At 46.5% G+C, this 52,608-nt stretch overlaps 4 protein-coding genes and 1 non-coding gene across 8 annotated transcripts; 3 read left to right on the top strand and 2 right to left on the bottom strand.

Moving 5' to 3' along the window:
* The first annotated feature begins 5,028 nt into the window (after positions 1-5,028).
* Positions 5,029-7,193, top strand: hmces (5-hydroxymethylcytosine binding, ES cell specific). Its single transcript, XM_053868158.1, has 6 exons — positions 5,029-5,355; positions 5,699-5,842; positions 5,933-6,115; positions 6,416-6,567; positions 6,628-6,817; positions 6,985-7,193. The coding sequence occupies exons 1-6, from the start codon at positions 5,167-5,169 to the stop codon at positions 7,093-7,095; spliced, it is 969 nt and encodes a 322-aa protein (XP_053724133.1). The 5' UTR covers positions 5,029-5,166; the 3' UTR covers positions 7,096-7,193.
* Positions 7,194-7,198: 5 nt separating this feature from the next.
* LOC128760620 (ras-related protein rab7) lies at positions 7,199-12,899 on the bottom strand. Of its 2 annotated transcripts, none has more exons than XM_053868160.1 (6): positions 12,574-12,899; positions 11,176-11,238; positions 10,976-11,102; positions 8,911-9,129; positions 8,200-8,328; positions 7,199-8,033 (listed from the first exon to the last, which is right to left on the bottom strand). In XM_053868160.1, exons 2-6 carry the CDS (start codon positions 11,226-11,228, stop codon positions 7,938-7,940), a joined length of 624 nt encoding a protein of 207 aa, XP_053724135.1. In that variant the 5' UTR covers positions 11,229-11,238; positions 12,574-12,899; the 3' UTR covers positions 7,199-7,937. The 2 variants fall into 2 exon arrangements, with proteins under 2 accessions (XP_053724135.1, XP_053724136.1); XM_053868161.1 differs by lacking the exon at positions 12,574-12,899 and adding an exon at positions 12,081-12,560.
* Positions 12,098-19,965, top strand: rpn1 (ribophorin I). Of its 2 annotated transcripts, none has more exons than XM_053868157.1 (10): positions 12,098-12,286; positions 16,798-16,862; positions 16,942-17,248; positions 17,320-17,529; positions 17,609-17,801; positions 17,962-18,061; positions 18,131-18,269; positions 18,373-18,492; positions 18,993-19,238; positions 19,302-19,965. In XM_053868157.1, exons 1-10 carry the CDS (start codon positions 12,194-12,196, stop codon positions 19,482-19,484), a joined length of 1,656 nt encoding a protein of 551 aa, XP_053724132.1. In that variant the 5' UTR covers positions 12,098-12,193; the 3' UTR covers positions 19,485-19,965. The 2 variants fall into 2 exon arrangements, with proteins under 2 accessions (XP_053724132.1, XP_053724131.1); XM_053868156.1 differs by lacking the exon at positions 12,098-12,286 and adding an exon at positions 15,116-15,469.
* Positions 14,514-14,586, bottom strand: trnaf-gaa (transfer RNA phenylalanine (anticodon GAA)). The gene has a single exon. It is a non-coding gene; the product is annotated as a tRNA-Phe (tRNA).
* Positions 19,966-29,771: 9,806 nt separating the features above from the next.
* gata2a (GATA binding protein 2a) lies at positions 29,772-38,964 on the top strand. 2 transcript variants are annotated; one of them, XM_053868968.1, is made up of 5 exons: positions 29,772-30,244; positions 31,136-31,714; positions 33,826-33,971; positions 36,805-36,930; positions 37,388-38,964. In XM_053868968.1, the coding sequence occupies exons 1-5, from the start codon at positions 30,016-30,018 to the stop codon at positions 37,685-37,687; spliced, it is 1,380 nt and encodes a 459-aa protein (XP_053724943.1). In that variant the 5' UTR covers positions 29,772-30,015; the 3' UTR covers positions 37,688-38,964. The 2 variants fall into 2 exon arrangements, with proteins under 2 accessions (XP_053724943.1, XP_053724942.1); XM_053868967.1 differs by having other exon boundaries at positions 33,814-33,971.
* The last annotated feature ends 13,644 nt before the right edge of the window (positions 38,965-52,608 follow it).

The raw sequence follows: 52,608 nt of genomic DNA, 5'->3' as shown, positions 1-52,608 counted from the left end.
CAGCTGAAACCTAACCATCCAAAACCAATGGGTAACCTTAACTCTGAACCACACGTACACCCAATAATAATGATCCTGATGACATTTTCATACCCTAGTTGAGGCCTCGACCTGTGGGGACCAGCAAAAATGTCCCCTAAAGGCAAATTGTCCTCTCAGGTGCGTGTGTTTTCTACTGTTCTTTGGCAGTATGAGGACACCAGAGTGCCGGAGGAAACAAGTTCAGGGAGAACAGCTTCACCAGAAAAGGTCTGGTTAACTCTAACTGGTTCTCAGCCCATCTTGCAGTGAGACTGACACGACTCCACTATTCCACTGTCTTTAACCTGATGAGAATCTTTTGTCTGCAGCAGCAGATATGGTCAATAATCTGCCGCGTTTGTATTCTAAATTAAGTCTTTCTGTGTGGTTTCTGACTATATTCTGATTTTTCTGACGATTACAAATGACCATTCTCTGTTATTATACATTCAAAAATATTGTATCTTTGCCAGCTGTTGCAGCTAAATATAAAAAAGATCTTTAAATTTAGTTGCAAATATACGTCATAATTCACCTCATTATACGTTTTTTAAAAATAAATTTTTTATCTTAAATCAAATGAAGATTTAGGTTTTCATTTTCAATACATTTTCATATTTTTATGTATATTATATATTATATTTCTATATTATATTAATTTAAAAATTATTTTACTGAGCTCTGTCTTGTAGTGACGCCCTTTAAGAACCCCCAAGAACTGAACCACGCAAATGACCAACACTCGTGGCCCAAAGGACAGTTTGTTTTGTCGAAATGAACCGCTTGGGGTCAGCAAAAGAGTTGGCATATTTTTAAAGTTCTCTGGGTTTGACGCACGAATGTGCGTTTGTTAGAGAAGCCCGCCCTCTAGTGCTCAAAATGTGTAGTTTTAGAGAACCGTGTATGGCTTCAGAAATCAGAACCGTCTCACGCGCCCTCTCGCGCCTTCATCTTGAGGGAAAGACGTGATGTAGTGAGGAGCCGGCACCCAACATCAACACAATAAAGAAACACGGATGAGAACAGACGGTTCCATCACAGCACGAAACCTGCTGACTCCAACAAACACACCGAACAAGTGACGAGCGTGCGCATCAGCAGGATGTCGGAGAGACCGCCTGCGGAAATGCTGCGTGGGCAGAAATGGTTTGCAGAAGAAAGGGACGCAGGTGTGTCATTTAAAAAGTGCGCGTTCAACCAGAGAGAAAGAAAACAGGCGCCAACATCTTGTTGGACGGGAGTGGCTCACAAAGCTCTCTGCGTGGAACGTTCCCTCTCAAGCAGTTTGAGATGACTGTCTTTCTTGTCCGCTTAGAAGATAAATATGCAAGAACCACCATCACCGAGGACCTCAAATGGTAGTCAACCACCAGGTCCCTCATCAGGAAGGCCCAGCAGAGAATGTTCTTCCTGAGGCAGCTACGAAAACTACGAGTCCCCGAAGTTGCTGGTGGAGTTCTACACAGCCATCCTCCAGTCCATCCTCACCTCCTCTCTCACTGTCTGGTACAACAGCGCCACCCCCAGGGACAAGAGCAGACTGCAGCGCATCGTACGTTCTGCTGAGAAGGTGATCGGTTGCAGCCTGCCACCTCTTCAGGACCTGCATGTCTCCAGGACCCAGAGACGTGCAGGTCGGATCAGAGCCGACCCTTCTCACCCTGGTCATGGACTGTTTGTTCCTCTTCCCTCTGGTCCATCCAGACCAGAACCTCCCGTCACAGGAACAGCTTCTTCCCCTCAGCCATCAGACTGTTGAATTTGAGATCATCCTTTGTTATTTTATTTTATTTCGAAGCTTTATTATATGATAATAATAATAATAAATGTTCTCCGATGACGTCATCAGCAGCATTAAAAGCATACGCTTTTAAATATTTGCATGCAACACTGAGACGTGCCATGTTTGAGGCTGTAACTTTCTGTTTAAGGAAGGAAATATGTAAATAAAGGTGAGAGTGTCTGTCACTTACATATTTCTGTTTTTGCACTAACAACTTTTGTAACGGTAAATTTCTCCTTTGTGAGCTCAGTAAAGTCTGTCTTATCTTATCTCCTTTCCCCAGACTGCACCAGTGGATGAGTGTGTACTGGCAGCCATGCGCTGGGGTTTGGTCCCGTCCTGGTTCAAGGAGGACAATCCAAACAAGATGCAGTACAGCACCAGCAACTGTCGCAGTGAGAACATTCTGGAGAAGAAGTCTTACAAGGTGACAGACAACACTGTCCATTTAGCAGCCAGCAAGTCGGGTAGAGAAAGACGGAGTGACTGTTCGACTTCCGCACAAACATCTTATTTGTCCAAATTTACATTATTTACTTAAATAAACCAGTAACTATACTTATTTCAGAAAGTATGACTTAAAAGATTATAACATGTATACGTGTATTGGATTCATATTCATACATTCATGAGGATGTTTACATTATATTTAACTTCAATATTTTGTTGCCAAACACACGTGTTTCACTCACTCATATTCACTCATTACGAATTATATATATATATATATATATATATATATATATATATATATATATATATATATATATTCATCGCTCCGCAACTCCTATACCGCCCTCCCTCGAGCTGCACTGGGACTCTCTGACCACTTGATGGTTCATCTTGTTCCTACATACAAGCAGAAGCTGAAGCTGGCAAAGCCTGTTGTGAGGAGCATGAAGATCTGGACAAGTGAAGCTAAACAGGAGCTGCAGTCTTGCATGGAGACCACAGACTGGGAGGTGTTCAGGGCTGCGACCAATAATCTGGATGAGTATACAGACACTGTGACTTCATGGATCAGCTACTGTGAAGAGTGCATAGTTCCAACGCGCACCAAGGTGAGTTATGCAAATGACAAACCTTGGTTCACAACTAAACTCAGCCAGATTAGACGGGAGAAGGAGGCAGCTCGCAAGAGTGGGGACAGGAACTGCTACAAAGAGCTGAAGTATCGGTTTCAGAGGGAGCTGAAGAAAGCTAAGGCCGCATACTCTGACAAACTCACGCAGCAGTTCTCAGCCAATGACTCGGCTGCGGTGTGGAGAGGGCTCAAGGTGGTCACTAACTACAAGCCACGTGCCCCCCACAGTCTGAACAACCTCACTCTTGCACAGGACCTGAACAACTTTTATTGTCGCTTTGAGCAGCCATTTTGCCCCAGCACCTCTGTGGTCTCTCCAGCCCCATGTTCCACTTTACAACAAAGGACTGTGCTGTCTCTTAGTGACACAACTAAGACCAACGATGTCACTGAGACAGCAAAGATCACAGTCACTTTTGATGAGCCACCCCCTCACCTCCCCCCTCTTTCTCTTGACATCATGGAGCAAGACGTGCGCACTCAGTTCAGGAGGCTGAACCTTCGGAAGGCGGCAGGTCCGGACAGAGTTTCCCCTGCCATCCTGAATCATTGTGCTGCTGAGCTGGCTCCAGTGTTCACGGACATCTTCAATGCTTCCTTGGTGTCCTGTCATGTTCCTGCCTGCTTTAAGTCCTCCACTATCATCCCTGTTCCCAAGAAGGCCAGGATCACTGGACTGAATGACTACAGACCGGTGGCACTGACGTCTGTGGTCATGAAGTCCTTTGAGCGCCTGGTTCTCTCTCACCTGAAGTCCATCACTGCTTCTCACCTGGACTCATTGCAGTTTGCCTACAGAGCCAACAGATCTGTGGACGATGCAGTGAACCAGGCCCTTCATTTCGTTCTGGAGCATCTGGACTCCCCAGGAACCTATGCCAGGATCCTGTTTGTGGACTTCAGCTCTGCCTTTAATACAATTCTTCCAACTATGCTTGAAGACAAGCTTCGCCAGCTGGACGTGCCTGACTCCCTCTGCAGATGGATTACAGACTTCCTGACCAGCCGAAGTCAGCATGTGCGGCTGGGGACGACTGTCTCCGACACTCGGACCCTCAACATTGGGTCTCCTCAGGGCTGTGTTCTCTCTCCATGGCTCTTCTCCCTGTACACTAACTGCTGCACCTCCAGCCACGAGTCCGTGAAGCTGATCAAGTTTGCGGACGACACCACCATCATCGGGCTCATCTCAGATGGAGATGAGTCGGCTTACAGGAGGGAGGTGGACCGGCTGGTGTCCTGGTGCAGCAACAACAACCTGGAGCTCAACGCTCAGAAGACAGTGGAGATGATCATGGACTTCAGGAGAGTAACAGCTCCTCCGTCCCCTCTCATGTTGGCTGGTTTATCCATTCCTATTGTGGACTCCTTCTGCTTCCTGGGAACCACCATCACTGAGGACCTCAAATGGGAGCCAACCATCAGGTCCCTCATCAGGAAGGCCCAGCAGAGAATGTTCTTTCTGAGGCAGCTACGAAAACTACGACTGCCGACGAAGTTGCTGGTGGAGTTCTACACAGCCATCATCCAGTCCATCCTCACCTCCTCTATCACCGTCTGGTACAACAGTGCCACCTCCAGGGACAAGAGCAGACTGCAGCGCATCGTACGTTCTGCTGAGAAGGTGATCGGTTGCAGCCTGCCACCTCTTCATGACCTGTATGCCTCTAGGACCCAGAGACGTGCAGGTCGGATCAGAGCCGACCCTTCTCACCCTGGACATAGACTGTTTGTTCCTCTTCCCTCTGGCAGGAGGCTACGGTCCATCCAGACCAGAACCTCCCGTCACAGGAACAGCTTCTTTCCCTCGGCCGTCAGATTGTTAAATTCATGAACAGCCTTGTTGTAATGTTATTCTATTTATTTTATTTTATTTGTTTTTTGTTGCACTTTATTCCAAGGCACTTTCCTAGTCAGTGGGCTCCCCACTGACCATGGCAATAAATTTGATTCTGATTCTGATTCTGATTTACATTTTTAATGAATTGTCCCCTAACATGTAGCGGACATCCACTATATTTAAGAACAGATTTATTTTTGAAAACGTTGAGGATTTTTTAAACATTCAAGCATCAAAAAAAGATTATTATATGATAATAATAATAATAAATGTTCTCCGATGACGTCATCAGCAGTCGACCCAGACAGCGCTGAAATAGGAGCGAGTCTGGCGGTGAAACTGCTGCGTCACCGAGCGCAGTAAACAAACGGAGAGATAAAATAACCTCATGTCGACTTGACTAACTTGACTGTCGCTGTCGTTGAAGTTTAAGGAAAGATGTGCGGAAGAACGGCGTGCACTCTGGCTCCGGACGAGGTGAGCCGAGCCTGTAACTACCGCGACCGCGGCGGTCACCGTCGGCGGCCCGCCTGGAGGGATGGAGACTCGGACAAGTACAAGCCGTCCTACAACAAGAGCCCGCAGTCCACGAGCCCCGTGCTGCTCTCCCAGAGACACTTCGACAAGGTTCCTGCGTGACGTGTCATTCAGCCTCCAGTTTTGTCAGACGTAGAAAGTGACAGTTACATAACGATTGTGCCGTTAGTCCATTGATTTATGCTAAATCCAAAGGTGTATGTTTAAAAAAATCGTTGTCTTTTAAAGCATACGCTTTTAAATATTTGCATGCAACACTGAGACGTGCCATGTTTGAGGCTGTAACTTTCTGTTTAAGGAAGGAAATATGTAAATAAAGGTGAGAGTGTCTGTCATTTACATATTTCTGTTTTTGCACTAACAACTTTTGTAACGGTAAATTTCTCCTTTGTGAGCTCAGTAAAGTCTGTCTTATCTTATCTCCTCTCCACAGACTGCACCAGTGGATGAGTGTGTACTGGCAGCCATGCGCTGGGGTTTGGTCCCGTCCTGGTTCAAGGAGGACAATCCAAACAAGATGCAGTACAGCACCAGCAACTGTCGCAGTGAGAACATTCTGGAGAAGAAGTCTTACAAGGTGACAGACAACACTGTCCATTTAGCAGCCAGCAAGTCTTCTGGCTCACAGGTGTCTCAGAGCACCAGACTCCATTTCTTTTCTCCACAGGAGCCAATGATGAAGGGGCAGCGCTGCGTCATCCTGGCCGACGGCTTCTACGAGTGGAGGAGGCGGGACAAAGAGAAGCAGCCTTTCTTCATATATTTCCCACAGAGGAAGGGTCTAGGGAGGAGCGGGGATCAGGATCAGCCCAGCAGCTCAGAGCCGGCGTGCCCTCCAGACCTGACCGAGGTAAGAAGCGGGTTTTCTGACTTCATAACAAGTCTGCACTCTGGCTTTCATCTTTTTGGAAGGGTGGATCTGTAGTGGAACACTCACGGAATGTAAATTTCCTGTGTGGAGGAGAGAAACATTTCTCCACCATGTGTCACTTATGAAAAACACTGAAGTTCAGATCCAGGCTCAAACAGAACATCTGCAGGTTTTACCAATGTGTCGGAGCTTTCTCTTTGACTTAATGAACTCATATTCATCACCAACATCAATGTCCGGATTGACAGTCCATGTTGCCACCTTCTCATGGGATTTCAGGGAGACGTTCCAGACGAGTGGACCGGCTGGAAGCTTCTGACGATGGCTGGGGTGTTCGATTGCTGGACCCCTCCAGGGGGAGGAGAACCTCTCTACACTTACAGCGTCATCACTGTCAACGCATCCCCGAAGCTTCAGAGCATCCATGACAGGTGAGAGCTTCCAACACGTTGGCGACTCTCGGAACAAAAGCTGGATAAATGTCACCGTAGGATGCCGGCGATTCTGGACGGGGAAGAAGAAATAAGACAATGGCTGGACTTCGGGGAGGTTAAATCTCTGGATGCCTTAAGGCTGCTCCAGCCCAAGGATATTTTAACATTTCACCCGGTGTCCTCGCTGGTCAACAATTCCAGAAACAACTCGCCCGAGTGTCTTCAAGCTGTGGACCTGAACAAGAAGGTACCAGAACCTTTTCACTTGATATATGTGAACAACCAGCAGTGCTCACATGTAACATCTGTGGAAGTGCTGCTCCGAGAAGGCGCGCATGTTTAGAGAGTCTTAGATGGTGCTGTGTATTGACTGTCACTACAGATTGTTGCATTTAAAACTGTTAATGTCACCAGGAGATGTCAGCGGGCAGCAAACTCATGATGAGCTGGCTGTCTGGGGGGAAGAGGAAGGAGCCGGACTCAAGTCAAGAATCTGGAGAACCCAAGCAGAAGAAGTCTGCATGAGGACTTCCAATGACAGCAACGCTTCCTTCAGTGTTCAATATTCTTCTGTGTTAGCGCTGTCAGCACTTTACAAAGAAATAAACAGCTCAGTTCATTTATCCAAGAGTTTTATTTCAAACATAGATATATTAATCATATACTGATGATTGATGCCAGCACTTCCCCAAATGATCGGTCTCCTTGCATGATGTGTCATCTGATGTGAAGTTGGAGCAGCAAGTGCAGAGATCTCATTGGCTAAAAGAAGGGTTGGCCAACACGAGCTACTGGCATCAGGCACAGACATCTGAGTGAACAGAGGAGGACTTGCTAGCTATCTTCGTCGGCGAAGAGTAAAACACGAGCGAGAGCTCTCGACTTGAACACAGCTGCGAAGTCTGCCGACACGCACATTCGGCTCACGTTTCAACTGTGTTTTAATTGTAGCTGCTGTCACGAGTGTGTTCAGGGGTCACAACAGAAATGAGTAGTGTTTCCTCCCCGGCGGGCGATGTGCTGAACAAAAGACAAACATGTACAGAGGTGTTCGGAGAGACGAGAGACCCGACGACCGATTTCTGTCTGAAACTCTGCCGTCGAGAAACACCCAATGTGGATGAGGACAAGGACGTCGGGGTGGAAATGGGTCAACGTTTTTTTCTTTGGGTTTCGAGACAGACAGAAACACAGGAGCGCAGCACGTCTGCAACGGTGTTATAATACAGTAAGTACAGAGGATGAACATGGCGGGCTTTGGGAGGGAATATATTACATATAATATATATATATATTATATATAATATATATATAAAACAAGGCAAGACAGGGTGATGGGAGCAATGAGCGCCCCCTGCATGACCTCCTCAGCAGCTGCAGGTCTCTGCTGAAGGCTTGGCCCGCTCATTCCGGTCCAGTTTTATTGGCTCCGGGAACTCGTTGTACAACTCCACTTCGGTCTCCTGAAAAGATGACACCGTTTAGAGAAAACATAACTTGAGTCAAACTCACAGAAGTTAAGCTCCAGAACTAGTTAAGCTCCCGAAAAAAAGGGAAAACATTTGTGTTCACTTCCTCATCGTCCACATTTTGTCAAACTTGCTGTGAAGAAGTTGGTGGAAAACCTGCCTGTTTGAGAGCGTTGCGTGCAATGGTCTGGAAGGCTTGCTCCACGTTGATGGCCTCCTTGGCGCTGGTTTCAAAGTACGGGATGTTGTTCTTGCTCTGACACCAGGCCTGCGCTCGCTTGGTCGTCACCTGAAACACGAAGCACAGTGCAGTCTTCAACTCACTTCATGCTCACTACTCATGAGTGAATCCACGAACTCTTTCAAACATCGACTAGGAACTACAAACTGAGTCCATTCCACGAGAAGACCTCATAAATCGTAAAAATATTTCCTTTGAAATGGCAACTAAAATGCCACTGTTGTAAGGCAACAATCATTCCCTTTCTCTTCACACAACTCCACTGTGATGGTGAAGGCATCTTTTCTAGGATTCCATTCATTGTGTCTCCACATGAGCACAACAACCCTGCCAAATGTTGCGCACAAGATCTGACTTTAAATGTAAAGGTCAACCCCCACCTCGGACCATTGTTCTCATACTTTTATCACAACATATTTCCTTCAAAAGTTAGGACCACCTCTCAACATTGAAGACCAGCCTCAGTTGAGGGTTTTTATCTTCAGGAAAAGGAATAATTGATACAGTACAGGTGATAAGTACAGGTGTGAGCAGGTATTCCTTCAACTCCAAATTTCATGTCCTTGAGTGAACAACTAGAAGAGTCAAGCCAGTCAGTCATAAACTGAGCAACAAATCAGTGCCACCCACATGTCTGTTCTCCAGGTCGATCTTGTTGCCCAACACCACGAAAGGGAAGTTCTCTGGGTCTCGAGGGCTGGCTTGGATCAAGAACTCGTCCCTCCAGCTGTCCAGGGTCTTGAAGGTGTTTGGCGCCGTCACGTCGAACACCAGGACGCAGCAGTCAGCTCCACGATAGAAGGCCACTCCTAAAGACTGGAACCGTTCCTGACCAGCTGTGTCCCAAATCTGACAGAAGAAGGCCAAAAGCAACACATTTTACAGGTGCAGGTAAAAAAAGTTAAAAAAATACTTCTAAAGTGCTACTTTTCCAAATTAATATCAACACTCCTTTTTCAGTCAAAACTTTTTGCAAGCCCGCTTTGTATTAAAATCCTTGCGACCGACGTGTTGGTCACGTTACCTGCCAAACAGTTCAACATGCTGAATTGGAGATGTTTTGATCGAGGTCATGGCTGGGTTCACAGGGGAACATAGTTTCAGGTGATGTTTATCATTCAAATAGAATTCTCAAGCTCATCAATTATTACGAATGAGCTAATCCTCATTAGTGAAGGTATGGCATCTGTCGTATGATGAAGGCTCTAGCGCCATGACTCCACAGAGTGCAGCTTAGCAGCGTTAGACAGGCGTTCGGGAGGTGAAGCGACTTGCTGATCGACAGCACTAAAAAGTGGGCACACTCTAGTGACACATGATCTTAACACGCGCACACCACGCACCGTGTCATTACTTTCCACGAGGGATGGGCGAAGAGTTATCGTGCACGAGATACCGCCAAGCACAATCTCCACAATGACAATTCTGCATCTCACGATAAATTCGATAAACAGGCATTGGACCTGCACACGTGAACATGAGGAGACCGTGACGGCGCCGCAATCACCAGCTCCACGGCGTTTGACAGCCGACACTGGCATGTGAAAGTTGTGGAGAGTGTGGTGGACTTTGGTTCACCATCGTAGTTTGAAACTGATTTTTAATCCAGGGAACCTTTGATAATGACACTGGCTCCGAGTCTCTGGATACCTGTTTATTTTATTGGATGGCGTGATCCTCATAGGTTCTTGGTTCACATCAACACGTGCAGGTCTCCCGCTGCACTGGCGCCTCGGCCAAACACCCTAGTGAAAATAGTTGGATTTTGGACGGCGCTCCGCTCCAGTATTGGCGGTGGCGTCCTCTTCAGCGACCCCACTAGGGTTGACTGATCGCGGACACACTCTCACAGGCAGCGCTAACGCTACGAGCCGGCATCAGTTTGGGACCATCAACAAATTCTAAAGCGTCAAAGCATTAGTGAAATCTTCAATAATGCAATGGAAAACAAGCATTTTAGGAGAGAGAATTGTGACAAGGTTTTTCATCACACAAGACAAAGGACTGACAGTTTGTATAATGATTTGGAGAATAGAATCTGACTCCATGATCATTTATTCACATGATTTCTAATGTTTCTTCAGTAGGGAAATTCATCTAGGAAATGTGTCCAGACTGGTCCATGGTTCAACTGTTCAGAGACATGAGATACAGCAGACAGACGGCTCAATTTAACCCCTAAATAAAGCTGGCAGAGCAGTCTGTCAGACACCAGCAGCTTCTACCTGAGACGTGGAACATTGGGTTTCTCATCTCTGCACTTGGTTCACTATTATATCTAAACAAATAATGATGTTGGAGACAAACTCCCCAAATAAGTGTAATCACAAAACAGTTTCAATAGAGACTGTAGTGTCCGACACATGGTATAGTGAGAACTTTTTTGTCCATATCGCCCATCCCTAGTTTACACACATCAAAACGTGGTTCTGAATTAGGTTCAACACACGATTACTTCAGAAGCTATGTCATCGTGGAGCTAGGCCAGGGATTGATGGACCATTGGATGAGAGGAGTCTGGACAGTAATGATGGAGGGAGTATGTGAGTGAGCAGAGTTCGAAGCGTGGCTATCCAAAATCCTGGATTCAACTGAAAAACAGTCTTTCAAATAGTGTCCACTCAGCCAAATACAGTACAATCATCTGAAAAGTGAAATGTTTGTGAAGTGCTTGCTCCGGTTGACTTTAACATACCTGCATAGTTACAAGTCTGTCGTCCACCATGACTTCTTTTGTCAAGAAGTCTGCACCTATTGTGGCCTTGTACTGGTTACTGAACTTCTTATTCACATACTGGTTCATCAGTGAGGTCTTCCCAACCCTGACCAAAGATACACACATGAGTGATCAGTCGCACATATTTCTGTGATCACAGGGCTTGAAGTATTACACACCCAGAGTCGCCCAGGATGATGACTTTGAGGAGCACTTTCTTCCTGGATGTCATGATGTCACAACTGAAAGTGAAAGAAACATAAGATTGGAAGAACACCAAGTCCAGGTTGACGTAAACAACCTTGTCCTAACAGTGAAACATGAGGCCTGTGAAGTAATGTGAGAAAGTGTTGCTGAGGAACTGAAATTCTATGGATGTATTTAACCATTCACTGCTATAACAGACTAGTTCTCTGCTATTGCCATTACTTTAAGAACATTTTGTTTGAGGTTTCATTCACTAAAAACTATCTGCACATCAAATAGTATGAACGATATCGAAGGCAACAAGAAGTGAAAGAAAAATACTCCTCTGTCAATGATTACCATACTGTCAAGGATGATGTGGAATGCTGACATCTGCATTTACTCGCTGAGATGGAAACCTTTACAGGAAGTCGACTGACTGTTTCAGAATATTTTAAAATGCCTTAGACAAGAAGAATGTGACCTTCAGATGACTGGTTATTTTGATACATTCAATCAAAAAAATTTGATTCGATATATAGACACTATTTAACACCAATGATGAACTGGACAAAGAAATAAAATCAAGTTGGATAATCTGTAACCATAAGTGCCAGTTCGAGCAAAAGGTGTGAGCAACATGTTCCCGAATGTTTACGGGAAATTGGGGAAAGTGGGGTGACAAATCAGCAATGTGTATCTAACACAAGCCTTCCAAAAACATTTCTGGAGTTCCTCTGTCACATGAACAATTACAAAACAAAACTAACAGGAAGGCGTTGACTTCAAGGCCCAAAATAAACCACGACATCGTTCTGATGGAACAAAGTACAAACTAACCTTAACTTTAAATCATCACAAAGCAGTTGTCTAGAAAAAGCACTGTTTCGCTCCTTACTGTCAGCAACAGGGAGTCTCCGCCGAGGATCGGTCTGTGCACCCCATGACACTGTGTCAGGACCTGATCACATGGTTTCACACCACTGACGGAACCGTGACTTGGCAAGCGTGATGAACACAGTCCTCACACACATCGAAAAGAAGTCATCTTTACACAATCGACAAGCGGATCGGCCGGAAAACGAGCTCGAAATTCAAGTCAATGTAAGAAGAATGTTGAGTGAAGTGTTAAACGAAACCCGGATCCGGGCTGAATGGTCATAAAATGTCGACATTAGAAATAAATATATAAATATAATAATAAATAAGGTCCCTGAGAAGTTCTACAGCCCACGTTGGTGGTGACAGATTTTCACTTAGTCACTTGTTAAATCAGCTGACGCTAACACAGCAACTGAGGCGGATGTGTACCGCCACCTACGTCAAACGCATAAACACAATATAAAACAAACAAAATGCGACCAAATAACAGAAAATTACCACTAACCAACCTGAAGGAAGATCCTTGAGAAATACGTCGACAATTCCTCAGACGGTGAGAGTTAGCACTGGCGAGCTAACAGGCTAACTGGTCCTTTAATGTCTGCGCCAGAACAACAACCCCGTTGAGGTCTTCAAACACGAATCTATTCTTCACCAGGCCGACTCGCACATGAAGCTGGCGACCACGAACCACGCTGACACCCGCTGCGAGCCTTCAGCCTGTCAAACGGCTTTGGTGCAGTGTTTCGCTGAGAAGCTAACGTGTTAGCAGTTAGCTCCGTCCACTTCCTCCAAAACAAGCGTCGTCAGTGAGTGTGACGTCACTGACTGGACACGCCCTTGTTCCGCTGGCGTTGACATGGAGACGTCGTTCAAAGTGCCTGGTTCAATGGATTTATGGATGAATAGACTCGGACAGTCACAGAGTGGAGAAGGTCTTTTGGTTTGTCATTTTCCAAGGACACTTGTGGGGGTTTGCTGGCTAACTTATGAGAGACTTGAGTTTGGTGGTGTTCCTTCGGTTTGTTTTCCTTTACGAGTCGTGTACAGTTTCCCCCATCAATTTTCAATAGTCACATGACCAGCACCAGCTTAAAGAGGCAGAATAGAACACACAATCACTGTAACAAATCAATGTTTTGAAAGTTTTTAGCGAAATTGGTGGTCTGTCGCATGCCGTGCTCTGTGATCTAAGCTGCACCAAAACACAACAGGGATCATGCCTTCTTATTTCTCTTGGCTGGCGCCACAGCGGATCATCCTCCTCCATCTCACCCTGTCCCCTGCTTTCTCTTCTCTCAAACCTACAAATCTCATGTCCTCCCTCACCACCTCCATCAATCTCCTCTGTGACCTTCCTCTCCACCTTCTGCCTAGCAGTTCCAACCTCAACATCTTCCTACCAATGTACAGGCTCTCTCCCCTCTGTACATGTCCAAACCATCTCCATCTAGCCTCTCTGGCTTTGTCTCCTAAACACCTGACATGTGCTGTCCCTCTGATCTACTGCTTCCTGATCCTATCCACCCTGCTCACTCCTAGAGAGAAGCTCAGCATCTTCATCTCTGCTACCTCCAGCTCTGCCGCCTGTCTTTTCCTCAGCGCCACTGTTTCCAAACCGTACAACATTGCTGGCCTGACCACCTTCAGTACACTTTCCTTTTCATTCTTATAAACACCCTTTTGTCACACATCACACCTGTTGCTTTTCTCCAATTACTCCATCCTCACACTCTCCATCACCCTGGACAGTTGAGCCTAAGTACTTAAACCACCCCCCACCTTCTTTATCTCTACATTCTGTAATTAACCGTAATTGACTGTATGATTGTTTTTCTTATTGTACGCATTCACATGGACATAAGAGAGATATTGATGATATGGTGAAATACACAAGTCAACCTTAAAATAGTGAGCTAGCAGCAGTGTTATGTTCTCTGCGTCACTGGAATCCATCGACAAAATCGATGAAATATTATCTTAATAGCGTGAATGAAATGAGTGCATGGCGGAGGTCTACATTCTCTGAGTGCTTTTCTAGATAATGAGGTGGTTCTCTTGGTGAAGTTCTGACTGTGAATTGCAATATTTACTGAACTGATATTGTGTCTCTCAATCTAAATAATAATAAAGGTGTCTACTTTCGACGATTGTATTATCACTCATTAATTTTAGAAGTGCCTCTCGTCTACAGTTGAGGACATAAAAAAATCACATTAATGGAAAACAGCCTGAAAGGGGAAGCACAAGCAAAACCACAGTCTTCACTGAGCTGAAACACAATAGGAATTAAAGAAAAACTTGAACATGAATTATCAGTTTAAATTTTTCTTTAATTAAGTAGCTAAATTCCATAAATCACTAACAATTAAAAACCAAAAATCAAGGTAGGCAGATGACGAGAAGTTCAAAATAACTGCATGTGACGTGAAAAGAAATACCCAGTGACTGCCGAAACCCGGGATCGAACCAGGGACCTTTAGATCTTCAGTCTAACGCTCTCCCAACTGAGCTATTTCGGCGCACATATAAAACGTTGTGCTCAAGCAGTTATTAAATAATAATAATAACAGGCGCTGAGTTGGGTTTGTATATTTAGAAATGAATCCTTTTAACTACGGGATTTCCTTTTCTATTCTACTTGTAAACGCAATAGTCAAGTACAAAGACGGAGCAAAGGGATCATGTGACCACTTCCACATCAACAACGATTCCACCGTCATCAATCATCATATCACTATAGTTAAGATTAAGCTTCCAGGGTTTGTTTCTCGATTGATAGTCAAATGTCTGCAAACATTGTCGTGGGGTCACCGAATACAGGGGTGAGAAAGTTGCCTTTAAGTGCAGTTAGTGGACAATTCTGAGATGTGGTTTTGTTTTTCATTAACTACTACACATAAAGAATTGACGGTAACAAACGGCATTAAAAAGGAAGACTAAGATTTACATGAACTAAACGTGGCTAACGTTCTTGTACATGTTGTCAAAGGACGTCGGCAAAGCGCCAATCTTCCTGCTTTGTCGTGCTGGACGTCATGACGTCATCACGCTTGACTGAGTGAAGCGTCATCCTTGGTGTAGAGCAGCCCGGTGGCCTTCTCTCGCTGCTCTACAGCCGCTCTTCGCTCCTTTCTCCCTGCGTTCAAACTTGAGTTGCCCCCGATCATGACTCCACGGTCCCCTGCTGCAGTCCTCGTGCTGCTTGTAGCCGCCCTGTGCTCCCGGACTTGGGCGGGCGGGTTGGTGAACGAGGACGTGAAGAGAGTGGTGGACCTGAGCACCCACCTGGCTAAAATCAGCGCGGAGGTCGTGCTGTCCAACCAGGGATCCTCGGCCGTCAGCAGCTTCATCCTCGCGGTGGAGCAGGAGTTGGCTCCGCACCTGGCTTACATCGGAGCCTCGGTGAGTTCTCCAGCAGCAACCGCCTCTGGAAGTAGCGTCAAGTCCTGTTAGCTTTAGCCTGCTAGTACTCTACGGTGGTCGTGGGAGTGTTACAAACTCAACTAGTCGTTCACGACTTCTCCTTAAAGCCAGCAAATGTTAACCATACACGGTTAAGTCTGGGTGTAGTTTATGCTGTGATATGCATCGATAAATCCACAGTAATGCTAATGGCTGCCGGCTCTTTCATTCAGGAGCCTGCAGCCAGCTCTGAAGCCAATAAGTCATTGGCCAAACGGCGGCGAATGGAAAATCACCCAGTGTTTGCAAGACATTTCTTTTTATAACATGTAATTCGGTATTTTTTATTTTCAACGACTTATTTCAAGGGGGTTTCAGATGCGAATCGTGCTTCTTAAAGCGGTGAACAACGTTGACTTCCGCAGCGGCGCACGCGCTGTTAGCGGCTGAATGACACGTATGCGCTGGACAGATCACTTCCGCGCGTCACTGCGCAGACTCCGCCCCCTTCTCCTGTCAACTATTCAGAACTTAATTCAGTTAAAAATCTCTTATATTTGATCGCACTGTCTCTGGTGGCGCCTTTAGTCATCTGCGTCTGCTTGCATCCGTGACCGCTGTTTCCCTCTGACCTTTGACCAGGTCCGCTTTTCACCTGTTAATGCAAATATTTATTCATGGGCTTCGTCAGTTTGCCAGATATTGATATCCAGTTGTGTCAAGTTCTCATAAGAATGGCGAGTATGTTATCAGTCGATGATTCTCAGCATTTTTTCAGCGACTTACCACTTGCAAATCTTGAAAAATATATAAATGACGCTCTATTAGATTATTCAAATGATCAAAAAATAGTAGGCATAAACGGTTGCAAAAACTCTCTGTGACTAAATGAACTTCACATCTGCAGAATATTACACTCTTGTGCTTACGTTATATTATCTTTACTCAACCTTTTAACTAATAAGGCACATCAACCATTGTATTTTATTATTTGAGCTGAGAAAACAAGCCTGGTCTCACAAGTCTTGACTGCTGCTGTGACAAGGCAATGAATTACCATGATATGTTGCATCAGTTGGCGCGTATAAAAACCTATTAATGAATATCTGGAATTGCATTACATCTTTCGTTTTTTCAACAAGCAGTCATGTTTAGTGATTCATTTTCATGTTAGTGTTATTCACTGTTAAAACAACATTTGTTTTTGTTGATCGTACAAAGGTAATTATATTGCTCTGTAAACTAGACTACTACTAAGGAATTCTGCCAAGAATAATGATATCTGTTTTTTACATTTTAATTTGAGCCTTTTCTCAACTAATCTCCAGGTGAAGGGCGATGAAGAGGATGATGGCACACTGGACCTTCAGCAGACGACTGTCCAGGGCAATAGGTAGGAAACAAACAACGTGTCCTTGGTGAAGCAAATTTCTTGGTTTTTATGTTATTGATCATGTCCTTCTCTCTTGCAGCGGGGAATTTTATAAAGTCCAGCTTCCCTCCTCGTTGTCACCTGGGGCTCAGCTCAAAGTGAAGGTGGAGATGACGTTCAGCCACGTGCTGATGCCTTTCCCTTCACACATTACCCAGGCGGAGCGCCAGCTGGTGGTCTTCCAGGGAAACCACTACCTGTACTCCCCTTACCCGACCCGTAGCCAGACGACGAAGGTGCGCTTGGCGTCAAAGACGGTGGAGAGCTACACCAAGCTGGGCAGTCCAAACAAGAACGATGATGTCATCGAATACGGACCGTTCCGTGATGTGGCTGCCTTCAGTGAGGTCGGTTTCTTCTCAAGTCTGTTGACCAACCAATGAAGTGTGGATTAACACGCGACTCTTGTGTCGTCCAGGATACGATGAAGATCCACTATGAGAACAACTCGCCCTTCCTCACCATCAGCAGCATCACTCGCATCATTGAAGTGTCCCACTGGGGAAACATCGCAGTGGAGGAGACCATCGACCTGAGACACACCGGGGCGATGCTGAAGGGACCCTTCTCACGTTACGACTACCAGCGCCAGTCAGACAGCGGCATCTCCTCAGTCAAATCCTTCAAGGTTCATTTTGGCTCAAGTCAAGTCAGTTGTGTTTTCAAAATTCGACGAGAAGATGACCGTTGTCTTCTGTCCTTCGCAGACCATCCTACCGGCCTCGGCTCAGGACGTTTACTACAGAGATGAGATTGGAAACATCTCCACGTCCCACCTGCAGGTCCTGGATGACTCAGTGGAGGTGGAGATCAGACCTCGCTTCCCCTTGTTTGGAGGCTGGAAGACTCATTACATCATTGGCTACAACCTGCCCAGTTACGAGTACCTCTACACGCTGGGTGAGTTTCTTTAGAATACCGAAGTCAATTCAGATTACCTCCTTCATCTGAACTGCTTCTTAGTCCTGACATATGAGTGCATCGGCTTTGGAAACGTCAGCGGTTGTCCGACATTTGTGGTTGTCTGAAATGAAAGGGATCTGAACTCTGCTGTCTTCAGGTGACCAATACGCCCTGAAGATGAGACTCATCGACCATGTGTACGACGACCAGGTCATCGATTCCATGACAGTGAAGATCATTATGCCTGAGGGAGCCAAGTCAGTTTTCCAAGCACCTTAGTCAGTCATATCTCCTACGCTTCTTGCTCAAATCTTTGCTTCCATCAGAAACATCCACGTGGACACGCCATACAAGATCGACCGCCAGCCCAACCAGCTGCACTACACCTACCTGGACACCTTCGGGCGGCCAGTTCTGGTCGCCACCAAGAACAACCTGGTGGAGCAGCACATTCAGGATGTGGTGGTGAGTGTCAGCCCGAGGAGACTCGTTTTTCAGTTTACTGACTTGTACAATGATGACCAGCTGTTATTTTCAAGTTCTGTTAAAACGCGATTGTGTTCTGCAGGTTCACTACAACTTCAATAAGATCCTGATGCTGCAGGAGCCTTTGTTGGTTGTCGGGGCCTTCTACATCCTCTTCTTCACCGTCATCATCTACGTCCGCCTGGACTTCGCCATCACAAAGGTGGGATAGCCTCCATCACCTTGAACCAGTGCTCCAGTGTCAATGGAACCACACTCTCATAACTATGCACTTTTCATACACATAGTTCAGAGCTTGAAGTTCTCTCGTCAGTATTAGGGGGTACACATTACTGGGCCAATTACTGCAATTGTCTCTACGATAATTGGTGTTATGAGGAGAACAATACTTGATACAAAGTGACTAGTATGCAATGAAAATACCTTAAAAGACCATAGCAAAGATCACAGTGATTTACATGCTTAATGAAGTAAATCAAACTGGGAACATTAAAATGCTTCAAAATCGTTTGTGTCATGTCCACCTCCACCCTCGCCTGGTCAACTTATGTTCCTCAAGAGCAGCACATGGTGATGATGCAGTCATGGTGTTTTAGCTGGAAATACTTGAGTTTTTATTTATATTTGTTTGACTCTATGGTTGGTACGATGGACCGAAATCTAAGTTTGGTTTATTGAAGTATTGTTGCTGTTGTTGTCCAGGACCCTGCTGCCGAGGTGCGCATGAAAGTGGCCTCCATCACGGAGCAGGTTCTGACCCTGGTCAACAAGCGCCTGGGTCTGTATCGGCACATGGACGAGGTGGTGAACCGCTACAAGCAGTCTCGGGACACGGGGGCGTTGAACAGCGGCCGCAAGACTCTGGACGCTGACCACCGCGCACTGACCAATGAGATCAGCTCCCTGCAGGCCCGCCTCAAAGCTGAAGGCTCTGACTTGGCTGAGAAGGTATGTTGCATGTGCTTGTGTGGACAGGAGTCACTCGGTTAACACACATGCCACGCTGTCCAGGTCGGGGAGGTGCAGAAGCTGGATGGCCAGGTGAAGGAGCTGGTCAGTCGCTCCTGCCAGGAGGCGGAGAGGCTGGTTGCTGGCAAGGTCAAGAAGGAGGCGTACATCGAGAGCGACAAGACTCTGGCCAGCAAGCGACAGGAGCTCATCGGCCGCATCGACAGTCTGCTGGACGCTCTGTAGACCAGGAACAGAAATGATGGACAGAAAACCAACTCATGATTGTCTCGTCCAACTTGTGGTTGACTCTACATCTCATCCTGTGGTGAAGTGAGTTCATCCAAGAGACGGGCTCACCACGTGCTCATGCGCACCAGTCTTCATCCCCACTTCTTTTTCTAGTTCTTAAGTTTCCCGATCTTGGTTTGGATTTGATAAGGCCCACCATTTGTTCACTCTCACTCAGACATCTGGGTTTCTCCAGCTGGCCGTGATGGCTTTCTTTCTTTCTTCTCTTGCACTTAATACAGTTTTTTTTTTTCTACGTGTCCCTGACTGACGTTTATATTTGAACATGTTTGAAGCTCTGAATCTCCGTTATGCCAAAACGAGTGTGTTCGTTTCGAGCGGGCAGTTTTGAGATTAGTGAAAACACAATGTTGTAAGAACACGTGTGAAAGAAATGGGCTCTGGAGGTGAAAAAGTCAAATTTGGAATAAAACTGACGGAAACGTCTTTGTATGTGCAGTTACTTTGATCCGACAGAAGGGGGCGCCCTTGACCATTTCAAAGTCACGGACGGAGATTAGAAATGCAGCTGTGAGTCCGGCATATTACCGTCCTTAAACGCTTCTGAGGGAATTTCCAGCTCATTGTTGCTTTTTGTTTCCACCTTTGAGAGAGCAGCGACCTGCTGGAGCCGAGCATGCACGCGGGGGGTCACTCTGAGGTCACTACTTTCCCTCTGAGGTCATCAGGGGTCCTCACAGGTCACTTCCTGCTGCATAATAACGGCCCCTTCCCTTCACAATGAGCAAGCTAACATATTGTACGCAGCACAATAATCATTCTGAAAGCACGGAGCAGGGGAAGGCCAAGACAATGTCTGTTAGCACTGATGCTCGCTAGCACTGGCACGCTTACACAATAGCGTTTTTCTGACGTTTTGAGGGCACAGTTGATGCAGTTTCGGTGAGGTTGTGCGTTTCAGAGAACAAGAGCAGGAGAAGTGCAACACACACACATACACACCAAGCCGCTGACCCGCCACCCTCACGTCTGTACTGATGCTATCTCATGTCAGATGTCACTGTAAAGTCGTAAAAAGCAGAATATTTCATTGCAATCTGGATTTGCAAAGCCACAATCTTGGTTGGCCCTTGACCTTCAGGATGGGCCCCTGACACAAAGAGTAACCAGCAGTCCTTGTAAACATGAGTTTTGGTGTGTGATCACCTGGGAGCTGCAGTATTTTTCTGTGTAAGTTTCAGCTCAGATCAGAGAGACATTGCTTCAGCTCTCTCTCCTGAATGATGCTTCTCGAAGAGAGTCTAGACAGAAACTCTCATTCTTTGGGTCACTTGAGAAACCCCTCGGTCAGAGTGGAACTTTGCCTTCTGGCTCAGCTCCTTCCTCACCACATGGTTCCAGACCTACCATCGCTCTCACCACAGATGGTCTCACAGCCTCAGCGGCAACAGCATTGCAAGCTGGTGATTGGAGGCCTTCTCCAGCTCTTGCGGCGTCTGTGGGCCCAGGAAGTGATTACCGGTCGCAGAGGAGCTGCGGTTGATCTGTTGGTATTAGCAGAACAGAATTCTGTTTAAACCGGAATTGCTGTGCAGCTCTGTATCCTGATGTGACGAGGGGCGCCGGACCCGCTACGCCGTGTGGTTGAGCTGCAGTCGATCTCAGCCGCTGCTCCTCTTTATCTCGCTAATAATGAATATGCAACTGCAACCTGCAGTTGAGAGGCTCATCGACGAGTCTGGTGATTGATCACATCGGGGGCTCACCTGCAGCCCCTCCCCCCTTAATCTTTCTTCCCCGACGTATGACACACACACACTGCAGCACAACAGAGAGACAAAAGTCAGAGAACAATATCCTGCTCAGAAGACCCTTCATAGCAAACTCTCATAAATCACCAGGACAGAACGCCACCCTCATTGACAGCCACACACACACACACACACACACACACACACACACACACACACACACACACACACACACACACACACACAGAATCACTAGATTGTGATATATAAACAGGAGACTCTGCTTGTGGACGGTAGCACCAGACTGGACCAGTACTGTATGTAGACATACACCTGGTACTCCGTTCCTTGCGGGATTGTTTTGCACAATCCAGTTCTTTTTTCTGGAGTCACATCATCAGTACTTTCCACCAGTGAATGTCAGCATAAAATCCAGCTCTTGATCTGGAACCACAGCCCAGTCAGAACCGCTGAGACAACTTGGTGTATCGGGAGAAAACAGCTGAAGGTTCAAGATGTGAAGTCACCAGAAACAAGTGGACCTCCGTGTTGGGGAGGATGGTGTCTTCCTTGGTACAAAGATTTGACGTATGAACTTCTGAGGCCACCGTAGTTGGACAACTGAAACTGGAGGAGTTCAGTTTTGTAATAGTGCAGTGTGTAACTTGAATGAATGGAATTGTAATATAAGGAACACGTTTGCTCATGTGAGTCTTCATATGTTCACGACCAAATTTGCTTTGTTTGGGCAGTTTAACCACAAAAAATAGCCCCAGAAGTAGTTGAAGACCTTGAAGCAGGGTATGCAAAGTATGGATGTAGGTTAACTATTAGGAGATTGCACCAAATGGTAACTGGGTTATGTCAGTCAGCCACGTGAACTTTAAAGTCTGCCCAACACAGGGTGGGGCAGCATTGGACCTCAGACCCAGATTTTTCCTGAGATGATTTAGACCTTTTTGGACTTCCACATAATGCTGCTGCCACATTTCTTGATGGCCTTTCTCGATTGTTAGATGACCTTGGACTGTTCACATGGCACTTCAGGTACTCCGCCGGCTCATGAGGCTCGGACTGGACCTTTCCCTTTGGAGCAGGCTCAAAATAACTGTCATTCCAGTTGATTGGAGTCATGTGAGCCTCTTAGTTTACAAGCATGATCCCAAGAACTAATATTCTGAGGACACCCTGGTGTGTTCTTGTCTGAGAATCACAAGGTGGTGCCACATCAGCTACAAAGACAAGCAAGATGGAAGCTGGCAGCTGGAGGGGAACAACTTGTTTGTCATGGACACACTGAAGCATGTTGGACACGTTGGACAAGTTGTAATGGAGCCTGTTCTTCAGTCTGAGGCCAAAGACTGTCTTCATCATGATTTTAGGAGAATTTTGAGTCGACTTTCTGAGAGAGTTGCAAAGTCTGGTTTACTGCTGTTTGTCAGCTTGTTCTCGTGTCTTAGTTCCCTGAACTGGACTGGTGACCTGAACCAGGTCATTTGTATTGGTCAGGTCATTTGAAGGCTTCCAGAAGAGATTGTTGATGTGCAGATGCTTCAAGGACAGATGTCTTGTCACAGAACCTGGAAGAATACAGCCCTCCAGTGATGCTGCACCCTCCTTGAACACCTCTGGTTCCGGCCCAAGTGTACCCTACACATCTGTTCATTTTGGCCCACGGAGACAAAGCTGATCTCCTGAGATGAGGATGTCGGTGAGATGGAGGATCAGAAGACACTTCAGCTGATCTTCTCTGGCTCAGCTTGAAACACTCCCCTCCACAACGGAGGTTCTGTGTGCCGCTCCATTCCTCAGTGACAGGGCAGTGGGACGAGCGCAAGCAGGCCGGTGAGAGGGTGGATGAAAGCCGCTCGGGTCAGGTCGCATCAGCCGGACTCCCGTGCAGGTGGCAGGTGCAACCGTGCCGGCGAGGAGGACAATGGAAGCCTGTGGAGCGGCAGCAGCTGCAGGAGGCCGGGCGGAGCCGAGCTGACAGACAAGACGGTCGGACACTCGGAGGACGGAGGCGAGAGGAAGATTCAAACAGAGGGATCGGGCTCGGGTGAGGACAGACGCATTCTTGTCTGGCAAGAGGAAGGAGCAGATGAAGGGAGCGGGAAGATGGACGCCGCAGAGAGAACCGGCGAGGATGTTTGCATCACACACACGTCTGCCTGCTTCTCGCCGTGGATTTGTATCGACGAGACGTTAATCCTCTTCCAGGCCGTCCTCGTGTGTCCACAGCTCCCACTAAGACCCGCTGATCTCTGCCACATGGCTCTCCATCAAAGAGCTGATGGTGCCAAGAACATGCCTGGCCGGCTGGAGCGGCCCCCAGTGAAGATCGCAGACGAGGGTCGGCTGGGGCCTGGTATCATCTTGGATCGCATGAAGGTCAAGAGAAACAGAGCTGCTCTCTAGTCCACACACACACACACACGCAGACACATTTCCTACTCCCGCTATCGCACTGATGAGAGTGACAGGGCCACTTCCCATTGGCTGTGAGTGCGGCCCTCTCCTTCCCAGGGCAGACAATTTCCCCCACTCCAGAGCTGATAGGAAACTTTGATTGTCCTCAGAGAAACAAAGAGACTTTTCCTCTTGTAATCCACGTATCGCTCCCTCGCATCTCCACCAGCGTCTCTCTCTCTTCTCTCCTCCACTTCCTTATTTCCACTCACTGCTGCTGATGTGAGTCCATTAAACTGGCACTTGATGGGGGAACTTTCATTTCATGTGGGGACGTCTGCATCCGCTGACGCAACCCAACACGTGTGCCGTCGGCCATCGGCTCTCTCGGCTGCCTCCGAAATTCCTCCTGCAGAGCCCGGTGAAGCAGCCTGAAGGAGCGAAGGAGTGTGGAGGGAGCCCACAGGAAACATCTCTCACTCCGACTCAGTTTAAGAGCAGGCTTCCGGTCCTTCAGCTTCCTGTCCAGTCACCGGGAATCCCAGCTGGAACATTCCAGCTGTGCAGACGCCTCCTTTTCTCCAAGCTGGAGCACAATCGTGGATTGCAAGCATTTCTTTCTGTGGAAACACCCTGAAACAACTCACAGAATACGCATCTTTTTTCAAAACTAACCTGCACTCTTCTGGGGAACAGTATGTTTGGAACGGTTTACTAAAATATTCTCCTCAAAACCCCTGATCCCTTGGTGAGTGGTGGGAACTCCAGTCCATTGCTTGTGGGAGAAGAATCAAATTGTCAGTCTGTATTGATAGAGAACTGCAGCGATGGAGGGTCTAGAATGAATCAGAAAAGGGGAGCATAAAAACAAAGATGATGTCGTTCACAACCGAGTTCATTGCCGGGTGATGAAAACATTAAACAAGCTACCAGTGAAGGTGAACTGAAGGACGAATGCTGAGGGAGCGCTAGAGGATGGCAAAAAAGAAAGGTCATGCTCCCAAACACAATGTGTGATACCTTGTTTAGTCAATGACAGACATAGTGAATCTGTCAGCAAAGTAATGGAAGTTAAAATGAAGTATAATAAAGAAGTCAATGAGTCTGTATAACAAGTTTATTGAAATTACAATAAATAAATAAATGGGGGCAGAAAAAAAGGAATTGGAAGTAGCCACAAATCTGCTGATTTGTTTGACCGGCTCTGCTCTGCTGCTTTGTTAGCCTCATTGGAGGGCCTGCCCTGTTTTACATCATCAAAATGTCCATCATTTATTTATTCATCATTATTTTAAATGCATCAATGTAATTTCAACTTTATTTAATCTATTTATCTTGTGTGAATAAGCCTATAAAAGCACTAAGCATAGTCACTTTTTAGTATTTGAATAGCTCTCCCATGCAGCTGAACCGTCACTGGAAGAAAAAAAAACACTTGAGAGAAAGAGCTGCAAAAAAAACAACTATTTACACAGTAGAAGTTGATTTATGTGCGAGAACTATCATTTGAGCGTTTAAAAAGACTCAGCTTTGTATTCATGGAATTAAGCAATTTCCAGAAATGTCAACTAAAACCTAAACATTGGTGTTGTTCCCCTTCTGGTCGCCAGGTGTCGCTACCTAACAGTCCATCATCTACCTGCTCACATAGGCCTTCAACTGGCCACCTGGACGTCTCATGACGTTAGCTGAAACCGAGGTGTTTGTTCAGGTACCCGTGGGTGAGTGAGCGAGCGAGTCGGGGGCGCGGCTGAGGAGGGGCAGGTTGTGTGACTTTGAGTGTGACCTTTGAGGACGGCAGCTAATCCCGAGCTATAATAGACTCCAGGAGCGATATGGAAAACTGCTGCACCTTATCTCGGTTGCCAAGGAGACCATCGAGGTCTGCTGGAGATGCTCCGGTATTAAAGCGTGCGTGTGTGCGCGCGTGTGTTTTGTCACATGTGTCAGCCTGCAGTGGAGACTTCTCTCTTCTGCTCGGATTGACGTGACGGGGTTTATTCCCAGATACATCTTTTTTTTTTTTTTTTTTTTTTTAATCGAACCGCAAGTGTTTCTTAAAGGTAAACCAGGCAGTCATTGAGTTGCTCGCTATAAACGGGTTGTGTTGCCTTCTTGAATCCACTTTATTATAAGAATTATTGGATTCGTTTTCACAGTCGTTTGTGTTTATAGGTTCTCATAATTCCTCAAATCCGTCAGATCAAAGATGCCCACCTGGTCCCTGACCAGAAAGCTTAGATTTTTGCTTTTGATTTTCAAGATTTTTTTCTCAAAAATTCATCTGAATCATCAGCGAGGTTTTAATTCGAGGCTGATATTTAGCCTTTTGTTAGATTTTTAATTTTTTTGCTTTATTTATTTTTAATAGCTTTAAAAATAATAGCTTTTTACTGAGTTTACAATGACGCATTTTATCTGAAAATAAAAGTTTTGTTGCACAGGAAATCACAATGAAGATGGAAAGGAGACAGGCGCCCAGCAAGCAGCTCAGGTCCATCCATAATGTGATTTTCAGCCAATATTATTGTCAGTATTACACGTCTTTCACTGACATTTTTTGCTATTTCAAGTCAATTGTAATTAGCCGTAGCGGCAGCAGCGTGGCAATAGCGTTCACTCGCACAACCCAGTAGAAACCCAGTCAGAAAGTGATCGAGAGTTGGCCCTTGAAAGTGAGCGGAATCTCCTTGTTCCTTGTCCCATCACCGACCTGAAAATCTTCATTGAAATATTGTCAGTAACGTTTATTTTCCTGCCTCACCAGATTTGAGCTGTCTTGTAGTTTTTAACCTTTTTTTTCTGGGATCACTTCAAAGGTTTCCTTCTCCTGTCCAAAGCTTAGATTTAATGTTGATCCCTTCTTTAACCTGTTCCCTTTTACCCTTTAATTTATCCCTAACGTGATTTTTATTCATTTATAATCAGTTCTTTCGCACTAGAACCGTTGCTTTAAATCTTCTGGACTTTGCTGACTATCCTTGCACCTTAAAAAAAAAATCGTGTCCATTACGACTAGTCCGTGCAGTAGTTTCGTGATCAAACAACGGGAAGAATGGGATGAAGATAACCGTGACTTGGAGATCAGCGCGACATCACGTGACGAGTGTTTCACGTCGCTGACACTGAAATGTAAAGTGTGTTTGCGCCAATAAAGAGCTGAATTGGTCTTAACGTGTAAATATTCCGCTTCTATCAGTCGCCATCGCCCCCACCAGCTACCCCTCCCTCCAAATGATGCATTAGATGCAGTGAATGTATTTGTTGTGCGAGTTTGAAAAGGCGGCGGCGATAATCTGGAAGGCCGAGATAAGAGCGCCAATTTATTCCGCAGCACTTTGGACCCCCGCTCGCAGCCGTGTCGCCGTGACACCCCCGCAGCCGCTGATAACGATTGGGCCATTTATTATCTTCACACGGAACAAAGATGAAATATTACCCGCGGTAATCGTCGCGCACGGCGCGGAGAACATCATATCCGTGCGGGAGCGCGCGCACCTTTCCAAATATCGTACTTTGGCACAGGTCACGTGATCGACCTCGGCACTGGAGCGAAGAAGACATTAACGTCCACGATATTGTTTCATTTGCACAACGCACTGGGAGCGCGCACTTTGCGGTGCGTGTGCGCGCAGCCGGCTGCACCTGCTCGAGGCCGCGCACCGACGCAGGTCGCGTGCAGGAGATTTAGGGTGCGTGCGTGTTTAACCAAAGAAGTTTAGAGAACAAAAGACTGGAGGGGGTGGGGGGGCTAAATCTTAACGGGCGGGGGTGGTGGTGGGGTGGTGACTGAGGGGTGGGGGGGGAGAAGTTTTTTTCCCCTTCATTTTAACAGATTATTTTATTGCGCTGAAAGATTATAGAAAATTCAAATTAAATTAAGTTGTAAATATTTGACAGCTGTGACGCCATATAAAAAGAATAAACTTACTGGCAAATAGATTTTAATATTTGTATTTTAGTATTTGTCGTGTGTTCAGAATATTTGTTTTTCTGAGCATGAATAATTTAGTAACGACTAAGAAAACTCTTCTAAAATCTTGCCTGTCGTGTGTATTTGTGTCCTTAAAGCGGATGACGTTGAAGCACTTTTAGTTGCTAAATGTTAATGGTTAACATCCCGCGCCTCATGGAGTATGCTCATGATTTAGCCCATTTGAGAGGAAACTCACTTACCCTGAGCTCTAGTCCGAGTATCAGGTGAACGTCACAACAGCCACAGTCCACTCTGGTGTATAGGAAAGGCGGGTTGGCAAAAAAAAAAAAACCAAAAAAAAAAAACAGCAAAGTCTAAGCTGGAGTTGAATAAAAAACATTCTAGCGTCAATTTATTTCTGAACATCATTTTGTGTCTATAAAAAAAGAAAAGAAACACCAACAGGGATTCAACTCGTAATTTTTTGTCAAAAGGGTTGAAAATAAATTCAAATAAAATCAAGTAGAAATACAGAAAACATATTGACTACAATGTGTCTTCAAGAACACAAGAAACACCGCGTAATGAAACTGCATCAATATAGTCGAATAATTGAATGCGGGAGCAATATTATCAATAAGTTCTGCATGTCATTGATAAAAATACAGTCATTTTCCCTTGGTGGCATGTATTTATTCACTCTCGTGTCAATTTCACCGCAAGTACGTATTTTAAGCTCGTGTTTAACAATTATCCGTAAGATGACAAGGACAAATGAGAGGTTGCTGGTTCGACCTTCTCATGTTTTCAGTTTTGTTGGACCAGGTTGAAATCTAAACGCACTTTCATTAGCGGTTCGCTGGCATGGCGTGACACACTCTCTCACACTTGTTTTCACCGTTATTTTGGAAGGAGAGCGACACTGGAGGCGAGTTCATTCATAAATCAACTGTATATTAATGAAAATAATGCGTTTTTCATGATATTTTTTATTCACTCTTATTTGACATGTTGGTAAATATATATATCTTGTGTTTACGTTCTCTATGTAACCAGTGATGTTGACATGAAATCTTCTATTTAATATTTTATTCATTTTTATTTTTAAATAGATGATGCTCTTTCTTCACAAACTTTGCTATGTGTTGGCGACACTAACGTCGAACATCTATGAGGAGCAGGGAGAACTTGTGCGCAACATCTGCTTCGGCACTATGACATTATAAATGGCATTATGAAGTCAGTGACGCTGCGTCATCTCCAGAGCTGCTCGGACTCAAACGATTAGCCGCGAGTGGAGGAGACACCACACACACATGCACGCACACGCGCGCGCGCACGCTCATTAGCGGTTGATGTTACAGATGTTGAGTCTTCTTAAAACAAAAGGCTGCTGTGCCCTTGACCCCCTCCTCCTCGCTGCCGCCCATTGTCCCCGCGCCGATACAAATGGGATTAATGGAGGTATAAATTACAGACAGTCTCTATTCCTGCTGAGTAATCCTTTTAGCAAACAACACCGCGCGGTGGCGGATGACGCGGGAGCGCCGCCAGTGCAGTGCGGACCTGCTCGGAGAGACCTCGGTGCTTCAGCTGACCCCCGTGTTCTTGGGTTCGAGAGCTCGGAGGTGATTTAACGAGTGATGACGGACACAAACACGCACGGCCGCAGGCGGCAGAGCCAGCTACCTACATGCAAACGCGCCTCTCTGTGAGTTTCTGTGACGTCACGGCGACGGCGCGGCGCCCCGTCTAGACCCCCTCAATTGCCCCCTGTCAATCAGCCCTGCCCGTCTTCAGGTAGACGTCCAGCCCAGTCAGCTGACTTTTACTTCTGAAGGGGGCGTGGTCGAGGGCGAGGCCGCATTAAGATGCAAACGGTCTTGTGAAGACTGTCCTGAAGACAAAAGCTGTTGTTCACAGGAGGAATGCTGCGAGACAATCACCACAACAATGGGCCCCGATCTGGGGGTCGTAAATCTTGTGTGGAGGTGTTTGTTTACGCCGCAGTGGGTCGCCAACAACACGCGTAATGAGGGCAGAGCAAATGATTATGGCGTCGTTTAATGAACTAAATTAAAGAGCAGAGGGAGAACTGAGCCAATTGTAGCGGCGGCGCATCTGATTGGCGGAGAGCGACGCCCCGCCCACACCAGCTTGATATGACAATTTGCTGGCGCCAGTCTCATTAATGACCCTGAACGCACCACGGATCGGCGAGCTGCGAGAGCCAGCTGATCCAACAGGTACCAGAGGTGAACCAGCAGCCCGACTCTTAACACTCGAACTTGAGGTCGGATGAGCTGCAGTGAGCCGCCTCGCTTCTTTCTCCACGCTGATCTTTAAGGACCCGAACAGTGTCGAGGAGCTTTAACCGGCGGACGGATTTTAACTCCCACTTGGAGGGACGCTGACAGAGTTCGGGCTGGTTCTGCGGAGTGGACCCGTAATGGAGGTCGCAGCGGCCGATCAGTCCCGGTGGATGGCGCACCACCACGCCGTGCTCAACGGCCAGCACCCGGACTCGCACCACCACAGTCTGAGCCACAACTACATGGAGCCCATGACGCCTTTGCTGCCGCAGGACGAAGTCGACATGTTCCTCAACCACCTGGACTCTCAGGGGAACCCGTACTATAGCAACTCCCGGGCAAGAGTCAGCTACAGCCAGGCGCACGGTGAGAGCTCTCAACCCACTTCGGAGTGGCTCGGTGTTGTTGCGTGCAAAAGCGGCGTTCAGGACCAAACACGAACCAACAAATATTGCGTTTAAAAAAAAAATAAAAGTGTCGATTTGGGTCTAAAATTATTACGATGTAAATTATTTTCCAAACGTGGATTAATTTGAAGTAAAATCTACATTTGATGCACTCGGATAATTTTAAAACCGTTTTACAAATGTGCATTTTGGAATTACCGTTCAGTGCGGAGCACACGTTTGAAATGTACATTTGAAATAAAATGCAAAACAAAGCGGTCGGTCTTATATCTATCACTAAGCATAATTTAACATGAGTATTTTAAACTAGCTCATAAATTGCGACCAAGAAAATGGAAGTCAAAAATGGGAGAAAATGAAAAACCAGTGTGTGTTGAATTGTTTTATTTTTTAGGCTGGTTATTTTTACTGCAAATACAAATCAGCTTATTTGTAAACGTAAATAGAAGTGCAGTTGATGGCAGTGAAAATAAAACCATGCGACCTCCAGTCATTTAAGTGGATAGTTTGTGTGTCAGAGTGAAGCCGAAGAATTGAAACGTCAGAACTTGGTGATAATGAAAGTAAAGATTCCCACATGTTGAAAACAATCAAGGAATTCTCCGTGAGATGACAAGCGGAGGAAGGGGAAGTGTGTCACTCTCTTCTGGGGCAGGGGCTTCAGCTGGGAGAGAGAGGGAGAGAGAGAGAGACTTCCCGGATAAAAAGTGCAAAATAGTTCGAAGCTCTTCTGCTGCTGAGGCGCGTCCGTCTCGGTGTGTGTTGTGCGTTGGAAGCATGTCGAGCTGGAGTGAGTATTGAAAGGTGGGCCTCGCTGGCGCAGATCCTGACGGCTGTCCTCTGATTGTAGCGCGTCTGACTGGGAACCAGGTCTGCCGACCGCACCTCATCCACAGCCCCGGGATTCCCTGGCTGGACCCGGGCAAGGCGGCGCTCTCCGCGGCTCACCACCACAACGCGTGGGCGGTAGGCCACTTCAGCAAGCCCGGCCTGCACCCCACCGGCTCCGGATACCCCTGCAGCAGCAGCAGCAGCAGCGCGGGCACGGCCCCGGTGGCCTCCCTCACCCCGGCCGCGCACTCCAGTCCTCACCTCTACAGCTTCCCCCCGACCCCTCCGAAGGACGTGTCCCCGGACCCCGGGCCCACCTCCCCGACCTCCACATCCACGAGGATGGACGAGAAGGAGTCAGTCAAGTACCAGCTGACGGACGGCATGAAGATGGAGAGCTGCAGTCCGCTACGCGGCGGCCTGGCCTCCATGAACGCGCAGGCCCCCACCACGCACCATCCCATACCCACCTACCCCGCGTACCCGCTGCCCTCTGCCCACGAGTACGGAGGCACCCTCTTCCACCCGGGTAGCCTCCTCGGAGGGTCTCCGTCCAGCTTCACGGCCAAGTGCAAGAGCAAAGCCCGATCGAGCTCAGGTGAGTCCCGGCGAGATCGGACCAGGCGCGTGCGTGTTTGTGTGCGTGATCAGTTCTCAAGAGCGCAGATTTCCTCTGCGCATGTCTAAAAGCAAAAGCTTACTTGGAAGCTTAAGTATTTAAACTATAGCTGCCATTCTGATTCTAACCTCCTGTCAAATAAATAAAAAAAATCGCACTATGATCTAGTGAGATATATGGCCTCAAACACATCACTCACTCACACAATTCTGTTTGAATATTTGTATTTGTAGCTGTCGTTAATCAAAAACATTCAAAAGGGACCTTGAACGCACCACACCATAGGTTTAACTCTCTAACGTGACCATTTCTGATTAAAAAAAAAACAACAACCCTGTGTAACAAGGACCGTAAACGCAGCAGGAGAAAGGCAAGGGTGCAGGAGTGTTTCCCAACTCTCGACAGTCGTGATTCCACCTCGAGCCTTGATTGCTCCTGAACTTCGGAGAGTCACGACGTCCTGGCTCCGGCCACTTCCTGCAGACCTCCGCACAACAAATCACGACCTCCACCCGCCCTGCGCGCGAACAAAGACCAGGACACCCAGTCCTGGCTCTTTTTTTTAAACATGTCCCAGGACCAGAACACTCCTCCGGCGAGTTCTGGTCTTATAAAAATAAATAAATAAATTGATGAAAGAACATTAAAAGATGAAAATAAAATTATCAGTGACTGTTTCTTGAACTCTGAATCAGGAAACTGACATAAAATCCAGTCACTAAGTCGCCGATGAGCCAAAATGTGTTTCCACTCGTGCTGATCTTATCATGGGTGCGGAAATGGCGTTAAAATGTACACTTTGTGGGAGTTTTTTTCTCTCCATTCATTCAATAATTTAATCTACATGTTGTCAAATTCTACAACTGAAACTCAAAATGTCCTCAGATTTGTTTCCAACACCGAGACACACGTATGTCAGATAAAACAATTAAGTTTTCGTTTTACTTTGGAATGATTCAATTATTTGAGAATATAAATCCAAATTGTCAAATGATCTAATCACACTCTTTAAATCGGCCAAATAAGCACTGTCTGAATCACATCTTCTAAATGTAACTCAAGAGTGTATAATGAATGGTTCATGTTCATTATACGTGTTGTGTTTAAAAGGTGACAAATAAGATCAGAAATAACATTCTAGGTTTTAGTGATCTGTATTTGTCTGCGTTTGTGTCATAAAATATTTTAGGTGAAATCAAAATCCACTTTTTAAAAGAATTAAAATCTAAAGATCCAAAGAACTTTTGTTCATCCTGCGAGAATTCGCAGTTAGTTACGATGTAATGAATATACAACAAAAGCAGGATTTTTGAAAAGTCCCCCCCCCCCCCAAAAAAAAAAGCAAATTAAAAAGTTGCTCTCACCTGAATGTTAAGTCTAAAGTTAGAGTTTAAAAAACATTCTTTTCGTACTGCTGGATTCACGGAAATACACACGTGACCTTTGACCTCCGCATATTGAGTGGCGTGGCCAACGATCTGAAACTAAAACACCATGTTCTCATGGAGATCGCGCGCCAACAGGACGTGTGTGGCGGTGATGTTGACAGCCACAAAACAGGTGATGATGGTTTCCAGATGGCAAAGTCGGTGTCACCTGTCGTGTCTACATCAATGACGTTGATAAAACGCTACGGTGACATTTGAGAAGCTTCTTATCAGTTGCTCCCTCGCGCCGGCGGACGCTCGGACAAATGCCACAATGACATTTCAGTCTCAACTGCAACTTCCTGTCGTCGAAGTTCTCCTAATTTAACCTCCAGGATTGCGTAATGGTCTTGATGGTAATGAGCGAGGGGACACGCCGAGGACCGGCGGGAGGTTCCGCCACCAGAGATGAATTACAAAGGGGTCAGATCAACAAGCGGTTTCTGGGCGTCGCTGGCTTCAGAATGGTGTTGATCAAGAGCAGGACATTTGATAGCTCACACATGTTTCCTGTGTGCTGCTGATAAATAATGGATCTTGATTTGATGTCTGATCTGTCCGACACCTCTGGACCGGTCTCGGGTGACCGACGTGGACTGGGTCCTGCAGTGAATTTTTTAATTATATAAATGTTCTTCTTCTCCTCTCTTGATTTATATGCAGAGGGCCGTGAGTGTGTGAACTGCGGCGCCACCTCCACCCCGCTCTGGCGGAGGGACGGTACGGGACACTACCTGTGCAACGCCTGTGGACTCTACCACAAGATGAACGGGCAGAACCGACCGCTCATCAAGCCCAAACGCAGACTGGTGAGTCCTGATCCGCAAAAATATGAGCACAAAGCAGATGCCGGCAGCACAATTCCAGGAAAGTTATATTTTCCCTATGATCTTCCTGGAATTGTTTCCCCCGCGACCCGCCTCCCGGCCCGATACGAGCCTGCTACTATTGCTATTGTTGCTGCAGTCATTATTGCTGGTACTTGTGATACTGATACAGATACCAGCTCACTCTAACCCACACCCGGCACTTCAGGTACCACGGCATGGGCTGGGGTCGGAGGACTGCAGACCCAAACGGCAAATTCCTTTTATCTCCTTATTATGCGATCATTTCTGATTCAGTTCATTTTGTTGCTGAGACTCGAGACTCACCACGTGGAGGCAAATTTAAGTAAGACACTGGAAAGAACTGCATGACGGTTAAATTCTTAATTTTTATTTTGAAATACATATAAAAAATGAATAAAATTAAATAAAAAGAAAGATGGCATCAAATTATTAGTTTGTTGTGCAACATCATCACAAAAAATAATTTCATTTGAACTAAATTTGAAAATAAATTCTTTTAACAAATTAAAGCTAAAATATTTTGCTAGCATAATAAACCGACCTGGCAATGGTCATTGTTACTTTTTATTCATTTCAAATAGTTGAACAGCCCAAAAAAAAAAGTACAAACTCACCAAAGTCATCTCAGACAGGAGGTTAATGTAACTCAGCATGCCGCATCATCATCACCATTCAAACCGACTTCCATTCATGTTTGAAACAAAATCAAGCTTTAAGATAAATAAAGATAAGTGCGCAAACCTGCCACTCATCAGAAGTACGATGATGACTTTGCATGTCTGGCGTCGGCAGTTTTGAACGGGCTGACAGAGAACTGGGGGTATTTATGATCACAGTTTTACATTTGGACTTACTTTAAGCAAGCATGATTTTAAATAACATGGAATTTAAATATATCTCAGTATCTTGGATCAGAGAACCCAGAGTTGGTTGGAGCGTCAGGCCAACCAAGCAACAGTACCAAACTCGGACCGAAAAAAAATCTTACATTTAAAATTTGAATGAGTCATGAGTTGATAACTTTGATGTGACGCTGGATAAATGTGCTACACAGAAACTGTCGAACATATGAGCTGTTTTACACCGTAGTTCAGGTTGCCCTCAGTGGCAGAGCCGGCCCTATACTTTTAATTAAACACACTAAAATAGGTCCTGAATGTCTATTTTCTAAGAGGCAGCTAACATGTCTGACACCTGTGCTCATGCTAATATTTGAATATTTTCCTTGTCCTTGTAAAACACTGACTCAGTTACTGAGTTTTCTTTGATTGACTTATCTGGTGATGGTTATTGGGGTTGGATGCTAACTGTTCCTGTCATGACAAGCTAGCACATGATGTCCTGTGAGACCTTTCGAAGATGTCGGTGATCAAAAAAGACGCCCGTGTTTTTGACACCGATGTGATGAGGTCGAGGGCAAAAATGAGAAAAATGGCAATACGCATGAGGTCACATGACCCCACGCCGCCTGACTCCTCGGCGTCCATCTCTGCGGTTAGATTTTCCACAGAGCCATGTGCTCACAGCTTTTGCATTTCAGCTGGAGTGTTTGCCAGAGTCTCGTTCAAAGGGGCATCCAGTTGTTTCCTATCCGGATATCTGGCCGGCCAGATAAGGAAGTCGGGCTCCCGGCTGTTTCCGCCTTCCACCGCCACGCCGCGCTCTCTCTGCAGGCCGGACCCACAGCGACAGTGGGGAGATTATCACAACACCGCGGGGAGACTCGCGTGAAAAACACTCATGTTTATTGGGGGAGGGGTGGGTTTTAATTGGCCGACATCAGGAAGCGTGCGTGGCGCTCAGGTCACCTGTAAGTAATGAAAGTGGAGAGTCAGCACAGAGCCGCTGGGCCCTCACATGTAAAGCTAATGTTTCTTATTAAGTGTGAAGAATTGATCTGTAATGGACCCCGGAGCGGGACATCGGGTCAGAACCGCTCGTAGCCAAGATTCCACGGAGGAGGATAAACAGGGTTTACACGAGGCTCCATTAGAAGATGTTCGCGCTCGTCGAATGTGGCCGATAAGAAACAGACGTTTTATTGAAGCAGTTCTGGACATGTCCACTGTGTTCCTTCTGTCGATCACAAAAACCCGACCTGTTTGGTCCAGACCTCAGGAATGAACCCAACTGTTGAATGTTGCGTTTGGGTAGAGACAAGTGTAGCATGATGTTCTGGGTTATTTTGCTGAGTCATCTTGGCGTCAAATTAAAGGCTTAAATTGCATTGGACGTCCATGTCGGGTCACAGAACAGGGTCTCCGAACGCATGTGTTTGAGGGTGAATAACCGACCCTGGTCCTCTTCTATATGTTTATCCCACATTCATTTTTTGGAAGTAAACTTGGTCATTTTCAGTCGATGAAAGAGACTGAAAATTTTCACATCACACTGACTTTTCTGCTCAATTCCCAGATTAGGAATAAAATGTCTTACTTGTTTTGCTCTTTTCCCAAGTTAAAGTTTGGTTTGGTAGAAAAAATTATGAGGCAAAAGTTAAAGCAGAGCGTTTTGATATTTATATAAACTACTACACAAATAGTGGAGGGAACGTATGTAAACTGAAGTCCCAAAAAGTAGTAACAAACTCCACAATGATGTTAAATACAGCTGAGGTTAAACACTTGTTTTGGTTCGTGGCGCTCTGAGGTTTCATGCTAATTGACTTGGGATAAATGCAAACTGTAACGGTCACAGCTGTCCTGGAGGACGGCCCCCAAAATGTCTCTGACTAGAAGCCCTGTAAAAGACTTGGTAGCTCAAGTTAACGTCCGACTTGTCTCTTCCGCAGTCGGCCGCTCGACGCGCGGGAACCTGCTGCGCCAACTGCCAGACCACCACGACCACCCTGTGGAGGCGCAACGGGAACGGAGACCCGGTGTGTAACGCCTGCGGCCTTTACTTCAAACTGCACAACGTAAGTAACCCGGCGGCACGTTTGTTTATCGGGGCGGGGGTGGGTGGGTTAACTGGTCAAGTGGGCGGACAGCCCGAATCGATTTAGGAGCCCGAGTGTGGAGGGGAAAGCCGTTCGGCCTGTCGAGCAGAACCCACCAGTTCCTCCTTTTGTGGAGGTTTTTTATTAATCCGTCGTTGCCTGAATGGGGGGCGGGGGTCCCCGAGGAGGCTGCAGGGTGGGACTGTCATTCAGCACGGCGGCGGCGGTTACACTGATGAGGATTTGTCTGAAGCTGGTCCTTTCAGCTCCGGTCCCATATATTCATACCGAACTGGACGAGTGTGTTTGCTTTAAGACAAAAGCGGGGCCACGCCCCCGACTCTCTCCGCGTCCAGATAAACATGCAAAACAGCTGCTCAATATTTATCAGGGATGTGAGGCGAGTTTCTTTGTGCTAATGCGCTGCCCTCTGCAGGTCAACAGGCCGCTGACCATGAAGAAAGAAGGAATCCAGACACGCAACCGCAAAATGTCAAGCAAGTCCAAGAGGAACAAGCGGTCATCGGACGGCTTCGAGGACTTCTCCAAGTGCATGCAAGACAAGGCCTCTCCGTTCGGCGGTGCCCCCGGCCTCCCCAGCCACATGACCCACATGGGTCACTTACCCCCCTTCAGCCACTCCGGACACATGCTGCCTACGCCCACGCCCATTCACCCTTCATTCGCTCACCCGCACCACACCACCCGGTCGCCGGTCTGGGCTGAGCCTCACTGAGACCCCGAGGAGCTGCCGCGTCAACTTCTGCCAGGCCTTTGTACAGCTTAAGGAGGAACTGCAGACGGCGCAGGAGGACTTTGGCCGTACCTGCGGGAGCACGTGGACTCTTGCTTATTTCTACTAAGTCACTTTGGTACCCCCCTCTCCATGGCCCTGCACCAGGAGACTCATGAGAGGTCTTAGATCCACGGCTGTTTTCATCTCATGCTAATAAATAATGAGAATAATGTGCCCTGTCCGCCCCCGGACCACCAGGACATGGTCAGCCCAGCGCCGGGACGCGACGCCTCCTCGCACGCTGGATTGCACATCGACACAAATTCACCTGTTTTTTTCAAAACAGCTTTTTATGGAATACAAATGTTTATAGATGCTTATTGCTATGACTGTTGTTATATTTGTTGTTAATGCTATGATAATTTATTTTCACTCTTCAAGCTTTTTTTTTTGTCAAAGAATATAATTTCATTGTTAAAGGAGAAACACTGAGTAGATGAAAAGTCCCGGAGCTGTACGTTTTTATCATTTTTTTCATCTCACAAAGTCGGAAAATAAAGTTTAATACTGAAAACCCCGCGCTTCAGGACCACTGCGTTTGTCTCGCACACTCCGAAATGGAGGGCTTATTAAAATCAGCCGTGATATCAGATCTCTGTGATGGTGGCGGCGTGGAAATGCTTCGGTCAGGCCGCCACTGAAGGCCTCTTTGTGGAGCTGGGCCTCGGGCAGAAGCCAGGCAGCCGGCTGGGACGAGGAGCTCCTCGGTCATACGACACAAATGAGCCGACGCTGGCAGAACGGAGTGGAGCCAGAGGAAGGACAGGGGGTCTGGTGCGGGAGGAAGGAAAGGCAGTCCGGCGACCTGAGCAAACACACGCGCCTCTGCTCGGACCCACAGATGTGCACGCAGCTGAGGAGGCCAGGAAGCAGGCGTCCGCCTCTCCCTCCCTCTATCTTCTAGATTTTAACCCCCCCAGGCCCCGCATCTCCCGGATTATCTGGAAAATTACTAAACTTGAAACAGTCGACCGCTAATGAGTCGGCACGATTAGGGCCAATTTAAGGTCATCATCGGCAAGTTCAGCTCACACGCCCACGAGAACAAGCCTCCCATTAGAAAGTCTGGACCCCCCCCCCGCCGTCCCAACATCTGCGGGGTTTCCCAGAGGTTGATCTCTTTCATTTGGAGGCTGTATTTATTCAGGCCGCTGTTTTAGTCTGGGCTACAAACGCTCGACTGAGGAGCGACACAACAGCGAACGTGACTTGGGTTTGTTGGGCGTCTGAGTGTGACCCCAACTGGCTGCACTCCCAGAGGCAGGGATCGGGGACAGAGGGAGCAAGTTGCGGTGAGGCCCTCTGAGGGAGCGATGGGCTCTTCTGGAATCTCCTGGCCAGAGCTCCCTCTCCACCAAACGTGTGTGTGAACATGAGAAACATGTGTGACTTGTGTGGAAGTGGAGTGTTTCGTCTGCAGACACATGACATGAACGACACGCTCGGCTTCAGTTCTGTGTGTCTGTCAGCTTCTTCTCGACTTCTCTGACAGCAACTCATGAGTTCGAATGATCTTTAGCTGAGTCACCGAGGAGATCAGTCATGACTGGAGGTTGATACCCTGCATCTAACTGAACGTTCACAGCAAACACAATGTTTGTGTTGAAAGCTACTGATTCACATGGAAAGTCAACGTAGAGACGCGATTACGCACAAGTGTTCTCGTGAGAATCAATCAGAGCCAAGATTTTAGGGTGACGGATGCAGAGCAGAAAAATTCGTCATCATGAAGAAGTGGAAGAGAAGCTGATCACAGCGGTTGCTGGCGCCTCTGAAGGTTCAGATGGACCCAGAGACGGCTAGGGCTAAGGGCTAAAATTCTACCACGTTGACTCTCCACTCACTTTCGACCCGCTTCCAGCAGACTGGCCTGATTTCTTCACGTCACATGAGACAAGATGCATTTTTGGGAGACTCGTATCCCGAGTCAGCACAATAATTCTGCTGTACAGGAACCAGAAATGACTAGTTCAATTCAGGTCTTCAATTTCGATGCTTGTTTTTTTTTTTTTTTTTTTATCAGAGGCCATGCACCCTCAACTCCTGAAGACTTGAGCGCTCACTTTATTTATCAGTCCTGTGACGTGGCCAACTTGAGACAAAAGAGGTCACTTCTGGAAACGAGTCCTCACTCCCCTATGACTCGAGGATCTCTTCGAGCTGTTAGAGCTCAGAGCTCTTTCGTCATGAGTTGTGGGACTTATCTCCTCCATCAGGGCTCATGACGAGTCGGCCACCTACATGAGAGCAGAGAGGTTTACGACTTGAATCTGGACATCCAACCTCCCTTCTTTCTTCTTCTTTCGCTTGTCCTCAACAACCCCTCTTCTCCTTCCACTTTTCCTCTCCCACACCACCCCTTCTCTCCCACTCGGCCGGTGTATTTGTTTTTTCATCAAATTGAATTAGAGGAATCAAAAGGTATCTGCACCGTCCCCTCACAAAGTTGAGTTAGGGAGAGAGGGAGGATGAAGATGAAAGAAAGTGCAGCAGTTCAGATGCAGGTCTTTGTGTGTGTGTTGACCTTTGCCTGGGCCCAGCTACAAAATAGCACCGCTCCTTCCTTGGACTCTGAGAAGGATATTAAACTTCTGCCGAGAATGGCACACACACACACACACACACACACACACACAGACACGCCGCCGCTGTGTGGAACATTGTGATGTGGTGTGTCGAGGGTGAAAACAGAAGTTCTCAGCCGTGATGAAGCGCTCAACTGAAGTGTCAGAACCTCCAGTCATCGTGGTCACGCTTGCTGCTCCAAACTTAAACTTCCTGTTTTATGAATGAGAGAAATTCTTCCGTCGTGTGAAGAGCGTGGAGCCTCATCAGATGTCCACTGGAACAGCATTTGATCAGCGTGACCTCTGAACCCAGAGGTCAGCCCTTCAGATTAGCCTGTACTCGGGATTTTGTATTTTAATCCCAGTCCGGGAGGTACATCTGGACAGCAAACTGTTTTCTCAACCAACCAAAAGAGGAAGTGAGACGTTCAAACAGGAAATACCTATTTAGTGCCATTATGACCAATTATGACGCGTCCGCAGGGACGGTTGTTGGACTTTGGTTGTGAGAAGATTTCATAGTAATTCCAGCTCATCTCCAGGAGCAGCCTGGATGCACGCACACAGCCTTTGAAAGGACTGCCTGACCACACCCGACACACAACATGCAAATGACAAGCTGTACTCCCCTGAGCCAAATGGGAATTTTAGGTGGAAACTAGCTAAAGTGCTGCCAATATAGTTTTCTAGTTTTCTTGTTGAATACATGTGAATATGATTCAAAACAAGAAGGTCAGTAGACCCATAAAGGTGGGACGGCCTGGACATTCCAGTGACGTAACACTTGAACATCTCCAGAGCGGCCCACCTTCCAGCTAGTCAGTCCAGACTGTCGTGTCAAAACGTCCGTCTCCATACTGAACCCAGCAGTGCTGAGAGTGACTTGTGGTGGCAGGAGTACTGGACAGTGTTGCTCTACTCAGGTTCTACTCAACCTGTTCAGCACAATCCAGGAACATGCAGATCGTGACTCGTCTGTTACCGCACGGGCAGCCTCTCAATCTTTGCCCCCTTTAATGGGTTGAACTGTTTTGACCCATATAGTGATGTCATCAACAAGCAAAGTGCTTCCCAGGCTGGATTCACTCACAAGGTCAATCTTTTTGTGGATATATATATTTCATATAGAGAAAAACTAATAATAAGTAATTTAAGAAAATATATTTCTCTCTCTCTCTCTCTCTCTATGTGTATATATATATATATATATATATATATATATACACACATACATATATATCGATTATATATCGATTAAAAAATAATCTAGTTAATTTGAGAATTTGTGATTAATTAATCTCAATTAATCACAGTTTAATAGAACAAGAATATTTGCTCCGAGAAGCCACATTTTCTTAATTTGCATGAATTTGGTTGGTTTTATTACTGAATCAAATAATGGAGCCATACATACATTTAAACAATAAAATATTGTTTATTTTGCATTTGACAATAGCACAATACATCACGATGGTGACTATATTCAAGTTTTTATATCACCTTATTTAAACTAAAGCTCTTTTAATGTCTTGAAAATATTTCAATAAGAATTTCAATTTTATGACATTAAATTAAATTAAATTAAAATGAATTAAAATGAATTAATCGGAATTAACTGTGTGCATATATATATAGTGTGTGATATAGTATGAAAGACTGTGAGTGCTAAAAACGTCAATCACGTGAAAAAGATAAAAATGAAAAATTGGAAGTCAAGAAAATAAACTTGTGTCAGAAACAACAGCAGAAAGAATGTGCTTGATTTAACGAGGTTCAGATAAAACTGTCAAAAAACAGGAGGAGAATCAATAACAAGAAACTGAAGTAATTTTAAGGTTTATTTTTATGAAGTGTTAAGTCTGGAAAGAGTGGAGACAGAAAAGACAGCAGAAAAATAGCTCAACTGGTGTTTGCTAATGTTCACTGTATTCTGGTCTCCTGGAGTCATTTGTGATGAAATGAGTCAGGTCAGGTCCTCAGAGGTCGCAGGTCAACTCAGGCTGTCAGCTACAGCGTGAGTCTGAAGTGAAACTCCTGTTTCAGGTTTGATGCTTGTCACTGTGATCTGGCACCCGTCTCCTCAAATCAGAGCTTGTGTCTGAACCCTGTCCTCGCCCACGTCTGAGCCGTCCTGTTGGAACCTCAGGTCTCTCTGGACTCTCCTCCTCCGAGCCCAGTCTGGTGAGTCCCTGAGGAGGGAGTCCAGGATCCAGGACCCATCCTTCCTCTCCTGGCATCAGGCCCTGAACTCCTGCTCTTCTCCTGTTACCTGCGGGTGAAAGCAGGTGGGAGTGGAGAGAAGCCGCATTATAAAGGTGCAGGAGAGGATGGCATGTCCAGACGCCCACTCCCCTGAGCCTGCACCGGTATTAGCCCGGTACCAGGCTGCCACTCTGTCAATGGGAGTCTCAGAATGAATGGGCTTGTTTGTCCTCAGACAGTGGGGATGAATTTGTCTGTCGGAACAGTCGAGCCAGGGCGCGGGGCTGAATGGGAGCTGAACACGACCTGTCCCAGGTGGACACGCTGAATGCAGCCGGTCCCACGTGAGAGAAGACTGGCCTGGTTTTCAGATCAACGGGAGGGAAGTGGCGCGTCTACACCCTGCGACCGTACCACTGTGTGAACGTGTGAACCAGTGAGAGGATGAGGCAATGACGTATAGTCACAGCAGAAGACTTCAGACCATGAGGAGGTGGACCAGAGTTTAGATCTTCACTTCTGAATACAGTTACTAACAACATGGAAATGTTTTATAAAGACAAGTGCTCACTCTGGGTTTGTGGTCTTCTACAAACTATGGACTGGAGTGACCGTTATCAACTGGGCCAGGACTTCCAGAGAGTGGCTAAACCTTGTCCTCAATCATGAGGACCTCAGAGCTGTTATCTTTACTCAGTTGTTTTAGGCACTACACCTCTCCAACACACGTTCTTCTTCATTTCCCATCAAGGGTCATCACTGCCTTCACCTAAGATCATCCTCATCCAGTCACACCTTCATCATGGACTTCATTAGTTGCCTGTCTCTTCTTCATCTCCAACATCCTCCTCCTCTCCCCAAGTCCAAACTATCTGTCCTCCTTAACTTTGTCTCCAAACTTCTCCACAAGTCCATCTGATGGACTCCTTTCTGATCTTCTCCTTTCTCCCAGTGACACCTCAGTGTCTTGATCTCTGACCCGTCCTTCCTGAGTCATCAGACTTCATGACACCAGACGCCAACAATCTTTTGACTGAAGTCAAAGACATGTCTGGAAATGATCCAGTTTCATATGAGAGCTGTGGTGAGCTCTTTCAGGTCACATGTGCTTCAGGCCTAATTTCACATCTACATCAAAGTCTGGATGACTCGAAATGGCGCCAGAACCTGCCTGGCCCAGTTTCGTCCCTCTCTTCACTGCAAGTTTGGACATTCCTCAAAAACATTGTTGTGTCTCAGAGGCAGACGAGCGAAACCGCCGCAACACGATGTCGGCAGCACATGGCCATCAGGGGTGGAGATCGGCAAGATCAAAGCTTCTATTTAGGCAGTTTGTGAGGCTGCATGTGAGCGGATGAGGAGCCTCTGTGAAAGACTCATTCATTCTAACATTGTTTTGAAACCTCTCACATTTTTAATCAGTGAAACCGTGGTGAAGAATACATCTCTTGTTCCTCCCAAACCCGTTTCAGCGGTGGAGACATGCAGGTCTGCAGCGTGGCGGCCGATGCCAGCGCTCATGGAAACGCCAGTTATCAGCAGCATCGCACGCTCACGCACTGCAGGCCTATCTGCTGAGGATCGCTATGAAGCGGCGTCGTGCTCGCTCATTGGCCCTGCTGGGATGTTGCAACCCCAGCACCTCACTGGTCCTTATCTCCCCGCAGCAGACTGCACAGCATGATATGCATCTGTCATATTTGTCAGAGACCAAAGACGGTGAGAAGAAAAAAAAAATGCAGGCCAGAGACGTGAATTCACTTCCCTGCGGTTTCTGCATGAGAGTGCTGTTTGAGGAGCCTCGCTGCAGGTGAGGATGCTTCCGACCCGCCATCTTGTTCTGGATGCTAGCTTTCTCTGGGTTAGCTGCACATGCCTGCACACGTCAACATGCTAGAAAATGGGCCAAGTACAGATAGCATGATAAAGCCCGTCCTGCTGCCGTCATCCAGGCTGCTGTGGCGGTGCGGGCGGTAAACACAAGCACTGTAGCCAGGAAGCTACTGCAGCTACCTTTTCTACTGCTTGCCTCTGAGTGGGAGGAGGAGCGGAGGTTCTCCTCTGAGTCCCTCTTGGATGACTGGACTTCTCTCTCTGAGTGAGTCCAGACAGAGAGACTGTTGTTCTTAGGGTCACTCCAAAGCTGGTGAGAGGAAAAAGAGAGCTTTGTCTTCTGGCTCAGCTCTTTCTTTGCCTCATGACTGACAATCCTGCTTCCGTCCTGCGCTTGAGAACAACATACTAAAACTCATCTCCTCTCCAGGACGTTGCATTTTTCACCAACAGAGAACCACTAGCTGCTGTCACACATCATGGCGGACCCTCTTACGGCACGGCCGAACTGGCTGGACTGTACCTCTCTCATTGACCTGATCTCCCCCGTTGACATGACAGAAAAATCTGATTCAGATGAGCGTGCTCATGCAGCAAGCTTTAAATCTGAACCCAACTACTCTGACATGCAGAGAACCAGGAAACCAAGTGCTGATGGAAGAAGAAGAGACACCAAAATCACATTTTCCAGCTGTTCCTATCGGTATTTTATGCAGAACAAACATATAAAACATTAGCTTTGCATTACGTTGAAAGGAACATTCACACTAAACAGTGGCTCTGTTGGTGGAGCTTGTGGAGCCATATAGCATCAGATGCAGAGCTGGGCGGTGCAGGAGGACACATTTGTCAAGAACAAATTCACTGGACATGTCACACGGTGTGACAAAAATCAGCCCAAACACGGAGAGAGTCATATCGGGTGTGTGCATGGAGCCCGACCTGATCAACGAGGTGCGTAATCCACCCCTCTCAGTCCAAAAAAATTAACTTAGAACAATCTGAATCAGGTCAATTCATTCCAAAATACATGAAGCATTGTCATCACGTTTATTCAGATCAGAGTGGTGCGTATAAATGCTCTGGTGGTGATGAGGAACCAGACAAACACCATAGTGAGTCAGAGTGTAACATGAACTCAAACACACGTTCCCACCGTGCAAATCGACACATTGAGGGTAAGAATTCTGCTGAGCAAATCCCTTTTCTCCACAGTCACCTGGTGCCCAGAGGTACCTCCCTGCTCTTTCACGAGTCTCAGTTAGATGACCTTCTGAAAACCTCATATTTCTGTCAAACACTGAGGGACAGATAAACCTGACTCAGCGTCACACAAACATTCCAAACAAACCTGTCGCACACACAGAAAATATAATCCCGCTAATCCCTCTGCTATTTGAACAAGCGCTAACATGGTTAATCAGCCATGTAGGAACGAAGACAAGACTCACTGGGCTGACGGAATTATTACCCGCCTGATTAAAACATCTGGCCACGCGGCGGCGGAGATTGTGTCCGAAAGGCCACAGGAAAATTAATTAAAGTGAGCCATGTCAACAACTTCATTCAATTATTGGTGTCGAGCCGCGAAGGCGAGGAGCCCAGAAAAGAGGAGGGACTGAGCGCCTCCACAGCGGCTCCTGGACTTGTGTCACATGAACGTGTGTCATGTCAATTTAGCCAAACACATTTCAGGAAACCAATGCTCTGCAACCTTGAAATATGGTCTCATAAGGTCACACTCAAGTCCAGGTGAAGAGGCATACGGTGGTAGATCTTTCACGTTTCTGTGGATGAGGAGCTCATTCCAGCATCTGGGACCGGCACCAGCTCGAGATGATCCTTGGAGTGGCCCTGAAGGAAAGGCAGGAGTGGCATTGTGAGAAGGACATCAGGGAGGATGAAGACCGCACAAGCTGAAAAGTACAGGGAGGACCAGTCAGGAGGGAGTTGCAGATGAAGAGCCTGGAGCAGAACTTGTACCACCATCTGAGAGAAGCGAGATGAATCTTTGAATAGCTGCATGGCCGAGTTGAGGTTAGAGAGCTGAGGTCAGAACATCTGTTCTGGTCCAGACTGAGCTTAAGATGGCATGGCGATGTCCACCAAGAGACTCCATGAGACCAGGTCTCGCAGCAGATCTGGACCAGCAGTGAGGGAAGCTGATGTGATGAAGAAGTGGTCTCACAAGTTTTCAAACCTCCTCCAAACAAGCGCTAGTTTTAAGCCACAAGCTGGCCGACCTCTGAGCGACCCTTGATCCTAGCGTGTGTGAAGACAGTGCGGCGCGAGCCGGCTGACAGGGGAGCGAGGGCTGAGAGGGAGCTCTGATTCAGTCGGTTGGCAGGAGGACAAAACTGCACGGAATGTGGTGGAGAAGGAAAGAGGAGTGATCGAGGCCTGGAACTGGACGAGAGGTCTGCAGAACGAGGCGGGACGCCGGAGCCTTCCATTGATTCATTTCCCCTTCCTGACCTCATTACCAGGGTTTCTCCTTGGCCAGCACGATAAACAACATTTGCCTCTCTGGCCCGCTGGAAGCTTTAAAATGCTGCTGAGTGCTACTTATGTGTGGCGAGCGGTGAGGCAGTTAGTCAACTTTGCAATAAAGTCAATTCAAAACCGCAGTCTGTTTAGTCTTCATAGAAACGCACACACAGTGAAAAGGGCAGCCGGCTGCCACTGTCAGCTCCATTTCACAGTGGCCCGTCTCGGCCGGAGAAGTCGGCTGGTGGCCAAGTGCTGCTGCCTCTCTAGGTGAAGTTTAGCAGCCATGCCACCCTGCGCTCAGCCTGCGAGGAGCGATGGATCCTGAGTGCTCAGCATGAGGGATGAGGAGACGCTCACTCACACTCACTCACACGCATCAGCTTCCGCCAGTGCTCGATCACTTTCAGCAAATAAGCTATTTACGATTAAAGTTGATTTTTATTTCACCAGCGCTAACTTTTTTCATACTTCAGCTGTTTCATGGTGAGGGTTTATTTATTTATTTATGAGCGTTGGAAAGTTTCGTTTTTTGCAGTTGACATTTTGGGTCACCTTTGCTTCAAATTAATTTATTGTTGATCAAGGTTTTTTTGCCATCCAAAGTCTAACCATCACATTTTTGGTCATTTTTTCAAAACTTTTTTTTGTGACAAGCAAACAAACTTTATACTGTTGACTTATTTTATCATTATTATTATTTTTTCTCTCACTTTACTTTTATGTTTATGTTACATTTATGTTTAGTTTAGTTGAGGATTTTTTTTTGTCTTATTTTCCTATTGCTCCTATATTTCCTTGCATTCTGTTTGGTCAGTGCTTCTTTCCATTGCATGACATTTTTTTTTCATGATTACATCATTTTTACACTGTCAAAATGTTTTGACTGTGTTTTTTTCACAACTGTTGTTGCCATTTTTAAAAATTCTATATTATTATTATTATTATTATTATTATTATTATTATTATTATTATTATTATTTCATTGTTGGTGACTTTGTTTTTCTGAGGCGGTCATTTTTGTGAAATTCTGGGGTTTTTTTTACATATTTACTTCTCACATTTGGACTTATTTTTTTGTTCCTCTGACCGTTTTGCCATAGTCATTGCTTTATTGATAACTGACGTGTTTGTGGTTCTCAGGTTGTATTTTTAAAACAACCATTTACTGTAATATTGGATATTATTTTAATTTGGAGAAAACACTGTTTTCCCTAACCTGGAATTTTAAGTTCCATGAGTTCTGGCTGACTCAGCCAAAGGCCAGCATGAAGATATGCCACACAGTTTGTGGTGATGGTGGTTGCTAACGTGTTTATACATCAATGTCATGCAGTGGCGGGTGTGAGGACAGCACTGACCGGATTCTTATCAGTGGCTCCGATACACAAGCCATCACTGACGCCAACACAATATAATAATTCTTTTGATGACCGTCGATTCTCAAGTTCTAGATTCCGGTTCGGACCCGTCAAAAATCAATTCAGTGGCAGCCTCATGTCAAGAAGTTGGACATTAGCTCAAAACATTTGAATTAGCTCAAAGGATTTGAATTTTACGGCGGCAGAACGGGGAGAGTGCAGACAAGAATCCATCCACCATGATGACTTAACAAATGAGGACGGATGAAGAAATGCGGCCTGTGTTCTGAGCCTAAAAACTGAGATGTTGTTCGAAACAAGTGGCATAAAACACGCCTGTATCAAAGCCTTGCATAACTAAAGAAAAAACAGTACTGGATTCTAAAATAACGTCATTTAAAAACAAAAGGACAGTGTGAAGCCACTTCCCGCAGGAGTTGTCCCAAAATGAAGTCAGAGTGATCTGTTCAGAAAACACGACTTAAGTGACTCGCGACAGGAATAGGGCATAAAACAATGATTGTTGGAGCTTAGTTTTGAAACTTGGAGGGTGAGACTGCAATGCTGCACCGCAAACAATAATTTAGAATCAAGTTTGGAAGTGTCATCTAGGTTGTTGTCTCCAGGATAGCACCAGAAGTCGCCGGGTATCTTGTTGGGTGCCGTCCAAATGGCGGCCTGTTGTGAGGTTCTCCTGGAACACTTTGGTATTGCCCCACGATAAGATAGAAAATGAGGGGAGGGAGAGTTGCACCTTTGAGATCAGATGCTGCTAGAATACTGCGAATGGCAATAACAGCAAGATGGCCGCCTGTGGGCGGGTCAGGACAATATTAGTGTCTGGGGATACTTTTTGCTGCGGATGGTGTTGCACAAAGGACGGTGGTTAGGTTCAGCCATGGAGTGGCGCTGCTGAAGATGCCACTCTTAAATGTAATATCTGTCACTTGGTATATGTAGTACCTCATGACGTCATGACTATGCCACGATCTGGCATCCACATGAGACAAGCTCATGAAGTACTAGTATACCCAGTAAGGTTTCTCAGTTATGGTCAAAAACAGTTCTAATGCCCCTCTCTATTTCTTCCCAGTGCATCATGCTAGCATGGCCATTTAGCCGTAACGGTAAACATAAACATGGCTAAGAATGTGTCGCAAGCATAGCACAGGACGGTTTGTGACTCTCCATTGTCAGACAGTGGTCTGTGATTGACTGGTCATTGGTTGCTTTGTTAAATGGGAAAGTTCAGCAAAATGTGTGGAGATACAGATCAGAACGGTGAGGGTTTGAAATTTGGTTGAACTGTCTCCAAATTTGGTTGCAAAAGTGTGTGCACTGCGATTCATTGCGTTGCTCTAACACAAAATAACGTCGCAACTAGGGTAAGCATAAGTGCTTACGATCCTCACCCCCTTGTGAGTCCTCATCCTGAGCCAAACATTTCTTAAAAAGTCAAGAGACACCGAAGGGATTTGATCAATCCAAACAGCTAATCCATTAACATGCGCTGTGGAAGTTGAGTTATCTCAACAGTTGCTTGCAGAGGGACCAAAGAGAAATAGTGCTCCAAATGGTGGCAGAAATGGATCGTGTGTGTAGCTAGCTGAAATATACGCAGAGCTCTACATGACCCTATTCGTCTGGAGATGGTGAAGCACAGGTACAAGGGTGAAAGGGATGAAGGGCCACAATTCTAAAAGATACTAGACAGTTCAGGACCGGGTCAGGCCCCTTGTCCAGCCCTCTCCTCGTCCCAGTAAGCAGACATGAGAGCGTGCTTTCCCTGCAAAATATTAGGACAATACAAGGCCCCGAGCTGACTCTGGCATGGAGTCTTGACGAAGCATCTTCAGTGCCGCCGCTGTTCTCAAGGATTGAACTCAAGACCCACGTTTACATAAAGCGAAGTCAGGTCATGAGTCATTTGCACAGTTATTCAACAGTTGAATGTAGTTTGGCTTCATTATTTGCCCCTCATGTGATAGTCGTCAGCCTCTTGCCCCCCCCCCATGGCTCCATCGCTCCTCTTCTTGTGCCCGTCTCTCACCCCGTCTCCCACTCTCCACTGGCGCCTCTACGGTTAGGAATAGCCACAGGACATCATGTGACAAACAAGCAAACAGACACAAACACACTGTCCTGTGAGCGTACGGGCGTGTGCACGCGCTCACACATTCGTCGGCGGCCGTATTTACAAGCACGACACATTCATTCGTCATCCTGCCGTCCATTGACTTCTTTCATGTGGGCTGCCTTGAATGAGCATCGCAGCGAGGCAACAATGCGCTCCATTCAGGCTCCAGTCGAGTCTCTGAGTCCCACCAGTGGCCAGACGCACCTTAGGGCCAAACATTATCGCTCACTTACAAGATCCGCAAATTAGGGATTAGTTACTTGTTTTTTTATGAGACAAGGAAATTTATTCTGCTCATAAATCATCATCTTCAAAGTGTTTTCCTCTTGGTAGTGGGGTGACTCCAATACCCTTCCTTCTACAGATAAAGAAGGTAATTTAGTCTTCAAGTGTGGATTATTTGGGGTTTTTTCCCCCTAAATTCTCAGAGGATGTCGGAACAACAGGAAATATTAATAACTACAAGGAGGAGTCTTCCTCATGGGCTGACCTCTTTACCTTCCTGACCTCGCCAGTCTCTCACACCGAAACTTGAGCCTGCACCAGATCTGTGCTCTTGGTAAGCGCTAGGAAGCCGTTAGCCACAGGAGAAGGAGGTGTCCCGAGAACACGGAGAGAAAAGTATGCGTCAGGAGACACTCAGAGAGACGAAAGAGTTCCTTTCTACAACAACCTTCATTCTGTCTCAGAATGCTTATATAACCTGCTGATACGGACAAAAGGAGATCTCATTGAGGAAGTAAGGCCTCACATTGATCACCGCTAATGTGTGCCATAACAGCAACACTAACATAGTGAGACCATGGTTCTCAGTGGGAAAGGGCAGGTTGGGAGGAGATACTTCATGAGAGGAGGGGTTTTAAGTGTCTTGGTGTACTGTTCACGATTGATTGAGAAGGACACATGGGTGAGTGCAGGGTCTTCAGTCACGAGGAAGAAGGAGCTAAGTCAGATGACAGCGCTGACCGGAGGTTTTCTCCTCTCACCTGAGGTCACCAGCTTTGTTTTGACCTGAAGAACAAGACTTTCCCTGACTAACCTTTCTTTGTGACAGAGTCACTGTCATCCGAATACCACAGCTCCTCTTGGAGAGCACCTTTTCATAGACTTGTCCCCATAGATTTGTGAGGTGAGGAGGACATGCTGGTTGTACGATGACCTAGAAGACCTCAGTGGAAGACAGGATGGAAAGAGATGTGACCTGCGCCGCAATATTAAAAACATATCCAAACACTCAAGTAAAGATGGCGCCATCATATTGCGTATCCCCAGATCAAAGCCCTCACAATGTTGTCATTCATCCAGGTGACCTCAGGTTATCTTTGCACAACTGACTACTCAGAATCACAACATGAGGACAGGATCGCTCCGGAACAAATGTTGAATCTGTTGTTTTGAGGACATTAGCAACTTTATTTGAGCAGTAGAGCAACAAAGTAAATCCACCGCGCTGTTGTGATGAAAAGAGAGCACAGCCAGCGGGCAAATCTTTCATATTCTCCAATATTTTTCACGCTTGCTCTCATCTATGCTTATAAAGATGCCGGTCCATGACTGAGAGAGCAAAATCAAGGATACACAGAGCCCGCGGCGGATCGCATCGCAGAGAGGAGCCAGTTGAGGTCGTCTGTGCTTCAGGGTCCCAACGTGTCGTTCAGGGGGCAGACGGGCTGACAGGATTACTCTGGCGTTATCATGGAGTCAAAGTCAAAACTTTCGTTTCAGTGGCCGGTGAATGTGACTCAGAGTTCTACTTGATCATGTGATGGACATGGGAATTGACTTCAGTGATACCCGTAGAAGAGATGGGCAACCTAGTTTTCAGTCGCTGCTTCTGCTTGACGATGGATTTTTATTCAGCATCAAAATCGAAGTTTGTGCTGGTTAGTTGTGAAACACGCAACTAACCAACTGCGACAGTTACAGTACAGTGACGGTGTTTGCTAACTCCTAACTTTTTTATTCCAATTTTGCCACTTACCAACCAAGGATGGAAACCAATAGATACCAAAGATAGTCCTGTGGTCTGCGTGGTGTTGTAGTAGAGACCACGGTACTCATCTGATCCACGTTGTTTTCCAGTTGTTCACATCCAGGGCAAGTCTAGAACAGTGGTGGGACAGATTCTCGCTAAAATGTTTTAGTTAATGTGTGAGGTCTATGACTCCTCATGTGTGCTTGCATCTTTAGTTTCTGACCTGGAGGTTAGCTTGGAGTCGCTAACATTATCATTTTAAGATTTGTCCGGGATCTCTGACGCCACTGATTTGCACA

The sequence above is a fragment of the Synchiropus splendidus genome, chromosome 6 (genome assembly GCF_027744825.2).
Source record: "Synchiropus splendidus isolate RoL2022-P1 chromosome 6, RoL_Sspl_1.0, whole genome shotgun sequence".
Taxonomy (NCBI): domain Eukaryota; kingdom Metazoa; phylum Chordata; class Actinopteri; order Syngnathiformes; family Callionymidae; genus Synchiropus; species Synchiropus splendidus.
Note: the sequence above shows the minus strand (reverse complement) of the source record. Positions and strands in the feature narration are given on the sequence as shown.

Bases quoted from the DNA above. Each gene is read 5' to 3' on its own strand.
- hmces (XM_053868158.1), top strand. From the start codon at position 5,167: ATGTGCGGAAGAACGGCGTGCACTCTGGCTCCGGACGAGGTGAGCCGA. The intron at 5,356-5,698 runs GTTCCTGCGTGA...TCCTCTCCACAG, and splicing joins CCCAGAGACACTTCGACAAG to ACTGCACCAGTGGATGAGTG. The intron at 6,568-6,627 runs GTGAGAGCTTCC...ATGTCACCGTAG, and splicing joins CTTCAGAGCATCCATGACAG to GATGCCGGCGATTCTGGACG.
- LOC128760620 (XM_053868160.1), bottom strand. From the start codon at position 11,228: ATGACATCCAGGAAGAAAGTGCTCCTCAAAGTCATCATCCTGGGCGAC. The intron at 11,103-11,175 runs GTGTGTAATACT...ATCTTTGGTCAG, and splicing joins ATCATCCTGGGCGACTCTGG to GGTTGGGAAGACCTCACTGA. The intron at 9,130-10,975 runs GTATGTTAAAGT...TTCTTCTGTCAG, and splicing joins ACAGACTTGTAACTATGCAG to ATTTGGGACACAGCTGGTCA.
- rpn1 (XM_053868156.1), top strand. From the start codon at position 15,233: ATGACTCCACGGTCCCCTGCTGCAGTCCTCGTGCTGCTTGTAGCCGCC. The intron at 16,863-16,941 runs GTAGGAAACAAA...TCTCTCTTGCAG, and splicing joins ACGACTGTCCAGGGCAATAG to CGGGGAATTTTATAAAGTCC. The intron at 18,493-18,992 runs GTGGGATAGCCT...GTTGTTGTCCAG, and splicing joins TGGACTTCGCCATCACAAAG to GACCCTGCTGCCGAGGTGCG.
- gata2a (XM_053868967.1), top strand. From the start codon at position 30,016: ATGGAGGTCGCAGCGGCCGATCAGTCCCGGTGGATGGCGCACCACCAC. The intron at 30,245-31,135 runs GTGAGAGCTCTC...CTCTGATTGTAG, and splicing joins CAGCTACAGCCAGGCGCACG to CGCGTCTGACTGGGAACCAG. The intron at 36,931-37,387 runs GTAAGTAACCCG...TGCCCTCTGCAG, and splicing joins TTTACTTCAAACTGCACAAC to GTCAACAGGCCGCTGACCAT.